Source organism: Arachis stenosperma, chromosome 9 (genome assembly GCF_014773155.1).
Source record: "Arachis stenosperma cultivar V10309 chromosome 9, arast.V10309.gnm1.PFL2, whole genome shotgun sequence".
In the NCBI taxonomy this organism is placed as follows: Eukaryota; Viridiplantae; Streptophyta; class Magnoliopsida; order Fabales; family Fabaceae; genus Arachis; species Arachis stenosperma.
The window spans coordinates 116,652,407-116,724,495 of NC_080385.1; the positions used below are offsets into that span (position 1 = coordinate 116,652,407).

General features: G+C 36.7%; 3 protein-coding genes across 3 annotated transcripts; 2 read left to right on the plus strand and 1 right to left on the minus strand.

Moving 5' to 3' along the window:
- Positions 1 to 11,738: 11,738 nt before the first annotated feature.
- LOC130951039 (mannose-specific lectin alpha chain-like) lies at positions 11,739 to 12,762 on the minus strand. The gene has a single exon (XM_057879652.1). It carries the CDS (start codon positions 12,698 to 12,700, stop codon positions 11,996 to 11,998), a length of 705 nt encoding a protein of 234 aa, XP_057735635.1. The 5' UTR covers positions 12,701 to 12,762; the 3' UTR covers positions 11,739 to 11,995.
- Positions 12,763 to 19,499: 6,737 nt separating this feature from the next.
- Positions 19,500 to 22,759, plus strand: LOC130948029 (agamous-like MADS-box protein TM6). Its single transcript, XM_057876740.1, has 7 exons — positions 19,500 to 19,793; positions 20,260 to 20,364; positions 20,456 to 20,537; positions 21,200 to 21,336; positions 22,329 to 22,370; positions 22,472 to 22,516; positions 22,612 to 22,759. The coding sequence occupies exons 4-7, from the start codon at positions 21,235 to 21,237 to the stop codon at positions 22,684 to 22,686; spliced, it is 264 nt and encodes an 87-aa protein (XP_057732723.1). The 5' UTR covers positions 19,500 to 19,793; positions 20,260 to 20,364; positions 20,456 to 20,537; positions 21,200 to 21,234; the 3' UTR covers positions 22,687 to 22,759.
- A 1,130-nt stretch (positions 22,760 to 23,889) lies between these two features.
- Positions 23,890 to 24,686, plus strand: LOC130951600 (mannose-specific lectin alpha chain-like). The gene has a single exon (XM_057880294.1). The coding sequence runs from the start codon at positions 23,967 to 23,969 to the stop codon at positions 24,669 to 24,671; it is 705 nt and encodes a 234-aa protein (XP_057736277.1). The 5' UTR covers positions 23,890 to 23,966; the 3' UTR covers positions 24,672 to 24,686.
- Positions 24,687 to 72,089: the final 47,403 nt, after the last annotated feature.

A 72,089-nucleotide genomic window follows, 5' to 3' on the forward strand; every position in this document is an offset into this window, starting at 1 on the left:
ACTTTTGCTCCTCCTATTTGTTTTTCATGCGCCAACGTTAGCCCAAAAGTTAGAGGCTAACGTTGGCGCAAATTTTTGGTGCCTAGGGAGTGATTTTCATGCGCCAACGTTAGCCTAAAAGTTAGGGGCTAACGTTGGCGCAAACTTTTGGTGCCCCAGGGAGTGTTTTGCATGTGCCAACGTTAGCCCAAAAGTTAGGGGCTAACGTTGGGGCAAACTTTTCACCCAAAAGTTTGTGCAAAAGTTTGAGGCTAACTTTTGGTCCAGCTTTTTGCTTGCTGGTTCATGTTCACTTATTCCAAAAGTTTGAGCTAAAGTTTGAGGCAAACTTTTGCTCAAACTTTTTGTCCTCTCTTCCTCCTAGCCATTCCTTCTTGCTTCAACCTTTCTCCAAGCTTTCTTCACCTATCATTAATCAACCAAACACATCAAAGCTATGCTCAAAATCATGAGATATTCATTCTTTTACAATATGTAACAAATATAGCATAAAACCTCATGAAATTGCATTAATTCATCTATGGTTGATTCAATCAAAGGAATAATGAAAATCTACCCAAATTGGCTTGCTTAGACCTCAAGAAAGTGCATAATTCAAGTGAAAACAAAAGAAAAAGACTAGTGAAACTAGGCTAAGATGACTTGTCATCAAAGGGGGTATGACGTCAAAAGCGCTTCTCCCTTTTGGGCGTTCAACGATCAATCCTGGCGCTGAACGCCAACAAGTAGCTCGTTTCATAAACTATTGGGCCTCTAAGTTGATTTAGCACTTATTAGGCTTATCTTATTTTATCTTTGTAATATTTATTTTTAATAATATCTTCTATGTTTTAGCATTTATTTTTAGGTTAGTATTTACAGGAAAAGATCAACTAGGTTTACAATCTTTTTCCTTCTGCACTTTTTCAAAATTCTGTTTTCTCTGTAAGTTTTGAGAAGCTAAACCTCCTGGTTAAGGTTAGGAGCTCTGTTTATTTCTATGGATTAATATTATTACTTTTCTATTTTAATAAATGTTTGATTCAATTCTAAGGTGTGTCTCATTTTTAATCTAATGAAACTGGGTGGAACAGAAGTATGACCATTTTTCTATATGAGTTCTTGTGATACTTGGCCAAGGTTGCCTAAGCTACAGTTTTAGAACACACGTCCTAGATGGTTTAGAGTTTAGGGTTTAGGGGTTAGGAACATCTGTTCAGCTGGGTTTTGGGGTGATTAGGGCCTTTGTGGTATAAACCAGTTTTCTAAACTTCACCCTCTATTTGAATTGAATGACCACGGAAGTGGCGTTTGATGAAGATCGGAGGAGTTTAATCACCAAGGGATTAGGGTTAATCACTTACAGTTTGCCATAGAATGAATCATTCATTGTCAAAATAGTTAGTAAGAAGTTTTAATCCGGAAAGATAAACATCTCCGATACCTTAATTGTTTTCCCATTATTGATTTTACACCAACCTTTAATTGCTTTCTTTATTATTTTGTTTTATGCACTTTCAACAACAACCACCTTTTATTGTCGTCCTGACTAAGTCCAACAAGATAGCTATTGTTTGCTCAATCCGACAATCCTCATGGGATTGACCCTCACTCATCTGAGGTATTACTTGGATGACCCGATGCACTTGCTGGTAAAGTTGTGCGAGTTCTAATTTTGCGCACCATGCCTCGCGTCCTGCATCTAAAAACAACAATATATGTATAGGGTGAGAACCGGGGGTTCTCATCATGGTAATGGTGCCCAAATAAATAATATATAAGGACCCAAAAAAGCCAGAGGCAATCCTAGAACTCTGACGCTCAGATTTAAAACTTAGAGTTATAATTTAAACCAGAGGAAGGGTAAACTATCTAGGATACGTAGGTTCTAATCCAAATATCGCTTAACACCTCAATCTTACTCTCCTATAACCAATATCACTCTCTTCCAACCAATTTCACTCTCCTCTAACCCTCCAAACTCTGTTGGATTTAACCTCATCACTCCTCTGCCATACGTGGGGTCTCTTAGTAGCACAAACATACAATTTAGATAAAGAAAATACAAATAGAGGTACAGATATGGTAGTTAGAGCAAATAGTAGTTAAGCATATATAAGAATTCAGGCAAGTCAATGCAAAGCATACTCAAGCAAATCACACAAACGCACATGATGCATGCCTGTCCTATAGCTAATGAGCTCATTTGTCGGTTATACAACTAACCTGACATGTCCGGTAGCTAACTCAGGAATTATCTCCCGGTTGTGCACAAATATTTCAGGACTCAGCTGACTATTAGAGGGAGAGTGCCCTGTCACCATTAGAGGAAATATGTGCCCTGTCATCATTAGAGGGAATAGATGCCATGTCACCCTTATAAATAGAGAGAAAACACAGATATACCCATCATCAATCATCCTGAATCTTGTATCATTTATCATATTCATTTAAATTCATAATTAACTTAGTTTTCATCATTCTTCTTCCTTATCTCTTACCCGGAGCAGGTGGATAATGCCACTGCCTCTTACCTGGGGGTCACATATATTTCCTCTAAATACACATCATCATTACATCCATCATCCTCATCAATCTCCTCGCATTTAGTGTTACCAATGCCTCATCAATTCAGTAATTACTTCACAAAATTCTTCCAAATATCTCCTCAATTTATTTGACACACTCATTTTCATTCTAAGGCCTAAATGCTTACTAGTGGACCTTTAGAAAGTGTAAAAGAAGTTTAGAAAGCTAGAAAATTGGTTAAACATTAAAAATCTCATCTTTTGGCTAAAATAGGGGGCTTGGGTAGTGACCCTCTCCTTCTCCTCAAAAGCTGCCAAGTCATTTAAAATCAGTTTTATACACTTAACTTCCGATGTTCATAACTTCTTCCAAAAAATATTGATTTTCACAAACTTTAAACCATTGTAAATCTCCTAATATTATCTTTAATTTGAAATAAATTTCATTCAAATCTAGAATTTGAGGCTCCAGTTATGGTCTGACGAAGTTCGTTAAAAAATCTATTTTTACCAAAAGATTTAAAAACCTCTAATTTCTAAATTCTCGATTTCAAAACCAAAGTTTACACATTAAAACAACTTCAAATACACTCAAAGAAATTATCTAACCATTTCATTCCTTCCACAATATTTAATACTCAATTTTATAAATTTCCACCCAACCCTCAATAGTCATCAACAACATAATTCATCAATAACTTTGATGAGTTTAGAAAACTCTAATTTAAATTGAAGATGATCAAACATTATTAAAATAATTAGTTGCAAAACTATTAATTTGATTTTAATTCATATGTGCTAATTAAAATAATTTTGCTATGCAGGTTTTTGCTATTGGGCCGAAAAGAAAAGAAAAATATAACAAGCCCAATTGTATCAAAAATATATTCAGCCCTATGAAACTTGTTATGTGAATGTGGCTGAATTGTTATGCTTATTGGACCAGAAAAACCAATTTAAAAGCCCAAGAAAGAGGCTGGTCCGAAATCAAAAGGAGATGGGGCACAATATATTTCTTTATCCATTTAACTTGATGAAACTCATTCCATTAATCATCATGCTACATGCTCTAACGGTCATCACTTTTATCCTTTAATAGAATTCAAATTTGATTAAGTGAAGTTAATAAAGACCTTGGAACCATGAGAGAGAAATTACAATTTATTTGATTGATTGCCTTGATGAGGCACGCTACTCAGTAAAGGGAAGTGGGAAACTTAATACACTCTAACTCTCTCTCTTTGTTACATTGATTATTGTTCAAATTTTCTCTCGCTACTCTCTCTTCTCTTTCGGTCATTTCACAGAGGAAACATGGACGCTATAGCAAGCTACCTGAAAGAAGAAGAAGCAAGTAAAAAGACCATTGTAATGATGGCAAGAAAAAGAAAACAAAAAAGTATGTTGTGGCTGAGATCTTCACCAAAATAAGGTAAGATTTGGTGAAGTAAGCTCATGCTCTCCATACCAAAAATGGAAGAGGAGATCTCGGTCAGAGGAAGAAGATCTCAGATGCTTGGCTCGTCTCTGCTTTTTGTGTTCACTCATCACAGAAGGTAGCTAGGGAGGCTACGTGAAGGAGGAAGCAAAAGTAGAGCAGGAGGAGCTGTTATCCATCAAGAAGAATCAAGGGCTAGGAGTCCTTCTTGGAGTGCAAGTCAAGAGGGATGGCTCAGATTGATGAAGCTTGGTGTAAAGGGAAGACTCAGAGGTAATTGCATGTTGGATATAGCATTTAGTTATCTCTCCTTTCTCTCTGGCCAAACCGGTTTGCATGAAGAAGAAGAAGTTGGCTCGGTTCAAGAACTTCAATCTTACAGACTTCCCCTTCTATAAATAAGGGAGAACAGCTAGGACTTGAGGTAAGAAAAAGAGTGAAAGCACAGTGTTCCTATAGCTACCTAAGCTAACAAAAGTTCTTCTCCCTCAATGTTTTTCATTTTGTATTTTTTTTTGTTTAATTTTGTCTGTCTTGAGTCTCATGGAAAAAGGTAAATAGTGAGGTTTGTAATAAAAAGTCATAGAGCGGAAAAAAGGTAGAGTGAACAAAATTAAAAGAAAAAGCCATAGATGTCCTTTGTACATATGTATTATGTTTCATGATTCTGTGGGAATTCCCTTGCAAGTTGGGTTAGCACTTTGCAATTGAAAGCTTGGTGGGTTACTAAGTCAAGTTCAGTTTTGGGAATAGATTATGGACTTGTCCCGGATAGGAAGGGTAGTTCCTAGGGAGAATTGGTGTTTGTAATCAAGGATGATTATAGTGAAATTCCATCATTGTTGTGATGGAGACTGGATGTAGGCTGCATTGCACTTTGCAGCTGAACCAGGATATATCTTGGTGTAATTTTCTCTCTCTTCTACTCCATTTCTAATTCTGCTGGATAGGAGACAAAATCTAAAAATATCTCCTGGCTGGTCACGAGACAAATCGAAAAAGTCTCTTGGCTAGGCACGAGATAAAAACAAGAAATATCTCCTCAAGTGTTCTAAAGAACAGCAAGAGTTACTAAGCAAAAGAGGGACTAAGATTCAACCCCCTTCTCTTAGCCACTGATAAACCATCAATTGGTTTCAGAGCTTGGTCTCAAAGAGATCAAGCTTTGCAGCTTGGAGAAAAGATCCAAATGGCAGAAAATAGTGGCTCAAATCTGGTGTCCTACAACCTGACAGAGGGACAATTAAGCAACAGACCTCCTCTTTTCAATGGGAAAAACTACACCTATTGGAAGGAGAGAATGAAGATTTTTGTGCAAGCAATAGATTACAAACTATGAAAAATCATCCTAGAGGGTCCTCAATTTCCAACCACCACAAGTGCTGAAGGAGTAGTCTCACTTAAACCCGAAGCAAGTTGGACCGAAGAAGACAGAAAGAAGGCGGAGCTCAATGCCAAGGCTGTTAACTTGCTCAACTGTGCTATCAGCTTCGAGGAATACCGACGGGTATCACGATGCACAACGGCAAAGGAAATCTGGGACAAACTTCAAATCACCCATGAAGGAACCACCATAGTGAAGAAGACCAGGATAGATATATTAAACAGAGAGTATGAAATATTTGTAATGAAGGAAGGAGAATCTATTGATGAACTGTTTGAAAGATTCAACATCATCATTGTTGTCTTGGATGATATGGGAATTACGTATCCTGATTCTGTGCTTGTGAGAAGAGTTTTGAGGTGTCTCACAAAAGAGTGGAAAACTAAAGCATTAATCATATCTGAGAGCAGTAGTTTAGATTCCATGACATATGATGACTTGAGAGGAAACTTACTTGATTTTGAAAATACTTATTTGAAAAAAGATGAAAAAAAGAAAGGAATTGCTTTTACATCTGTTACTAACCCCCTGGATGATGAATCCAGTGATAATTCCTCTAAAAATGAATTTGTTTTGTTTGCCAAAAAATTCAAGAAAATGGTGAAGTTCAAGCAAAGAGGCAAAGGAAGCAGTTCAAGAAAACAAAAGAAAGATTTCAGCAAGGTGACATGCTACAACTGCAAAGAGACTGCATTTCAAATCTGATTGCCCTAAGTTGAAGAAGGAGGAGAAGCCAAAGAAAGGAAAGAAAAAGGGACTGATGGCTTCTTAGGAGGACTTGGAAAATGACTCGGATGATGATGAAGAATCAGAAACCGAGTCCCAAACATGTCTCATGGCAGATCACGTTGAACAGGTAGTCTCTAATAACCCTGACATTAAAGTCCTTCATCTTATGATAGACCACCTTTCTGAAAAAATTAGATGTTTCTTGCTGGATAACCAAGATCTTGAACAACAAATCACCATTCTTGAAGCTGAAAATGGTTTTCTTAAAGATAAACTAAAGGAGGCCGGAACTGCTGTTGAACTTGTTGAAGAAAACAAGCAGTTAAAAGCTCAACTTAGAAGCTGTGAAAGTGATCATTCTGTTGTTGCATACGTAAACTGTTTTAAAGAAAATGAAGAGTTGATAAAGAGGATAAAAAATCTTGAAAATGACTTAGCCAAGTTCTTTCAAAGTTCTGAAAATTTAAATCAAATCTTGGTTAGTCAAAAATCTCTTTTTGATAAAGCTGGCTTGGTGTTTCATAAGACTTTCAAATATGTTGAAAAACCTTCTTTTAAAAATGTGGCTTCATCTTCTAATGATACAAGGTTTCAAAACCTAACCTACTTTAACAAAACAGCAACTCCAAGATTTTGTAGACTATGCAATAGGAATGGACATTTTCCCATTCAATGCTTTTTTGGCGAAAGAATGATTGGTGACAAAGTTTACAAAGTTGTTTTTGACTACAATGGTCACTTAAGCTCATTTTGTAGGTATGCCTAGCATCCAAGTGGAAAGACAATATGTGGTTCATGGACAGCGGATGTTCTAGGCATATGACTGGAAAGGCAACCTTCTTCATAAAGCTTGATGAGTATGATGGAGGGTTTGTCACTTTCGGTGATGATGGTAAAGGAAAAATAGTGACCATTGGAAAAGTTGGTAAAAGCTTATCATCTTCTATAAATGATGTTCTTCTTGTTGATGGTTTGAAACATAATTTACTAAGTGTTAGCCAATTGTGTGATTTAGGATTCGAAGTCATTTTTAGAAAGTTTGTGTGCTTAGTTGTTTGTGAAAAAACTGGGGATATTTTGTTTGAGGCTAAAAGGTGCAACAATATGTATGGACTGACTCTTGAGGACTTGAAAGATCAAAAAGTGACATGTTTTACCTCTCTTGAATCTAAAAAATGGCTATGTTATAAGAAATTGGGTCATGCTAGCATGTACCAAATTTCTAAGCTAGTTAAAAAGAACTTGGTTAGAGGAATTCCAAATATTAAATTTGATAAGGATCTTACTTGTGATGCTTGTCAATTAGGCAAACAAGTAAAATCCTCTTTTAAAACCAAAGATGAAATTTCAACTAAGAGGCCATTAGAGATGTTACACATTGATCTTTTTGGACCAACAAGAACTCAAAGTTTATGAGGTGAACACTATAGCTTAGTAGTGGTGGATGATTACTCTAGATTTGGTTGGGTACTTTTTCTTGCTCATAAAAATGATGCTTTTCATGCTTTCTCAACTATTTGCAAAAGAATTCAAAATGAAAAAGATTTAAAAGTTACTCATTTGAGAAGTGATCACGGAAAGAAATTTGAAAACCAAGACTTTGAAAAATTCTGTGATGATTTTGGAATTGCTCAAAACTTTTCATGCCCTAGAACACCTCAACAAAATGGGGTTGTTGAAAGAAGGAATAGAAGCCTTCAAGAGATGACTAGGGCTATGTTATGTGAAAATGAGGTTCCAAAATTTTTATGGACTGAGGCTGTAAATACAGCTTATTACATTTTGAATAGGACCATCATTAGAAAAGGGTTAAAGAAAACTCCTTATGAGCTATGGAAAGGAACCCGTCCTAATCTTAAGTATTTTCATGTTTTTGGATGCAAATGATTTGTACTTAACAATAAGGAAAATCTTGGTAAATTTGATCCAAAATCTTATGAGGGGATGTTTGTTGGATACTCCACCACTAGCAAGACCTATAGAATTTATCTCAAAGAACATAGAACAATAGAGGAATCCATACATGTATCTTTTTGTGATTCAAATTTAATTCCCAGTACTGTGATAGATAATGATTCAGATTGTGAAGATGTTGCCAATAAAAAAATCAATGAAGAAAATCCCAAGTCTGTTCAAAATGAAGAATCTGTCTATCTAATTTTGTCTCGTCAGAATGGAGGAGACTTTTCTGTTTTGTCTCCTAAACCAGTAAGAGAAACTGGAACAGAACAACCCACGAAAGCTCATCAAAGCTCAACGCACCTTCGGAAACCAAGGGAATGGAATTCCATGAGAGGTTATCCTCATGACTTTATCATTGGAGATCCCTCACAAGGTGTAACAACAAGATCCTCACCCAAAAAGTAATCCAAACCAAGCAATCTTGCTCTCTTGTCACAAATGGAGCCCAACAATGTGAAGCAAGCCCTTGAAGATTTCTCTTGGGTCAAAGCTATGCAAGAGGAGCTGGCTCAATTTGATAAAAATGAGGTCTGGACACTAGTACCTCATCCGGATGGTAAGAAAGTTACAGGTACTAAGTGGGTTATTAAAAATAAACTTGGTGAGGATAGAAAAGTTGTTCGTAACAAGGCTAGATTAGTGGCACAAGGTTACGATTAAGAAGAGGGTATAGATTTTGATGAGTCTTTTGCTCCGGTAGCTAGAATGGAAGCAATTAGGTTGCTTCTTGCCTATGCTGCCCAGAAGGGTTTTAAAATATTTCAAATGGATGTCAAATGTACTTTCCTTAATGGCTTTATTGATAGAGAGGTGTATGTGGCACAACCCCCCGGTTTTGAAAGTAAAGAGTTTTCAAATCATGTTTTCAAACTTTTAAAGGCCCTTTATGGCCTTATAAAAGCTCCAAGAGATTGGTATGAAAGGCTTAGTGCCTTCTTATTGGAAAATCACTTTCAAAGGGGTACCACCGACACAACTTTATTTATTAAAGCATCTAATGATGATATTCTCCTAGTTCAAGTTTATGTGGATGATATTGTGTTTGGATCGGCCAATGAATCCTTGTGTGAAGAGTTTGGAAAACTAATGACTAGTGAGTTTGAAATGAGTTTAATGGGAGGGCTAACTTTCTTTCTTGGCCTCCAAATTAAACAAACTCCTAGTGACACTTTTATTCACCAAGGAAAGTATGCTAAAGAATTAATAAAAAAATTTGGCCTAGAAAATTCCAAACCAATGGGAACACCAATGCATCCGAATACTAAACTTGAAAGGGATGATAATTGGAAAGATGTGGATGAAACAAGGTATAGAGGAATGATCGGATCACTTATGTATCTTACCTCCTCTAGACCGGATATTGTTCAAAGTGTGGGTGTATGTTCAAAATTTCAATCTCACCCAAAAGAATCCCATCTCTCAGCCGTTAAACGCATCATTAGATACATTAAGGGAACTAGTGATTATGGCCTATGGTATCAAAAATCTGATGATTTCTGTGCAGTAGGGTTTTGTGATGCAGATTATGCAGGAGATCGGGTGGATAGAAGAAGCACATCGGGCATGTGTTGCTTCCTTGAAATCTCACTCAACATGTGGTCAAGCAAGAAACAAGACACAATAGCTCTATCCATAGCCGAAGCTGAATATATCTCTGCCTTCGCTTGTTGTTCATAATTAATATGGTTAAAAACTCAAATAGAGGGTTACAAATTAAAAATCAATAGTATACCCTTATTTTGTGACAATATAAGTGCCATAAATATTTCAAAAAATCCTGTATGATTAATACTATATATAAAGTAATAATAATAATAATAATACATTTTACATGAGATTCGATCACAACACTAGCTTTGATTAGTTTATTTAGCTACAACATAGGATTAGGGTTAATCCTATTGAGAACTATTTTCCAAATGGAGGCACAGCGGCACTCCTTCCTCGCACAACTCTTCCTCTCGCTCAACGTCTCCCTCTTCCTGACGGCAACACGATGGCGCGGCGGCAGTGATTTCTGCCGGCGCCGTCCTCCCTCTTCCCCCTCTCCTTCTCTTGCTCTCTAATTTCAGCTTCCCCCTTTCTTTTCCTTTCTTTCCCTCTCCGTTCTTCCCTTTCTATTGCCGTGTGTGTGTTTTTGTGTTGTGTGTGCATTTGGAAAAAAGGGGTGTGGGTCTTGGGAGGATTTAGGATTAGGGTGAGTGACAGTGAGTGAGTGAGTGTGGGTAGGGTTAGGGTAAAATTAGGGTTAGGATTTTTAATTTGAGAATTAGAGTTTAGTTTTGAAAAAATATAAAATTAGATATTTTGGATAAATTGAGATTTGATAATTTTAATTAAATTAGGATATAGAATATTAAATATTTATGAAAATTATATAAGTTTTATCAATTTTAAATTTAAAATCTCATCAATTTGATTTAATTATTTTTTGATAAATAATTTTTTGAAAATAAAATAATGAATAATTATAATAAATCACAAATAATTTATTATTTATTTTTCAACAACCAAAAATTTTACATGCTTAATAATGAGTGTTGGGTTATGGTTGGTTTAGAATTTTAGTAGAGAGAAGAAAAGAACTAGAACTCTATATTTTGTTCTTAAGGAAATCTTTTAAAAATTTATTTAAATGTAAAAATATATTAAATTTTAGAGTGATAATGAAACAAAAAATAATATTTATTATAAATTTATTTTAAATAAGAGAAGGAGGTGACCCAGCGAGCGATTTTGCCTTTTGCAATGAGTAAAAATTATATATTAGTTTTATTAATTTAAGACTTGATTCTTAGTAAAAATTATATATTAGTTTTGTAAAAAGTTATAAAATAATATATACCATTTTTAACAATTAATCATTTAATCTTAAATTTTTTATAAAAAATAATTAATTAATATAAATAATATTTTGAAAAATTAAATTTTTAAAACAAAATAAAATTATTTTAAAGATTTTAATATTTTAAAATAATTTTTTTTAGTTACAAAATAAAAAATAATTAATTAATATAAATAATATTTTGAAAAATTAAATTTTTAAAACAAAATAAAATTATTTTAAAGATTTTAATATTTTAAAATAATTTTTTTTAGTTACAAAATTTCTTGTATTTTGTGATAAACAAGTAACTTGTTACAAATAATATTGAATTTTGTGACAAATTAACTTTTTGTTACAAAATAATTAGAGTTTTTAAAACAAATGAATATTTTGTTACAAAATATTTTGAACTTTTGCAACAACTTCATCTTTTGTTACAAAATGTTATAAAATTTTGCAACAAAACACCGGTTCGTTACAAAAGCCAATATAATTTGTAACAAAAAAATTAAATCGTTACAAAATAACAATAAGTTTTGTAACAAATTAGATTGTTGTTACAAAACATTATTTTTTATGTAACAATCACTAATTTTTGTTACAAAAAATTAATTTTTCGTAACAATTTTAAATTTGTTACAAAATTTTTGTTACAAATATTTCATTTTCTTGTAGTGATTGGAGATGTAAAAACTGTATAAAAAAAACTATCAAGCTTCATCGTATATACAGTTTGATATCTTAAATATTTTGTCGCTCTAATTCATTAACTTTTGGCACTTGATCATTTGTCAGTGTAATTAACTAAAAATATAATCTATTCAAAACGATATTTTATATTACTTTTTAAAAGAAGGGAAAAAAGAAAAGAAAAACAGAAACGCAAACACAAAGAAAAGCAAGCATATATCATTGAAGACAACAAACTAAACCCAAACAAAAAAAGATGGACGAAATGCACATTGATGAGACCAATAACAATAGTGGACTACCCTTATTGCCTTATCCGTAGTGACATATCACTTACGGAGACAAACTAAAGACTAGTAGGCTTGTCCTTATTTATTCAAATTAAAATAAAAAACACAACACAATCTGGCGATAAGATAGGAAGAGGGGCCTTATTCAATATTCATCGTTGTTCCTCTTCAGTTGGACTTAAAAGTCCAAGATAAGATCTCGGTATTTTGCGAGTATTGCCCAGTAGAAGCAGATAGCCCTACCGCAACCTTTTGAGGAAGCTTAGTGCTCAAGTCGACGTCGTAAGAAAGAGTGTTAGGTTGGTTGTCGAGATATGTAGAAACACTGACGGTTATCCTCTTAAGGGCAGAGTTATATGTTATCTTTGCAGTGGTTACGGCTCCATCATGCCAGTTCCAGTAACCAACAGCCGATGACCTGATAGAGTTGATATTAATTCCGATGTGGGGATAACTGGGATCCCCAATCTCGAAATTGGAAAAGGTATCAAATTCAACAGCAACAATCTTGTCAGATGCATCGTTAAAGAGGCCGAGAAACTTCCCAGAAGATTCAGGTGGAATTTCAGTGTCAGCATTAGCAAGGAAGAAGGCAAGACCGTCACCAGGTCCGGGAGCAAATTCACTACTGTAGGGTTTTGAGATGCGAAAGACGAAGGTGGTTTCAAAGCCTGCTCGGAAACCACTGTGGTCGTACAGGTGCACAGGGTCGGAGAATAAAACTCGGCCAACTCTGTTTCCTAGTGGGTTGCCATCGCTGTCCAAGTTGGTGAGTCGAATGACATTGTGATCGGTAATGGTTGCATCTCCTTGGAATTTGATCTCTTTGGAGTTCGTGGGGGCAAATTTGTGCAAGTTAAATGAGACACCCATGGCTATGGCTTTGTGGCTTTTGGAAATGAAATGAGATGTGAGTTTGGGTTGGGATGCCAAGCCTACCGCAGCAGCTCGGTATTTATAGTGTGGCGATTGGAGTAAGTACACCTTAGCTTCTTAATTAGGTACGTAGTTTCGTATGCATGGCCTCTAACAACCATTAACACAATACGTCACGTCCATGCGGTAACATATATGGTGTCATCACCCCTATCATAAATGCTTCTATGTAAAATACACGTGATTCAGATTCAATTATGGATTTTTTAACATAAGCTGTCAAATTATAAAGGATTATTATAATCTAAGAGCCCTTAAACTAGACTTATTATAATAAGACCGTGCTAATATAGTCTCTCCAATATTATTTATTTATACATACTACACTACAAATTATTTTTAATCCTATGATTCCAACCATCCTCCGATCCGCGTGGGTTTTTCTTTAATTTATCCCTTCTTCATCTAAGTCTATATGAGGATTCACATGTTAACGTTGCACATGACGAGAGAAGATAATCAATGAGAAATGATAAATTAAAACAAATATGATAACTAGTATTTAATTTTGTTGTTCATTTCTTTGGTTTGATTATTATTTCTCTTAAACTATTTCTTGAACATTGAATATTTAATGCAACATAAAAATATGTCTTGTATTGAAATTTATTTTGATTTGAAATATTTTATACTTTTTAAAATACAGAAATAAAAATAATGAATCTTTTTCTTTTAAATCATGTTTAGGGAAATATATATATTGTTTTAAAATGATCCCGTTTTAATATACATTATTTAAATAATCTTTAAACTAAATATATAATTTATAAGAAAATTAATCATAAATCATAAGTTAATAACAAAAAAGAAATATAAAATTTCGGTATGATGATATTTACTGAAAAGAAAGAATTAACCAATGAATTATACTTTGGAAAAGAAAGAAAAAAAAAAGAAAATTGACTTGTCATAAAATTTCAATTATACTTTGGATTATTTTATGTGTGCGGTCACAAGCAAATGAATTATTTGGATTTTTATTTATAATTAATTGTTATGTTAAAAGATGTATTACATCGGAATTTTTTTGGACAAGTATATTGCACATGATGATAATGTTATATAAGTTCATATTTTATTTTTACAAATATTTTGATAAAAATTATATTATATAATAATATATTTAAATATTCTTTAAACAAAATATATAATTTATAAGAAAATTAATCACAAATCATAAGTTAATAACAAAAAGGAAATATGGAATTTCGGTATGATGAAGAATTATCCAATTAGGACAGAACCCACAAAAATGAAATAAAAAAGAGAGAAATAAAAGAAAAGAAAATCAACTTGTCATAAAATTTCGATTATACTTGGGATTATTTTATGTGTGGTCAAAAGCAAATGAATTATTTGGATTTTTATTTATAATTAATTATTATGTTAAAAAATGTATATCGGGATTTTTTTGGACAGATATATTACATATGATGATAATCTTATATAAGTTCATATTTTAGAATTTTTATTTAGATAAGTGGTTAACTTTTTATAGAGATATAATTATTTATGAATTTTTTATTATTTTAAATTTTTGAAATAATGAAGTAGTAATATAATATTATGATATAGTATCAAAATTTTAATGACTTAAAAATTTAGAGTTTAATCATTGTTAATCCTAAAAAAAATTAATTTTAGCATAAGAGAATGAAAAATTATAAATACCAATTTAAATTTCAAAGACAACAAAAAATATAAATAAATCCAAATTGTTCTATTCCAAGATAAAAGAAGCTTCAATTTCAAAGTTCACAAATCCAAACAAACCAAGGACGTTAAGACTGAACAAAACTAAAATTATAACTCATCTAATAAAAAGTTATTTATTTTGGTTTTTCTTTCTATATGTTCATTTCTTTTCTTTCTTTGGTTTTTCTTATTAAAATCTTTATCATAAAATATGCCTTTTTTTTTCTTTTTAAATAGAAAGACTCAAAATCAAAACCTGAAGATATGAAATTAAGACTCAACGGAAAAAAAAGAAAAAAATTTCAACGTGCTTTGATGTATCTGTTGCATTTTCTTAGTCTTTATTAATGCTTGATGATGTTCTTATAATATACCTTTTTTTATCAAAATACTTTAAACGTATAATTTATTTAAAATATTATATATAATACATAGAAGTATTAACTTTTTTATTTTTTTAATTTCTTTTAGAAAATAGAATAAATAATATAATTCGAAATACATGTCTATCCAACAACAACACCAACAACAACCAAATCTTATCCCACTAAGTGGGGTTGGCTACATGAATCAAACGACGCCATTGTGCTCTATTATGTATCATGTCTATAGAGAGACCGTTTACATGTAGATCTCGTTTGACCGCCTCATGGATGGTCTTCTTAGGTCTTCCTTTGCCTTTCACCCTTTGTCTATCTTCCATCTCATCCACCCTCGTGACTGGATGTTCTATCGGTCTTCTTCTCACATGTCCAAACCACCTGAGACGCGATTCAACCATCTTTTCCACAATGGGTGCTACTCCAACTCTCTCCCTTATATTTTCATTTCTTATTTTATCCAATCGCGTATGACCACTCATCCATCTCAACATCTTCATCTCTGCCACACTCAGCTTATGTTTGTGCTCTCCTTTAGCCGCCCAACACTCCGTACCATACAACATAGCCGGTCTTATAGTGGTGCGATAGAATTTACCTTTAAGTTTTAAAGGCACTTTTTTGTTGCATATAAAACCAGATGCACTCCGCCATTTTGACCAACCTGCTTGGATCCTATGATTTACATCCTATTCAATCTCTCCATTATCCTGTATGATGCACCCAAGATACTTAAAACTTTTAACTTTTCCTAGGATGTTTTCTCCAATCTTCACCTCTATATTGGGATTTTTCCTTCTCAGACTGAACTTACATTCCATATATTCCGTCTTGCTACGGCTTATGCGCAGACCATACACTTCTAAAGCTTCTCTCCATAACTCCAACTTCTTATTTAGGTCTTCCCTTGACTCTCCCATAAGGACGATATTATCGGCAAAAAGCATGCACCATGACACAAGCTCTTGGATGTGCTCTGTGAGTACTTTCAAGACTAATGTGAAAAGGTATGGACTTAAGGATGATCCCTGGTGTAATCCTATACCAATAGAGAATTCCTCCGTCACACCACCTTGAGTCTTCACACTAGTTGTGGCCCCATCATACATGTTTTTAATTGCCCGAATATATGCGATCCTTACTCTTCTCTTTTCTAAAACCTTCCATAAGACCTCCCTTGGTACCCTATCATACGCTTTTTCCAAATCAATAAACACCATATGTAGATCCCTTCTTAATAGGTATATCGCTTCAGTGGTAGATCTTCCTGGCATAAATCCAAATTGGTTCTCTGTTACTTGTGTCTCTTTTCTCATCCTCCGTTCTATCACCCTTTCCCATAACTTCATAGTATGACTCATAAGCTTAATCCCTCTATAGTTTTCGCAACTTTGTATATCCCCCTTATTCTTGTAGATAGGTACCAATGTGCTCTTTCTCCACTCATCAGGCATCTTCTTTGACCTTAAAATCTCATTAAAAAGCTTGGTTAACCAGTTGATGTCTTTTTCTCCAAGACCCTTCCAAACCTCAATCGGGATATTATCAGGTCCTATTGCCCTACCATTTTTTATCTGCTTTAGAGCCTCTTTTACCTCGAAGTCTCGAATCCTTCGATGGTAGTCAACGTTTTGATCTTCTTCCCTTGTGCTTAATCGACCAAGGCTCGGAAGAGTCTTCTATCCCTCATTAAATAACTCGTAGAAGTAGCTCTTCCACCTTTCATTAATCTTCTCCTCTTGAGCCAACACCTCTCCATCCTTATCCTTTATGCACTTAACCTGATTCAAATCTCTCGTTCTTCTTTCCCGGCTCTTTGCGATTCTATATATACCTTTTTCTCCTTCTTTTGTGCCCAAAGACTGGTAGAGACCCTCATATGCTCTTGTTTTTGCTTCACTTACAGCCACTTTTGTCTCTTTCTTAGCCGCCTTATATTTTTTCCAGTTATCTGCATTGCGGCATAAAGACCACTCTTTAAAGAATTCCCTTTTTATCTTTATCTTTTCTTGTATACTCGCATTCCACCACCAGGACTCCTTGTCTCTTGGTCCTATTCCTTTAGATTCACCAAAACTTTCTTTTGCTGTTCTTCTAATAACTTCTGCCATCTTCCTCCACATCTTTTCTGCACTTCCATTCCCATCCCACTTTGCCTCTTCTCCTACCCGTCTTAGGAAGCTTCTTTGTTCCTCACCTTTCATCCGCCACCACCTCGTCCTTGGGTTCTTCGTATGATGTCTTTTCCTCAACTTTTGCTCAACACAAAAATCCATGACGAGCATCCTATGTTGTGTTGTCAAACTCTCTCCCGGGATAATTTTACAGTTAATGCAAAATTTCCGGTCGATTCTCCTCAGCAAGAAGAAGTCGATTTAAGAGCTTGTCATGCCACTCTTATAGGTTATAAGATGTTCGTCTCTCTTTTTAAAACATGTATTTGCGATGAGAAGATCAAAGGTTGAGGAAAAGTCCAAAATAGTTTTACCCTCGGCATTGATCACCCCGAAACCATGGCCTCCGTGAATACTCCCATATCCAATCACTTCTCTCCCAACATGGCCATTTAAATAAATTAATTTTTTATACTTTTATACTTAAAGTAATATAATTTTTTTATAAATAATAAATAATTTTTACACTTTTATTCTAAATAAGTATAATTTTACTTTCATTACTTAATCACATTACTTATATTTTTTTTATAATTTTACACTTTTATTCTAATCACATTACATTATTTATTTAGAATGAAAGTGTAAAATTTATTTATTTATAAAAAATTACATTACTTTAAGTGTAAAATTAAAAAAATAAATTTATTTAGAACGAAAGTAATGTGATTAAGTATAAATGTGATTAAAAATAATTGAATATTATGCACAGTAAAAAATTGATATTATTAAAGAATAAAATTATAATTTATTTCTATGTATAGTTTTTGTCCCCAACGTTTTCGTCCTATTTAAGTCCCTAACGTTTCAAAATCGTCTCAATTTTGTCCCATCGTTAATTATATTAACGAATCCCTAATGGTAGGACAACATTGAGTCAATTTTAAAACGTTAGGGATAACTTTGGGACTTACCCCAAATATTGGGGGCAAAAATAATACTTTACTCAATTAATTATTATGCAAAATTTTTTTATAATATTAAAAAATTATATTTAAATGATATTTTAAACTGTAATATAAAAATATGAAGTAATCAATTTATTTTATATTACTTGATAAATAATTAGATTGTTATATTCAATACTTAATAACTAATTATTTTTATTAAAAATATTATTATATAATATAATTTTTTATCAAATATTTGTCAAAATATACTCTAATTATTTACAATATTATATATAATAAATGAAAATTTTATTTTGTAATTTATCATTAAAAATTAAATAAATAATATGTATCAACTACGTATATATATCATATGTGTGTATGTAATAATGACTGATATAGGATTGATATATTCTTTTATTCTTTAAACTTTCTAATATATATGCCACCTCATGACTTTCACTTCTAGTCTTTCTTATTCATATTTATTTTATGGTAATATTAAATAGATAATAATTTTAAAAAAATATTTTTTAAATTTAAATTTATAGTTTGTTATATATAATATCTATAATTATATATTTGTAATAATATAATTTTTTTTATTTCTAATTTTTTTAGTTAAATTTTTTTTCTCTAACTCGACTATATATATATATATATATATATATATATATATATATATATATATATATATATATATATATATGAGAAATTGGTGTACAAATATCTTTCACAAAATATTTTCATCATATATAATTTATTAAAAAGATATTTGTTAAATCCAAGAAAAAAATATATAATTTTTTAATTTTAATATAACAAGCACGTACACATGCACACGCATATGCACACATACGCGCGCGCACGCGCACACACAGAGAGAAAATTAATTTTAATATAATTTCATATTTCTTTTTTGTTATTAACTTATGATTTATGATTAATTTTCTTATAAATTATATATTTAGTTTAAAGATTATTTAAATAATGTATTCATTTTAAAACAATATATATATTTCCCTAAACATGATTTAAAAGAAAAAGATTCATTATTTTTATTTCTGTATTTTAAAAAGTATAAAATATTTCAAATCAAAATAAATTTTAATACAAGACATATTTTTATGTTGCATTAAATATTCAGTGTTCAAGAAATAGTTTAAGAGAAATAATAATCAAACCAAAGAAATGAACAACAAAATTAAATACTAGTTATCATATTTGTTTTAATTTATCATTTCTCATTGATTATCTCACTACTAGAAAACTAGTTATTACAGACGGATATTTCCGACGGATTTTATCCCACGGAAATACAGACGAAATTTCAGAGGGATTTTTTGTAGGAAAACCAAAAAAATAGATTAGCATAAATTACAGACGGAAAAGAGAATCCGTCAATAATTCCGTCAGAAAAATTATTATTTTTTTAATGAGAAATGGTTACAGACGGAAAATCCGTCTGTAATTAAGTAAACAAAACAGTGCATTTTATTAAATTAGTACAGACGGAAAAATCTGTCTGTAATTTAAAATTTTCCGTCGAAAATGTTATATTATGCGTTTTATGATCGATTGTGCCCAAAGCCCCAAACTCTATTCATTTACAGCACCAAATCAAACGAGCTCAACCCAGCTTCTTCTTCTCCGTCGACCAGCTTCTTCTTCTCCTTTCCTCACCCACAGCGCCACCGCCGGCTACCCTAACCGCCGCAGCTACCTTCTCCTTCTTCTCCTCTTCTTCTCCTCTTCTTCTTCTCCTTCTTCTCCATCATCTCCTCCAGTCAATGCTGCGGCTACCTTTGCGCAAGCCCTAGCTCCGTGGTGACCAAAATCGGTTCCACCGTCAGCCGCAGTTCCACCTCTCTCTTTCCCCCCTGTTCGAACTGTAGAGAGTTCAATTAATTTTGTTTAGTTAGTTTGATTGTTTCTGCTTCCAGGTTTTGGTTTCAAAATTCTTTTAATTTCTGTTGAGTTCAATTAATTTCGTTTAGTTAGTTTGATTTTAGTAATTAGTTTAGTTAGATTTGTTTTCTGATTAGTGGATTTTTAGGTTGTTAAAATAGGATTAGATTAGGTTTTGATTCTGAATAGCTGAGAAATGTTTAGATTGTTAATCTGGATTGCTGAACAAACAGAATTCAGAGAAACACTTGTGAGTTTTTCTTTTTCTTCTTCCCTCCCCTCTATGAATTTTGCTGTGCACACCAAGTGTTCGATGGTTTGCTTATTTGTTGGTTTGACCTAACATGCACATCAAATGTTTGTTGCTTTTCTTTTATGTGTACATAAGTAGTAATATGTATCTTTATTCTTGCTATTTCACTCTTAATTAATTATTTTTATGTTGCAAGTTCTGTCAAGGGGAGGGGAGGCTGTAGAGATGACTACTGACTATGAACCTAATACTGAGTAGGGCAGCATTGAGAACAGAGGTGGCTTTGTCTCAAACATGCCAGGTTCTTCAACTAACCCTGAATTCTATGCTTTGTTGCTACTGATATTCAGTGCTGATTTTTGTGTTTTCATTCATCATTCCTTTTACTATAGGAACTTGAGTTTCGTATGCTGTGATATTAGTAGAAGATCTAAGAAGGAGAAATGCTTCATGGAAGAAGAGATTGATAACCATGTAAGAGCTTAGAACTTTAGTAGGATATATATTGTGCTGTGATTAATCTCTATTTACATCTTGCACTTGATAACAATGTACATTGTATAGAATCTGAATTCATTGATGCGACACGGAAGCATGAGTCTCGCGGACGAAAAGCGAATTCTGAGGAACATAAACACTCATCAGAGAGATGCTGATAAATTTCAGTCACTAGAAGTGCTTAGAAATATTGTAATTTAAGGACTTATAAGTTATGATCTTTGATTTGATTAAAAATTTATACCAAGGTATGCATTGAAGTTTGGAGTGTTGAAAAATTTAAACAGATCAAATGGGGTTACTATGAGAATCATTGCTATAAGCTACCGAGAGAAATTGAATAATTCAAAGACCAAAGGAAATAAACTCTACTATATTTCTTAAGCCCTATGATATATTTGGTACATTGCACTAAACTTGCTATATCAGCCTTGGGACTTCACATTTCTTATACCAGCGAATTTAGCTCTGAATTTCTTTGTATTAGATGAATTGTTAAAATCTCAATTCTATATTTTTCTACATTAAGCAGTGTGAATTTCACACTAGATCGTCAATTCTGTTTCTCAATGGTCTTTGTGGTGCATGCATAGAAAGAAGTTAGTTATCTGTTCTGATTTTCTCTGTTTTTGATCCAGACAAATCTTTGGTATTGATTGGTTGTTCAGCAGAGATGGTAATAAAAACAGTTGAATTGCTGAAAGGCTTTGCATCTCATGAAGAGATTATGGAGATTCTTGCCACAGTGGCTGCAGATTTGGGGGATGTCATCGATGTGAGTTTCTTGCAGGTCAAACCTTTGAGTATATTAGGCATGATTGTTTTTGTGAATTGGAGAATATGTGCTTAAATTAAAGTCACCGGGCATTATCTTTTCCATGTTGCTTTCTTATTTTTTAAGTCAAAAAGCTTTCCTTTGGTCATGGTTCTTTGGTTTCATTATTTTATTATCATTTTTTGGAAGATAGATAGGTTGGCCACCACTTCCTATTGGTTCTTTAGATTTATAACAAAAAGCATCTACCGAAAATTAAGTTGAATGGCATCCAGTCATGGTAGATCAGGTTTTTAAGTGCTTCCTTTGCATACCCTTTTTTGCCTAATACCTTCTGGATGTTCTTTCTTACTTTATCACCAAAGAAATAATCTAATCAAGTAGTTACCAGATGAACAATTTATGTGATCAAGCAGTAATGACATTATTTATTCGGATATAAAAATAGCAGCATTCATAGTAGACTAAGAGCTGTTTAGTTTTTTAATCAGCACTTATTTGACGTCAGCAAATGAAGTTAAATGAGGTTAAAATTTATCATAAAGAGAAAAAGAAATTGGAAAGTGAAAACGGAGTAATCAAATTGGGGGAATAAAAGAAAAGAAACTTGCAATTATATAGTTTAAGTATGTCTTTTGCATTGCAAATTGCTTTAGTTTAAGTATGTCTCATTAATATCTGCTAAGAAGAAATCTATAATTATTTGCAAGATCTAAGCTTGCTTGTTTGTTTTTGGTTGCCAGAATCACTTTGACCAAGAAAAATGCTCTTCACATAGAACTTGCGTTTAGAAAGAGTCAAAATTCAAGTTTAAAAGCAAATTAAACAACAATACACTATTTTGATTTATCTCATTTTTTTAAAAACAATATATAAGTTATATATTGGTGATTCAGCTGCATAATCCGTGTTTCATATCTAAAGATTTCTTATCCTGTAGGATTTAGATTAATATGGCATATAATTTTAAATTCTTCGGTTGTTTTTCACAGTTCCATGTGATCAGAACTCGAACTGAAACCTGTAGGAAAAAGGTGAGCAGTAATTGTGGTCAATCACATAATAATAATATTGCTTTAGTTATTTCTTTGATGAATGATTATTGTTGGTGTTAATTAAATTTTACAATATACAGGTGAAAAGCTTGGAGCATATGAACGGAAATCTCCTTCTTGAACTTGTAAGAACTTTGGTTTATTTGTTTTGATTAAAAATGATATATAGAGGATGGAAAGAAATGAATTAATGATGGATGCTGATTCATGTCCATATCAGGTTCAAGAAGAATTCATGCACATATGGCTGATGGATGCTGATTCATGTCCATTTTTTAAGAAAGAATTCAGTTAATCTTTCTGTAATATATGTAAAATTGTGTAAAATTTAGTATGGTTGAATAATATACTGAGGATTATAGTTGATAATACACTTTGTTTATGTTTTGAATTATATTGACTTGCTTATTTATAATAATTTTCTTTTAGTTTTATAATACGATGAATTTGTTTATTTTTTGTAATATTATAAATATTCGAATACAAATTAGATAAAAGTTTGTATTAAATTTATATTTATTTTGTATGAAAACAAGTTTATTTTGCAATTAGAAAAATAAAAAAATTCTATTTTACTTTACAGACGGATTTACAGACGGATTTTCTGTCTGTAATCAGAATGTGGGATGATTTTTAAAAGTTCAAATTACAGATGGAAAATCCGTCGAAAAATCCGTCTGTAATTACAGACGAAAAATCCGTCTGAAAATTCGTCTGTAATTACAGACGAAAAATCCGTCGAAAAATCCGTCTGTAATTACAGACAAAAAATCCGTCTGAAAATCTGTCTGTAATTACAGACGGAAAATCCGTCTGTAAGTTCGTCGCCTTCAGGAAATGGAGAGAGAATTTACAGAGGAAAAATCCGTCGGTAACTGGTAAAAATCCGTCTGTAATTTTCCGATGGAAAAAAAATCCGTCGGTAAATAATTTCCGACGAGGCTTTTACAGAGGGACAAAATCCGTCGGTAATTTCGTCGGTAACCAAAAATCCGTCTGTAATAAAGACTAAATCTGTCTGTAAATCTGTCTGTATTAATCCATTTTCTAGTTGTGTCTTCTCTCGTCATGTGCAACGTTAACATGTGAATCCTCATATAGACTTAGATGAAGAAGGGATAAATTAAAGAAAAACCCACGCGGATCGGAGGATGGTTGGAATCATAGGATTAAAAATAATTTGTAGTGTAGTATGTATAAATAAATAATATTGGAGAGACTATATTAGCACGGTCTTATTATAATAAGTCTAGTTTAAGGGCTCTTAGATTATAATAATCCTTTATAATTTGACAGCTTATGTTAAAAAATCCATAATTGAATCTGAATCACGTGTATTTTACATAGAAGCATTTATGATAGGGGTGATGACACCATATATGTTACCGCATGGACGTGACGTATTGTGTTAATGGTTGTTAGAGGCCATGCATACGAAACTACGTACCTAATTAAGAAGCTAAGGTGTACTTACTCCAATCGCCACACTATAAATACCGAGCTGCTGCGGTAGGCTTGGCATCCCAACCCAAACTCACATCTCATTTCATTTCCAAAAGCCACAAAGCCATAGCCATGGGTGTCTCATTTAACTTGCACAAATTTGCCCCCACGAACTCCAAAGAGATCAAATTCCAAGGAGATGCAACCATTACCGATCACAATGTCATTCGACTCACCAACTTGGACAGCGATGGCAACCCACTAGGAAACAGAGTTGGCCGAGTTTTATTCTCCGACCCTGTGCACCTGTACGACCACAGTGGTTTCCGAGCAGGCTTTGAAACCACCTTCGTCTTTCGCATCTCAAAACCCTACAGTAGTGAATTTGCTCCCGGACCTGGTGACGGTCTTGCCTTCTTCCTTGCTAATGCTGACACTGAAATTCCACCTGAATCTTCTGGGAAGTTTCTCGGCCTCTTTAACGATGCATCTGACAAGACTGTTGCTGTTGAATTTGATACCTTTTCCAATTTCGAGATTGGGGATCCCAGTTATCCCCACATCGGAATTAATATCAACTCTATCAGGTCATCGGCTGTTGGTTACTGGAACTGGCATGATGGAGCCGTAACCACTGCAAAAATAACATATAACTCTGCCCTTAAGAGGATAACCGTCAGTGTTTCTACGTATCTCGACAACCAACCTGACACTCTTACTTACGACGTCGACCTGAGCACTAAGCTTCCTCAAAAGGTTGCGGTAGGGTTATCTGCTTCTACTGGGCAATACTCACAAAATACCGAGATCTTATCTTGGACTTTTAAGTCCAACTGAAGAGGAACAACGATGAATATTAAATAAGGCGACCCTCTTCCTATCTTATCGCCAGCTTGTGTTGTGTTTTTTATTTTAATTTGAGTAAATAAGGACAAGCCTACTAGTCTTTAGTTTGTCTCAGTAAGTGATATGCCACTACGGATAAGGCAAGGGTAGTCCACTGTTGTTATCGGTCTCTTCAATGTGCATTTCGTCCATCTTTCTTTGTTTGGATTTAGTTTGTTGTCTTCAATGATATATGCTATATTTTTAGTTAATTACATTGACAAACGATCAAGTGCCAAAAGTTAATGAGTTAGAGCGACAAAATATTTAAGATATCAAACTGTATATACGATGAAGCTTGATAGTTATTTTTATACAGTTTTTATATCTCCAATCACTACAAGAAAATGAAACATTTGTAATAAAAACTTTGTAACAAATTTAAAATTGTTATAAAAAATTATTTTTTTGTAACCAAAATTAGTGATTGTTACATAAAAATAATGTTTTGTAATAACAATCTAATTTGTTACAAAACTTATTGTTATTTTGTAACGATTTAATTTTTTTGGTACAAATTATATTGACTTTTGTAACGAACCAGTGTTTTGTTGTAAAATTTTATAATATTTTGCAATAAAAGATGAAGTTGTTGCAAAAGTTCAAAATATTTTGTAACAAAATATCTATTTGTTTCAAAAACTCTAATTATTTTGTAACAAAAAATTAATTTGTCACAAAATTCAATATTATTTGTAACAAGTTATTTGTTTATCACAAAATACAAAAAATTTTATAACTAAAAAAATTATTTTAAAATATTAAAATCCTTAAAATAATTTTATTTTGTTTTAAAAATTTAAGTTTTTAAAATATTATTTATATTAATTAATTATTTTTTTTTTAAATTAAAGATTAAATGATTAATTTTTAAAAATGGTATATATTGTTTTATAACTTTTAATAAAACTAATATATAATTTTTACTAATAATCAAGTCTTAAATTTATTAAACTAATATATAATTTTTACTCATTGCAGAAGGCAAAATTGCTCACTGGGTCACCCTCCTTCTCTTATTTAAGATAAATTTATAACAAATATTATTTTTGTTTCATTATCACTCTAAAATTTAATTTATTTTTATATTTAAATAAATTTTTGAAAAACTTTCTTAAGAACAAAATATAGACTTCTCGTTTTTTCCTTCTCTCTATTAAAATTCTAAACCAACTATAACCTAACACTCGTTATTAAGCATGTAAAATTTCTGGTTGTTAAAAAATAAATAATAAATAATTTGTGATTTATTATAATTATTTATTATTTTATTTTCAAAAAATTATTCATCAAAAAATAATTAAATCAAAGTGATGAGATTTTAAATTTAAAATTAATAAAACTTATATAATTTTCATAAATATTTAATATTCTATATCCTAATTTAATTAAAATTATCAAATTTCAATTTATCCAAAAATATCTAATTTTATATTTTTTAAAAAATAAACTCTAATTCTCAAATTGAAAATCCTAACCCTAATTTTATCCTAATCCTACCCACACTCACTTACTCACTGTCACTCACCCTAACCCTAAATCCTCCCAAGCCCCACACCTCTTTTTCCCAAATGCACACCCAACAAAAAAACACACACATGCCAAGAGAAAGGGAACAACGGAGAAGGAAAAAAAGGAAAAGAAAGGAGGAAGCTGAAATCAGAGAGCAAGAGAAGGAGAGGGTGAAGAGGGAGGACGGCGCCGGCGGGCATCACTGCCGCCGCGCCGTTATGTCGCTGTCAGGAAGGGGGAGACATTGAGCGAGAGGAAGATCTGTACGAGGAAGGAGCGCTGCTATGCCTCCATCGCCGCCATCAGTTCACGTTCTCCTATCGCCGAGGAAAGCCGATGCCGTCGTCGTCTTTATTGCGAGCGGGTCATTGTCAGCTTCCACCGCCATCGAATCATCCATCACAGATGACGCTGAGGATGCGCAGGAGAGACAAACGCGTGAAGGGAGGAAGACCGAGGAAAAAGGAGGAGGCGCTATTCGCACTGCTGCGCCCAGTCGTCGTTTGTGGAGTCACCGTCGTTGCCGCTGCTAAGGGTTACGTCACTGAGCCCATGTCGTTGGAAAACAGTGCTGCCTCACTGGGATCCATTGCTGGTAAGGGCGTTCTCCCCTTTGATTTTGATTTCCTTTAATTTCTGGGAATATTGTTGTCATTGATTTCTATTACAGTCGTGTCGTTGTGTCTCTGGTCTTTGAAAATCCACCACCAGAGCTTCAGGTAGCTACCGTCCCTAGAGGTAACTGCCAGAGCTGTCGCCTGATCGGTTGAGAGATCGCTGTTTCTGTTTCTATTTATGTTCACCATGAAAGATGGTAGTATTCACTTATCTCATCATAGTATTCACCATGGATGAGGCAAATGGCACAAAGGGACACCAATATATTGCTGCAAGTCCAACCCTGCCTCATGCAGTGAACAACATCCTGTCTCTTGAGTGTATTAAGCTAATCCATGAGAGCACAGGAAGGATACTCCCAGTAAGGAGTAAGAATTTAATCCTCTATGACTACCTTCCTCCTTAAAAGGAGCTGTCCGTCAAGCTAATGACGGTAAAGAAACGCTTGTTGGGAGGCAACCCAACCATGAGTAGAGTACTTTTGTTTTTCTTTTGTTTATTTTTACTTGAGTTCATTTCAGTTTAATTCCTTAAGTTTTCATTGCTTTTAATATTTGTGATCATGTGCAGTAGTTAAAACAAAGACATAGACGTTCAGAGATGGAAACAGAACACCTTGGAGTAGACCCCTTGCTGGCGTTGAACGCCAAACAAGGAGGCAAAGGGGTGTTCAACGCCCCCAATGGGTGAGGAAACTGGTGTTGAAAGCCAAGGGAGGAGTCTCAAGAGGGCGTTCGATGCCCACAATGGAGCAAGAAGCTGGCATTCAACGTCAGCCAGGGAGCAAAGACCTGGCGTTGAATGCTAGGAAGGGAGACCCTCAAGGGCGTTCAACGCCCTATATGGAGCAGGAAGCTGGCGTTGAACGCCAGCCAGGGAGCAGAGGCTGGGCGTTCAACGCCCACAAGGGGCAGGAAATTTGAATTCCCTAGCCTCTCAGGATCAGTGGGTCCCACAGATTCTACACCTACGCCACCTATCATTCACCCCTTCCCTTCCCTTCCCTCCCTCTATCTCTACCTCTTTCTTCTTTTTCTACTCTCTTCTTTTCCATTGTTCATATTTGCTCGAGGATGTGCAAAATTCTTAATTTTGGTGTTATAAAAGCTTTGCTTTTTTACTTCTACCACTCCTAAGCATGGCAACAAAGACAGGTAAAACCTCAAGGAAGAGGAAGGGAAAGGCACTTACCTCCACTTTCCTCACCTCATATGTCACTTATACAATTCAGCTGAAATCGTCATAAAAGGAGACATCCCCATTAAGAGGACAAGCCCATCACTAAAAGAAGGATGGAGCATGTTAGAGAGCCTACACATGTAACTCAACAAGAGAATGTAGAGCCACCTCAACAAGAGATCCCTAATATGCATCAAGGGATGTACTTTTCTCTCCAAAACTATTGGGATTAACTTAACACCTCAATAGGGGAGCTAAGTTCAAATGTGGAGCAACTGAGGGTGGAGTATCAAGACTACGCCACTATCCTCCATGAAATAAGAGAAGATCAAAGAGTTATGAGTGAAGAACAATAGAGGCAAGGAAGAGACATAGAGGAGCTTAAACACTCCATTGGATTCACTAGAGGGAGTAGTAGCCGCCATCACTAAGGTGGTCCCGTTCCCTTAATCACCTTGCCTAAGTTATTTTTTCTGTTTTCCATTAGGTGTTATATCTTATTGTCTGTTTCCTGTGCATGATCATCTTTATTTATGTCTTAAAGCTATGAATTATTCCATGCATCTCTCACCATACTTAAAAGAAAAATTTTATTTGAAAAAGACAAGGGAGATACTTGAATTTTGAGTTATATCATAAGAATAGTTCAATTCTATTGATGTGGTGGCATTGCTTTTACTTTCTGAATGTATGAATATATAGTGCATATTTGATGTTGGAGTTAAGAATGTTGGATCTTGAAAGAATGATGAAAAAGGAGAAGTATTATTGGTAATCTAAAAAATCCAAAAAGATTGATTCTTGAAGAAAGAAAAAGCAGCAAAAAAGCACAAAAAAAAGCAATAGAAGAAAAAAATATATAAATGCGAAAAAAAGCAAGCAGAAAAAGAAAGAAAAAGCCAATAGCTCTTTAAACCAAAAGGCAAGAGCAAGGATCCAAGGCTTTGAACATCAATGGTTAGGAGGGCCTAACAGATATGAAATCTTGGCCTAAAAAGTTCAAATGAACTCCTCCCCCTAACTATATGCTTGTGGTGTGAAGGTGTCAAGTGAAAAGCTTGAGACTGAGCAGTTAAAGTCGTGATCTAAAGCAAAAGAGTGTGCTTAACAACTCTGGACACCACTTTCTGGGGGATTCTAGCAAATCTGAATCACAATCCAAAAAGGTTCACCCAGTTAAGTGTCTGTGGCGTTTATGTATCTGGTGGTAATACTGGAAAACAAAGCGCTTAGGGTCACGGCCAAGACTCAAAAGAAGCTGTGTTCAAGAACCAAAAAAAACTGAAATAGGAGAGTCAATAATATCATCTGGATTCTGAGTTCCTAAAAGATACCAATTATTCTAAGCATCAAAGGAAAGTGAGATGCCAAAACTATTCATAAGTGAAGAGCTACTAGCCCCGCTCATCTAATTGAAACTGAGCTTCATTGAATAACTCTGAGATTTATTGTATCCTTCTCTTCTTTTTAATCCTACTTTGTTTTTGGTTGCTTGGGGACAAGCAACAGTTTAAGTTTGGTGTTCGAATGAGTGAATACTTTATATGCTTTTTAGCATCATTTTCATAAGTTTGAAGTTCTATTATGTTTTCATAGGTTTTAGTGAAAAATTCATATTTTTGGATTCTACTTTGATTTTGTATATTTTATGATGATTTCAGGTATTTTCTAGCTGAAATTGAGGAGCTTTGGAAAAAGTCTAATCCAGAGACAGAGAAAGGACTGCAGATGCTATCAGATTCTAACCTCCATGCACTCGAAGGAGCATTTTTGGAGCTACAGAAGTCCAAATGGCGCGCTCTCAACGGCTATGGAAAGCTAACATCCAGGGATTTCCAGAAATATATAATAGTTTATACTTTGCTTTGGAAATGAAGGTCCAAAATTGGCATTCAACACCATTACTTCACCCTCTTCCTGGCGTTAGATGCCCAAAGGGAGCTGCTGGCGTCCAACGCCCAAAAAGGAGTCAAAAGTTGGCGTTCAACGCCCAAGAAGGGTACTAACTCAGCCCAAATACTCACCAAGTGGGCTTGGAAAGTGGATTTTTGCACTATCAACCTAGTTCACCCTATTTCTATAATCCTTAGTTATTAGATTATTATATATAGGAAAAGATCACCCTTGTTTAGATCTTCGACCACAACTTCTTCCCACACTTTACTTTTGAACATTATTGTAACCCATGAGTCACTAACCTCTTAGGTTAAGGTTAGGAGCTCTGCTAATTCTTATTGATTAATAATATCACTATTCTATTTCAATCTAGGCTTGATTCCATTCTAAGAAGTATCTTCGTTCTTGATGAGCGAATAATTTATACGCTTTTTGACATTATTTTTAAGTAGTTTTTAGTATGTTTTATTCAATTTTTATTGTATTTTTATTAGTTTTTATTCAAAATTCATATTTCTAGACTTTACTATGAGTTTGTGTGTTTTCCTGTGATTTCAGGTATTTTCTGACTGAAATTGAGGGACCTGAGTAAAAATCTGATTCAGAGGCTGAAGAAGGACTGCAGATGCTGTTGGATTCTGACCTCCCTGCACTCGAAATGGATTTTCTAGAGCTACAGAAGCCCAATTGGCGCGCCCTCAATTTCGTTGGAAAGTAAACATCCTGGGCTTTCTAGCAATATATAATAGTCCATACTTGACCCGAGTTTTGACGACGCAAACTGGCGTTCAAACGCCAACTTTCTGTCCTATTCTGGCATTAAACGCCAGAAACAGGATACAAGCTGGAGTTAAACTCCCAAACTGGCATAAAAGCTGGCATTTAACTCCAAGAAAAGTCTCTACACATAAAAGTTTCAATGCTCAGCCCAAGCACACACCAAGTGGGCCCGGAAGTGGATTTCTACATCATTTACTTACCTCTATAAACCCTAGTAACTAGTTTAGTATAAATAGGACTTTTTACTATTGTATTTTTATCTTTAGACTAATCTTTAGATCATCTTTGGAGGCTGGCCATTCGGCCATGCCTGGACCTTCATCACTTATGTATTTTCAACGGTGGAGTTTCTACACCTCATAGATTAAGGTGTGGAGCTCTGCTGTTCCTCATGAATTAATGCAATTACTACTGTTTTCTATTCAATTCAAGCTTATTCTTATTCTAAGATATTCACTTGCACTTCAACCTGATGAATGTGATGATCTGTGACACTCATTATCATTCTCCCTTATGAACGCGTGCCTAACAGCTACTTTCGTTCTACCTGCGAAAGCTAGAGTGTGTATCTCTTGGGTTTCTAATCAACGATTCACATCGACTCCCCTCTGACAATGGGGTATCTGAATCTGAGATTAGAACCTTCGTGGTATAGGCTAGAAACCATTGGCGGCATTCCTGAGATCCGGAAATTCTAAACCTTGTCTGTGGTATTCCGAGTAGGATCTGGGAGGGGATGACTGTGACAAGCTTCAAACTCGCGACTGTGGGGCGTAGTGACAGACGCAAAAGGATCATTGGATCTTATTCCCACATGATCGAGAACCAACAGCTGATTAGCCATGCGGTAGCTGTGCCTGGTATTTTTCATCCGATACGAGAAATCCAACAGTTGATTAGTCATACAGAAACCGTAGAGGACCATTTTCACTGAGAGGACGAGAGGTAGCCATTGAAAACGGTGATACCCAACATACAGCTTGCCATGGAACGGAGTATGAATGATTGAATGAAGACAGTAGGAAACCAGAGATTCAGAAGGAATAACGCATCTCCATACGCTTATCTGAAATTCCTACCAATGAATTACATAAGTATTTCTATCTTTATTTTATGTTTATTTATATTTTAATTATCAAAACTCCATAACCATTTGAATCCACCTGACTGAGATTTACAAGATGACCATAGCTTGCTTCAAGCCGACAATCTACGTGGGATCGACCCTTACTCACGCAAGGTTTATTACTTGGACAACCTAGTACACTTGCTGGTCAGCTGCACGAACTTGTGAAAAGTGTGAATCGCGATTTCGTGTACCATGTTTTTGGCGCCGTTGCCGGGGATTGTTCGAGTTTGGACAACTGACGGTTCATCTTGTTGCTCAGATTAGGTAATTTTATTTTAATTTTAAGCTTTTTATTCCTTATTTTCGAAAAAATACAAAAAAATTCTTCTGTTTCGTTCTTCCCAAAATAATTTTCGAAAAAAAAACCAAAAAAAAATTAATAAAATCATAAAAAACCAAAAATTTTGTGTTTCTTGTTTGAGTCTAGTGTCAAATTTTAAGTTTGGTGTCAATTGCATGTTTCAACTTTTCTCAAAAAAATTTTCGAAAATTCATGCATGTGTTTTCATAATCTTCAAGTTGTTCTTGATGATTTTCTTTATTTGATCTTTGCATTTTCTTGTTTTGTGTCTTTCCTTGTTTTTCATATGCATTTTAGATTTATTACTATCTAAACATTAAAATTTCTAAGTTTGGTGTCTTGCATGTTTTTCTTTTCTTAAAAATTCGTCAAAAATATGTTATTGATGTTCATCTTGATCTTCAAAGTGTTCTTGGTGTTCATCTTGACATTCAAAGTGTTCTTGCATGCATTATGTGTTTTGATCTTAATTTTTCATGTTTTGTATCATTTTTGTGTTTTTCTCTCTCCTCATTAAAAATTCAAAAATCAAAAAAATATCTTTCTCTTTTTCTTTTCATAAATTTCGAAATTTTGAGTTGACCTAGTCAAAAATTTTAAAAAAATTTAGTTGTTTCTTATGAGTCAAGTCAAATTTTCAATTTAAAAATCCTATCTTTCCAAAATTTTTTTCAAAAATCAAATCTTTTTCATTTTTTGTTTCATGTTTTTCGAAAATTTTAAAAATTATTTTTCAAAATCTTTTTCTTAATTTCATTTCAATTTTTCGAAAACTTTACTAACAATTAATGTGGTTGATTAAAAAATTTAAAGTTTGTTACATTCTTGTTAAGAAAAGTTCAATCTTTAAATTCTAGAATCATATCTTTTAGTTTCTTGTTAGTCAAGTAATCAATTTTAGCTTTAATTTTCAAAATCAAATCTTTTTAAATTTCTTTTTCAAAATAAATTTCAATCATATCTTTTTCAAAACTTGATTTCAAAATCTTTTCCAACTTCTTATCTTTTCAAAATTGATTTTCAAATCTTTTTCAATTAACTACTTGACTTTTTGTTTATTTTAATATTTCTTATCTTTTTCAAAACCATCTAACTACTTTTCTCTCTCTAATTTTCGAAAACCCCTCACCACTTTTTCAAAATTCTTCCTAATTAACTAATTGTTTTAAATTTTAATTTTATTTTACCTCTTCTCTTAATTTTCGAATTTTAACTAATAATTAAAATAAAAACAAAAATATTTTTCTTTTCTCTTAATCAAAATTCAAATTTTCTTCTCTCTCCCATCTCTTTCTATTTATTTATTCATTTACTAACACTTCTCTTTATTATAAAATTTGAACCCTCTCTTCCTCTCTGTGTTTGAATTTTTCTCTTCTCCTTCTTCTATTCTTCTATTCTCCTACTCACATAAAGGAATCTCTATACTGTGACATAGAGAATTCCTCTTCTTTTTTGTTCTATTCTTTTTCATATGAGCAGGAGCAAGGATAAGAACATTCTTGTTGAAGATGATCCTGAACTTGAAAGGACTCTAAAGAGGAAGCTAAGAGAAGCTAAAGCACAAATCTCTCGAGAAGACCTGACAGAACTTTTCAAAAAAGAAGAAGACATGGCAGCCGAAAACAACAACAATGCAAGGAATATGCTTGGTGATTTTACTACACCAACTTCCAACTTCCATGGAAGAAGCATCTCAATCCCTGCCATTGGAGAAAACAATTATGAGCTAAAGCCTCAATTAGTTTCTCTGATGCAACAGAATTGTAAGTTTTATGGACTTCCTGATGAGAGAACTTTTGCGTGGTCTAGAAAATTACGGATAAATCCTCGTTGCAAGTATAGTTTCTAAACCTTCAAAAGTCCTTTCATACAAACGTTTTGGTTGTCACAAGTACAAACCCCTTTTAAAATTGATAACCGAGTATTAAACCTCGGGTCGTCTTCTCAAGGAATTGTAGGGAGGTATGTTCTTATTATTGGTTATGGAGATTGTAAATTTGGGGGTTTGAGAAAGTAGTGGTAGGGTTTTTAGAAATTAAGGGAGCAGTATGTTGAATGGCAAGTAACATAAAATAATAATAATAAAATCTCTTGGCAAGGTATGGAGACTGGAGGTCCTATCCTAGTTATCCTTATCAATTATGGTGAGAATTGGATTCTTCCCCCACCTTATTAACCTCTAACTACGAAGGTAAGTTAAGTGGACAAATTAATTCCAATTTTCAATCAACAATGAGTTTGATAACTCAAGAGTTACCAAGGTCTCAACCAAAGCCAAAAGAAAGAAAATGTGTAAGTTAAATTGAGAGCACTTATAAATAAAGCAAAGCAAAATTAAATCTGAAATTACCTCGAATTGAATTAATAATAGAAGATCAATCTAAACATAAAGAGTTCATAAATTAAATTGAAAAGATAAATAAAAATAAAGAACCTGGGATTGAGAGTCACTCCTAAAACTAAGAGAAATCCTAAATCCTAAATCCTAAAGAGAGAGGAGAGAACCTCTCTCTCTAAAAACTACATCTAAAACATGAAAAGTGAATTATGAATAGCATGATTATGAATGGATGCATTCCCCCACTTTATAGCATCTAACCTGTGTTTTTTGGGCCGAGAACTGGGTCAGAAACAGCCCAGAATTCACTTCCAGTGCTTTCTGGTCCGTACAGGTCGTGGAAAAGTGACGCGGCCGCGTCGTCCACGCGACCGCGCGGATTGGGTGTTGGCCAGGTCACGCGTCCGCGTGACCCACGCGTTCGTGTCGCCTGACGTCGGGGCAACTATGGCAATTATATATCAAATCGAAGCCCCGGACGTTAGCTTTTCAACGCAACTAAAACCGCGTCGTTTGGACCTCTGTAGCTAAAGTTATAGCCGTTTGAGTGCGAGAGGGTCAGGCTGACAGCTTTGCAGTTTCTCCAACTTCTTGTATTCCTTCCACTTTTGCATGCTTCCTTTCCATCCTCTGAGCCATTCCTGCCTTGTAATCTCTGAAAACACTTAACACACATATCAAGGCATCTAATGGTAATAAGAGAGGATTAATAATAAGCAAATATAAGTCCAAAGAAGCATGTTTTCAATCAAAACACATAATTAGGAAGGCAAATGTAAAACATGCAAATAGTATGAATAAGTGGGTAGAGAGTAGATAAAAACCACTCAATTGAGCACAAGATAAACCATGAAATAGTGATTTATCAACCTCCCCACACTTAAACAATAGCATGTCCTCATGCTAAGCTCAAGAGAAACTATAAAGAGATGAAGAGGAATGGTGAAATGTATGAAATGCAACCTATGAATGCAACTACATGCTAAATGTTTCTACCTACTTGGTTAAGAGTAAATAAGTTCTCCAAGACAAAAATAATTCAAATCCCACCAATTCAAATCATATAAAATAAAGACAGGTAAACTTGTGAGAAGATAGCTCATGAAAGCAGGGAACATAGAATCAAGCATTGAACCCTCACTTAGTAGTGTATATCACTCTAATCACTTAAGTGTTTTAGGTTCGATTCTCTCAATTCTCTACTATCGTTGCTTTCTTTAGCTTGCTCTTCATCTAACAATCAACAAAAATTTAATGCACCAATACACAAATCAAGAGGTCTTTTAAGGGTTGTAATGGGGTTAGGGTCAAGGTAGGATTGTATTTGGCAAGTGGACTAAAATTTGAATCCTTAATTAACTGAAACTTTCCCACTTAAACAATCCATGTAATCATAATACAACATCTAACCATCCATTAACCATGTTTTCCACATATTCATGCATTCTAATTTCAAGTACAACTCATATGCATTGCTTTCACCACTTACTTTGGGGCATTTTGTCCCCTTTCACTTATTTTGTTCTCTTTATATATATATATATATATTTTTTTTCTCAATGCATATGATTAATTTATTGAATGCATGAACATGTCCTAAACATTTCTTTCACATTTTCAGAAAATTCTAACATACTCAATTATCAAACCAGTTGTTTCCAAACCCAATTTCTCACACTTAAATCATAAGCACTCTCACTAGTCTAAGCTAACTAAGGATTCAAATTAAGGACATTATTGTTTTCCGCTTAGAGTTAATGATGTGCTAAAGTAAAGAACAAAAGGGGTAAAATAGGCTCAAAATTGGTTTGCAATAGATAATGAAAAGGTTAAGGCCATATGGGTATGTAAGCTCAGTGAAACAAGGCCTCAATCATATAAGTGTATGCATACATTAAACAATGGAAATATAGAATTAAGCAAGACAAAGATCACAATTTTAGAGAGAGAAACACACACAAAAAATAAAATATTGGTTGATAAAATGCAACCAATCAAATAGACTCAAAATCTCACTGGTTTTGTGTGTTCGAGCTTTAAACCATGTTCCAAAATAATATTTCTTTCATACAAGTTTTTCAAAAAGTTTTATTCAAATTAGTGAAATACTATAAAGATTTCTTGAAAAAAGAAAATATTACTTCAACCAAGTGGTAAAATATACAAAAATCAAACAAATATGCAAATGCAACAATGAACTATCAAATAAAATAAAACATTGGTGTTGAAATAGGAAATAACTAACCCATGGAGATCGGTATCGACCTTCCCACACTTAAAGATTGCACCGTCCTCGGTGCATGCTGAGATGTGCAGGTGGACGGGTGTTCCAACTGATGCTTTTCTTCAAGATTTTGCAGATGGACTTGTCTGTCTCTCCCCATGTAAACATCTTCCGCTTTCCTTCCGGGTGGCCATCCTGAAAGAAAATAGGGAAGAAAAGTAACCCAAAAATAAAGATAGGAAAATAAATACAGTATGGGTGGGTTAATGCCAAATAATGAGGGTCTCAATTACATGGTAGCTACAACATGCAAGTGAGAAAATAGTGGAGACACATGGCATATAAATAATGTAAAAATTTTCAAAAAATGAGGGAAGAGAGTGTGGGTAAGGAGAGATAATATAAATTCAAGTCAATGCAAAAGTGATACAGGTATAAAAGATTGGCTTTGATGTAAATAATATTACCTAACCAAAATAAAACAAGTCACTAAGCATTCAAGATAATTCAAGAGAGGATGCAACAGTTAAATAAGAAAATTCAACACCAAAGGAAAAATAAGAATTTAGAAAAGAAGGAAGAATATGCACTAAATTAAAATGCAATGAATGGAGGATGCAAATAAATAAAATGAAAGATAAGAAGAATGAGAAGGGAAAGAAGTGAGTAAGAAAGGAGGGAGGGAAAAATTAGGATTGGGGAAGAAAAGATAAAATATTTGGCAAATCAGAATTGAGCTGTGCAGCGCAAGCGACGCGGACGCGTGGGGCACGCGGTCGCGCGACTTGCGCTGTAAGTTAATCGACGCGGTCGCGTCGGTCACGCGGTCGCTTGACTCAATTTGTGCTACTGGCGCGAGGGCAGCCTCGCGCTCGCACAACTCTCTGTTCAAAATCTTATTTTGCCAAATTTTGAGTGATGCGATCGCGTGGGTGACGCGATCCCGTGGATGGCCATTTTTGACAAATGACGCGGCCGCGTGGGGCACGCGGTCGCGTGGGAGGGCTTGGGCTTCTAGCACGAGTCCAGCCCAATTCCAGCACAACTTTTGGCCATGCACCTTTTTGACGTCGAAAATCAGGGCACGCGGCCGCGTGGGTCACGCGGTCGCGTGGGAGGCCATTATGCCCATGTGACGCGGACGCGTTAGCGACGCGATCGCGTGGGTTGATTTATGCCACTGGCACGCCTCCAGCCACGCTCCAGCGTGACTCTCTGTTCACTTGTATTTTTCCTTTCTCTCCAAGCGACGCGGACGCGTCGCTGATGCGATCGCGTCGCGTAGCGAAATTTTTTTTTAATGCAATATGCAGATGCAAATGCAGTGCTTAATGTGAATGCTATGCATGATTCCAGGTTCAATAAAATAAAATAAATCTCAAAAACGAACAAAACTAAATAAAATTAAAATTTGCAAAATGAACGATCATACCATGGTGGGTTGTCTCCCACCTAGCACTTTTAGTTATAGTCCTTAAGTTGGACATTTGATGAGCTTCCTGCTATGGTGGCTTGTGCTTGTACTGATCCAGGAATCCCCACCAATGTTTGTATCTCCAGTAACCTCCGAGGTCCCAGACTAAGCACGTAAAGCCCTTACAAAGCTTCAAATAGATTCTTAGGCTCCCGGGGTGACAAATGTCAGAACAGATTCCAGGATCCCAAACTTTACCTTTACACCCGTTTTTGTCTTGATCTGCATTTTTCCAGCCGGATGAAAGGTGATCTGAATTCTCACTGCAGCGACCAAACAGCTTCCTAGACCCATTCAGTTGAGCTCTATACCAACCTTTGCATTTAAACTTAAAGCTTCCAACCATGATGAACCTTGCAGGACAATTCTTACCACTGACCATCTTCCTTTTACTCTTAATGCCACAAAGAGCTCTAAGTGACCATCCGTCTCCAGTAGCCCATATTCAAGTGGGATTAGAAAGCTATGGGATATGAATTTTACCCACTTGAATGTTGTGAAGGATGATGGCAACTTAGGGGGAGGTATTTTCAATGAAATTGCAAGCTCCACTCCCTTGTGCTCTTCTCTGATAATTACCACCTTTTCGCAAGCTTCTTCAATTTCAACCTCTTCCTCTTGGTAGCTTTCTTCCAATTCAATCTCCTCTTCATTGCTTTCCAAGGGCATGGGAGGTTGTGCTTCTTCTTCTTGAATCTCCATCTCTTGATCAACCTCTTCCAAGTCTTCAGCTATGATATGCTTTTGAGGTTGTACACCCTCTTCAGCATCAATTTCAACCGTCTTGGAAGGAGGCTCTATGTCTTGCCTTTCCCATGGAGGTTCTGTGTCTCCTAAGTCTTCAACCAACTCTTCTTCTTCTTGAACAATGACAGCTTCTTCTACTTGTTCTAGTATGAATTCATTCTCTGTCTTGTTCACTGGGGTTTCTGGTATCTCCTTCATGCTACGCTCTTCACTAGACTGTCCACATGGGGCTGTGGCTGATCCTTGTGTATTTAAGCGTCTAGAAGCCCATTGAATTAATACTTGCCCCAGTTGTTGAGGGGTTGCCTGAAATTGATCCATTGTTTCCTTGAGACGATCCTTTACCTCTTGATGCACTCGGTTTTCATAAGTAGGATCATAATGCTCTTGGATTGATGGATATGGAGATGGTGAATATTGAAGTGGTGGTTCTTGTGAGTAATTGGGTTAGAATTGGGGTGGTTCTATATATGGTTCATATGGCTCATAAGGTGGTTGGTATGGTGGTTGAGGGTTAGGGTCATATGGAGGTGAATGGTGGAAAGGTGCTTGTGAGTGTGGTGGTCCAAAGTTATGTTGAGGAAAGGGTTCATAGGCATATGGTGGTGGTTGTTGATAGTCCATTGGAGGTGGTTGTTGCCATGAGGGTTGATCAAATCCTTGTGGCTCCTCCTATCTTTGATTGTTCCAACCTTGATGCCTGTTCTCATTGTAATTTCTTTTTCCTGCAACATTATTGTAACCAGACTCATAGCCAAATGGGTGAGAGTTCATGGTAGTAAGAGAAAATAAAAACAAAAATTAATAAAAAGAAAATATTTTGAAAAAGATATAATTTTTGAAAAAAGATATGAAAATATTTTTGAAAAAGATATGATTTTTGAAAAAGATAAGATAAGATAAAAAAAATTAAAATAGAAATCTGAAATTTTTTTTTTTGAAAAATATTTACAATAACCAATAATAAGGCACACGTTTGCAATTCCCCGGCAACGGTGCCATTTTGATGAGAGAACTTTTGCGCGGTCTAGAAAATTGCGGATAAATCCTCGTTGCAAGTATAGTTTCTAAACCTTCAAAAGTCCTTTCATACAAACGTTTTGGTTGTCACAAGTACAAACCCCTTTTAAAAATTGTTAACCGAGTATTTAAACATCGGGTCGTCTTCTCAAGGAATTGCAGGGAGGTATGTTCTTATTATTGGCTATGGAGATTGTAAATTGGGGGTTTTGAGAATTTGGGCAATGGGCACAAGCATATTTTCACGCAATAAAAATAAATAAATAACTGTAAAATAAACTATTGGCAAGGTATGGGAACTGGAGGTCCTATCCTGGTCAATTGTGATGGAAATTGGGTTTTAATCTCACTTTGTTAACCTCTAACTAAGAAGGTAAATCAAGTGGACAAATTAATTCCAATTTTCAATCAACAATGAGTTTGATAACTCTAGAGTTACCAAGGTCTCAACCAAAGCCAAAAGAAAGAAAATGTGTAAGTTCTTCTCAAGGAATTACAGGGAGGTATGTTCTTATTATTGGTTATGGAGATTGTAAATTTGGGGGTTTGAGAAAGTAGTGGTAGGATTTTTAGAAATTAAGGGAGCAGTATGTTGAATGGCAAGTAACATAAAATAATAATAATAAAATCTCTTGGCAAGGTATGGAGACTGGAGGTCCTATCCTAGTTATCCTTATCAATTATGATGAGAATTGGATTCTTCCCCCACCTTATTAACCTCTAACTATGAAGGTAAGTTAAGTGGACAAATTAATTCCAATTTTCAATCAACAATGAGTTTGATAACTCAAGAGTTACCAAGGTCTCAACCAAAGCCAAAAGAAAGAAAATGTGTAAGTTAAATTGAGAGCACTTATAAATAAAGCAAAGCAAAATTAAATCTGAAATTACCTCGAATTGAATTAATAATAGAAGATCAATCTAAACATAAAGAGTTCATAAATTAAATTGAAAAGATAAATAAAAATAAAGAACCTGGGATTGAGAGTCACTCCTAAAACTAAGAGAAATCCTAAATCCTAAATCCTAAAGAGAGAGGAGAGAACCTCTCTCTCTAAAAACTACATCTAAAACATGAAAAGTGAATTATGAATAGTATGATTATGAATGGATGCATTCTCCCACTTTATAGCCTCTAATCTGTGTTTTCAGGGCCGAGAACTGGGTCAGAAACAGCCCAGAATTCACTTCCAGTGCTTTCTGGTCCGTACAGGTCACGGAAAAGTGACGCGGCCGCGTCGTCCACGCGACCGCGCGGATTGGGTGTTGGCCAGGTCACGCGTCCGCGTGACCCACGCGTTCGCATCGCTTGATGTCGGGGCAACTATGGCAAATTATATATCAAATCGAAGCCCCGGACGTTAACTTTTCAACGCAACTGGAACCGCGTCGTTTGGACCTCTGTAGCTAAAGTTATAGCCGTTTGCGTGCGAGAGGGTCAGGCTGACAGCTTTGCAGTTTCTCCAACTTCTTGTATTCCTTCCACTTTTGCATGCTTCCTTTCCATCCTCTGAGCCATTCCTGTCTTGTAATCTCTGAAAACACTTAACACACATATTAAGGCATCTAATGGTAATAAGAGAGGATTAATAATAAGCAAATATAAGTCCAAAGAAGCATGTTTTCAATCAAAACACATAATTAGGAAGGCAAATGTAAAATATGCAAATAGTATGAATAAGTGGGTAGAGAGTAGATAAAAACCACTCAATTGAGCATAAGATAAACCATGAAATAGTGGTTTATCACTTCCATCAGAAGATCCTTTTCAGTTCTTAACTGAATTCTTGCAGATCTGTGATACTGTTAAGACCAATGGAGATGATCCCGAGGTCTACCGGCTTATGCTTTTCCCTTTTGCTATAAGAGACAGAGCTAGAATATGGTTGGACTCTCAACCTAGAGATAGCCTGAACTCTTGGGATAAGCTGGTCACAGCTTTCTTTGCCAAATTTTTTCATCCTCAAAAGTTGAGCAAGCTTAGAGTGGATGTTCAAACCTTCAGGCAGAAAGAAGGTGAATCCCTCTATGAAGTTTGGGAAAGATACAAGCAACTGACCAAAAAGTGTCCTTCTGACATGCTTTCAGAATGGACCATCCTGGATATATTCTATGATGGTCTCTCTGAATTATCTAAGATGTCATTAGACTATTCTGCAGGTGGATCTATTCACCTGAAGAAAACACTTGCAGAAGCTCAGGAACTCATTGAAATGGTTGCAAATAACCAGTTCATGTACACCTCAAAAAGGAATCCTGTGAATAATGGGACGCCTCAGATGAAGGGAGTTCTTGAAATTGATGCTCTGAATGCCATATTGGCTCAGAACAAAATGTTAACTCAGCAAATCAATATGATTTCTCAAAGTCTGAATGGTTTGCAAAATGCATCCAACAGTACTAAAGAAGCATCTTCTGAAGAAGAAGCTTATGATCCTGAGAACTCTATAATGGCAGAGGTGAATTATATGGGTGAAGCCTATGGAAACACCTATAATTCCTCATGGAGAAATCATCCAAATTTCTCATAGAAGGATCAACAAAATCCTCAACAAGGCTTTAATAATGGTGGAAGAAACAGGTTTAGCAATAGCAAGCCTTTTCCATCATCCTCTCAGCAACAGACAGAGAATTCTGAGCACAGCACCTCTAGCTTAGCAAACATAGTCTCTGATCTATCTAAGGTCACTCTAAGTTTCATGATTGAAACAAGGTCCTCTATTAGAAATTTGGAGGCACAAGTGGGCCAGCTGAGTAAAAGAGTCACTGAAACTCCTCCAAGTACTCTCCCAAGCAATACAGAAGAGAATCCAAAAAGAGAGTGCAAGGCCATAACCTTACTTGGTGTGGCCGAACCTAGAGAGGAGGAGGAAGACGTGAATCCCAGTGAGGAAGACCTCATGGGACGTCCTCTGGATGAAAAGGAGTTCCCAACTGAGGAACCTAAGGAATCTAAGGCTCATCTAGAGACCATGGAGACTCCATTGAACCTACTTCTGCCATTCATGAGCTCTGATGAGTATTCCTCCTCTGAAGAGGATGAAGATATTACTGAAGAGCAAGTTGCTAAGTACCTTGGAGTAATCTTAAAGCTGAATGCCAAGTTATTTGGTAATGAGACTTGGGAAGATGAACCTCCCTTGCTCACCAATGAACTGAATAACTTGAATAGGCAGATATTACCTCAAAAGAAAGAGGATTCCGGAAGGTTCTTAATACCTTGTACCATAGGCACCATGACCTTTGAGAAGGGTCTGTGTGACCTGGGGTCAGGCATAAACCTTATGCAACTCTCTGTCATGGAGAAATTGGGAATCTTTGAGGTTCAAGCTACAAGAATCTCACTAGAGATGGCAGACAAATTAATGAAACAGGCTTATGGACTAGTAGAGGACGTGCTAGTAAAGGTTAAAGGCCTTTACATCCTTGCTGATTTCATATTCCTAGACATTGGGAAGGATGAGGATGAATCCATCATCCTTGGCAGACCTTTTCTAGCCACAGCAAAAGCTGTGATTGATGTTGACAGAGGAGAGTTGGTCCTTCAATTGAATGGGGACTACCTTGTATTTAAGACTCAAGGTTCTCCTTCTGTACACATGGAGAGGAAGCATGAAAAGCTTCTCTCAATACAGAGTCAAACAGAGTCCCCACATTCAAACTCTAAGTTTGGAGTTGGGAGGTCACAACCAAACTCTAAGTTTGGTGTTGAGAGGCCTCAACCAAACTCTAAGTTTGGTGTTGAGAGGCCACAACCATGCTCTGATTATCTGTGAGGCTCCATGAGAGCCCACTGTCAAGCTATTGATGTTAAAGAAGCACTTGTTGAGAGGCAACCCAATTTTTATTTATCTATGTTAAATTTCCATTGTTATTTTATGTTTTCTTTAGGTTGTTGATCATGTAGAGTCACGAAAACAATTGCAAAAATCAAGGCAAATCCAAAAACAGCATTAAAAATAGCACACCCTAGAGGAGGAACTTATTGGCGTTTAAACGCTAGTAAGAGTAGCAAAATGGGCATTAAATGCCCAGTCTGGCACCATTCTGGGAGTTTAACGCCAGAAATGGGCACCAGACTGGCGTTTAACGCCAGAAAATGGCACAAAGCTGGCGTTTAACGCCAGAAACAAGCAGTAGTCTGGCGTTAAATGCCAGGATTGCACAATAAGGGTATTTTGCACGCCTAAAAGGAGCAGGGATGAGAAATCCTTGACCCCTCAGGATCTGTGGACCCCACAGGATCCCCACCTACCCCACCTCTCTCTCTCTCCCCCTCACACATCTCTATAACACTCCACTCAAAACACTACTCACCAATCAAATCCTATCCTCTTCCCTATATTCTCTTCACCAATCACCTCCATATCTCCTCCCTAAAAACCCCACCTACCTCACTTTCAAATTCAAGCACTTTTCCCTCCCAAACCCACCCAATTCCATTCGGCCACTCTCCCTCTTTTTCCCTATAAATACCCATCTTCACTCTTTCATTTTCACACATCACAAACACTCTCCTACCCCCTTGGCCGAACCTCTATCCCCCTCCATCTCCTCCATTTTCTTCTTCTTCCCCTTCTTTCTTTCTTTTTTTGCTCGAGAACAAACAAACCTTTTAAGTTTGGTATGGTAAAAGCATTGCTTTTTGTTTTTCCATAACCATTTATGGCACCTAAGGCCGGAGAAACCTCTAGAAAGAGGAAAGGGAAGGCAAAAGCTTCCACCTCCGAGTCATGGGAGATGGAGAGATTCATCTCAAAGGTCCATCAAGACCACTTCTATGAAGTTGTGGCCAAGAAGAAAGTGATCCCTAAGGTTCCTTTCATGCTCAAGAAGAATGAGTATCCGGAGATCCGACATGAGATCCGAAGAAGAGGTTGGGAAGTTCTCACCAATCCCATTCAACAAATCGGAATCTTAATGGTTCAAGAGTTCTATGCCAATGCATGGATCACTAGGAACCATGATCAAAGTATGAACCCGAATCCAAAGAATTGGCTTACAATGGTTCGGGGAAAATACTTAGATTTCAGTCCAGAAAATGTAAGGGTGGCGTTCCACTTGCCAATGATGCAAAAAAACGCACGCCCCTACACTAGAAGCATCAACTTTGATCAAAGGTTAGACCAAGTCCTCATGGACATATGTGTGGAAGGAGCTCAATAGAAAAGAGACTCAAGAGGCAATCCGGTTCAATTGAGAAGACCGGACCTTAAGCCTATGGTTAGAGGATGGTTGGAGTTCATCCAACGCTCTATCATTCCTACTAGCAACCGATCTGAAGTAACTATGGATCGGGCCATCATGATCCATAGTATCATGATTGGAGAGGAAGTGGAAGTTCATGAGATCATACCTCTAGAACTCTACAAGGTGGCTGACAAGTCCTCCACTTTGGCAAGGTTAGCCTTCCCTCATCTCATTTGTCACCTATGCAATTTGGCTGGGATTAACATAGAAGGAGACATCCTCATTGAAGAGGACAAGCCCATTACTAAGAAAAGGATGGAGCAAACAAGAGAGCCCACTCATGGACCTCAACAAGGGCATGAGGAAATTCCTCATCAAGAAATCCCTGAGATACCTCAAGGGATGCATTTTTCTCCACACAACTATTGGGAGTAACTCAACACCTCCTTGGAAGGCTTGAGTTACAACATGGACCAACTAAGGGTGGAGCACCAAGAGCACTCCATCATTCTCCATGAGATTAAAGAAAATCAAAGAGCCATGAGGGAGGAGCAACAAAGGCAAGGAAGAGACATAGAGGAGCTCAAGAGCACCATTGGTTCTTCAAGAGGAAGAAGACGCCACCCTCACTAAGGTGGACTCGTTCTTTAATCTCCTTGTTCTTATTTTTCTGTTTTTTTATTTTATGCTTGATGTTTTGTCTATGTTTGTGTCTTTATTACATGATCATTAGTGTCTAGTGTCTATGTCTTAAAACTAGGAATAATTCCATGAATCCTTCACCTTTCTTAAATGAAAAATGTTCCAAATTACAAAAGAACAAGAAGTACATGAATTTCTAATTCATCCTTGAAATTAGTTTAATTATTTTGATGTTGTGACAATACTTTTTGTTTTCTGAATGAATGCTTGAAAAGTGAATACTTTTTATAGTGAAGTTTATGAATGTTAAAATTGTTGGCTCTTGAAAGAATGATGAACAAAGAAAAATGTTATTGATAATTTGAAAAATCATGAAATTGATTCTTGAAGCAAGAAAAAGCAGTGAAAAAGAAAAGGCTTGTGAAAAAAAGAGAAAAAAAATGGCAAAAAAAAAGAAAAAGAAAGAAAAAGAAAAAGCAAGCAGAAAAAGCCAATAGCTCTTTAAACCAAAATGCAAGGGTAAAAAGGATCCAAGGCTTTGAGCATTAATGGATAGGAGGGCCTAAGGAAATAAAATCTAGGCCTAAGCGGCTAAATCAAGCTGTCCCTAACCATGTGCTTGTGGCATGAAGGTCCAAGTGAAAAGCTTGAGACTAAGTGGTTAAAGTCATTATCCAAAGTAAAAAAAGTGTGCTTAAGAACTCTGGACACATCTAACTGGGGACTTTAGTAAAGCTAACTCACAATCTGAAAAGGTTCACCCAGCTATGTGTCTGTGGCATTTATGTATCCGGTGGTAATACTGGAAAACAAAGTGCTTAGGGTCACGGCCAAGACTCATAAAGTAGCTGTGTTCAAGAATCAACATACTGAACTAGGAGAATCAATAACACTATCTTAATTCTAAGTTCCTATTGATGCCAATCATTCTGAACTTCAAAGGATAAAGTGAGATGCCAAAACTGTTCAGAAGCAAAAAGCTACCAGTCCCGCTTATCTAATTGGAGCTAAGTTTCTTTGATATTTTGGACTTTATAGTATATTCTCTTCTTTTTATTCTATTTTGTTTTTAGTTGCTTGGGGACAAGCAACAATTTAAGTTTGGTGTTGTGATGAGCCGATAATTTATACGCTTTTTGGCATTGTTTTTAAGTAGTTTTTAGTATGTTTTATTCACTTTTTATTATATTTTTATTAGTTTTTATTCAAAATTTACATTTCTGGACTTTACTATGAGTTTTTGTGTTTTTCTGTGATTTCAGGTATTTTTTGGCTGAAATTGAGGGACCTGAGCAAATATCTGATTCAGAGGCTAAAGAAGGACTGTAGATGCTGTTAGATTCTGACCTCCCTACACTCGAAATGGATTTTCTAGAGCTACAGAAGCCCAATTGGCGCGTTTTCAATTGCGTTAGAAAGTAGACATCTTGGGATTTCCAGCAATATTTAATAGTCCACACTTGGATCGCGTTTTGACGACGCAAACTGGCATTCAAATGCCAACTTCTTGCCATATTCTGGTGTTAAACGCCAGAAATAGGATACAAGCTGGAGTTAAACGCCCAAACTGGCATAAAAGCTGGCGTTTAACTCCAAGAAAAGTCTCTACACATGAAAGCTTCAATGCTCAGCCCAAGCACACACCAAGTGGGCCCGAAAGTGGATTTCTACATCATTTACTTACCTCTGTAAACCCTAGTAACTAGTTTAGAATAAATAGGACTTTTTACTATTGTATTTTTATCCTTAGACTTATCTTTAGATCATCTTTGGAGGCTGGCTATTCGGCCATGCCTGGACTTTCATCACTTATGTATTTTCAACGGTGGAGTTTCTATACCTCATAGATTAAGGTGTGGAGCTCTACTGTTCCTCATGAATTAATGCAATTACTACTGTTTTCTATTCAATTCAAGCTTATTCTTATTCTAAGATATTCACTTGCACTTCAACCTGATGAATGTGATGATCCGTGACACTCATCATCATTCTCCCTTATGAACGCGTGCCTGACAACCACTTCCGTTCTACATACGAAAGCTAGAGTGTGTATCTCTTGGGTTTCTAATCAACGATTCACATCGACTCCCCTCTGACAATGGGGCATCTGAATCTGAGATTAGAACCTTTGTGGTATAGGCTAGAAACCATTGGCGGCATTCTTGAGATCCAGAAAGTCTAAACATTGTCTGTGGTATTCCGAGTAGGATCTGAGAGGGGATGACTGTGACGAGCTTCAAACTCGCGACTGTGGGGCGTAGTGACAGACGCAAAAGGATCATTGGATCTTATTCCCACACGATCGAGAACCAACAGCTGATTAGCCATGCGGTAGCTTTGCCTGGTATTTTTCATCCGAGACGAGAAATTTGACAGTTTATTAGCCGTACAGAAACTGTAGAGGACCATTTTCACTAAGAGGACGGGAGATAGCTGATGAGCGGATATTTTATACGCTTTTTGGGGGTAATTTCATGTAGATTTTAGTATGTTTTAATTAGTTTTTAGTAGAAAATTATTAGTTATAGGCAAAAATTATATTTCAAGACTTTACTATGAGTTTGTGTGTTTTTCTGTGATTTCAGGTATTTTCTGGCTGAAATTGAGGGAGCTGAGCAAAAATCTGAGTTAGGCTGAAAAAGGACTGCTGATGCTGTTGGATCCTGACCTCTCTGCACTCGGAATGGATTTTTTGGAGCTACAGAAGTCCAATTGGCGCGCTCTCAATTGGGTTGGAAAGTAGACATCCAGGGCTTTCCAGCAATATATAATAGTTCATACTTTGCGCGAAGATAGACGACGTAAACTGGCGTTCAACGCCAGTTCTATGTTGTAGTCTGGCGTTCAGCGCCAGAAACAGGTTACAAGTTGGAGTTCAATGCCCAAAACACGTTACAACCTGGCGTTCAACTCCAGAAACAGCCCAGGTACGTGAGAAGCTTAAGTCTCAGTCCCAGCACACACCAAGTGGGCCCCAGAAGTGGATTTCTGCACCAATTATCTTAGTTTACTCATTTTCTGTAAACTTAGGTTACTAGTTTAGTATTTAAACAACTTTTAGAGATTTATTTTGTATCTCATGACATTTTCATATCTGAATTTTATACTCTTTGACGGCATGATTCTCTAAACTCCATTGTTGGGGGTGAGGAGCTCTGCAGCGTCTCGATGAATTAATGCAATTTTTTCTGTTTTCCATTCAAACACGCTTGTTCCTATCTAAGATGTTCATTCGCGCTTCACTATGAAGAAGGTGATGATCCGTGACACTCATCACCTTCCTCAATCCATGAACGTGTGCCTGAAAACCACCTCTGTTCTACATCAGATTGAATGAGTATCTCTTGGATTTCTTAATCAGAATCTTCGTGGTATAAGCTAGAATTGATGGCGGCATTCATGAGAATCTGGAAAGTCTAAACCTTGTCTGTGGTATTCCGAGTAGGATTCAAGGATTGAATGGCTGTGACGAGCTTCAAACTCGCGATTGTTGGGCGTGATGACAAACGCAAAAGAATCAATGGATTCTATTCCGACATGATCGAGAACCAACAGATGATTAGCCGTGCTGTGACAGAGCATTTGGACCGTTTTCACTGAGAGGATGGGAAGTAGCCATTGACAACAGTGACGCCCTACATACAGCTTGCCATAGGAGGAACCATGTGTGAGGGAAGAGGAATACAAGAGAAAAGCTGAAATTCAGAGGACAAAGCATCTCCAAAACTCCAACATATTCTCCATTACTGCACAATAAGTATTTATTTTATGCCCTTTGACTTTTTGCAATTAAAACGAAAGAACCCTATTGGTATCCTGACTAAGAATAATAAGATAACCATAGCTTGCTTCAAATCAACAATCTCCGTGGGATTCGACCCTTACTCACGTAAGGTATTACTTGGACGACCTAGTGCACTTGCTGGTTAATTGTGCGGATTGCAAAAGTGTGATTGCAATTTCGTGCACCAAGTTTTTGGTGCCGTTGCCGGGGATTGTTCGAGTTTGAACAACTAAAGGTTTATTTTGTTGCTTAGATTAAGAATAATTTATTTTTGTTGCTATAGAGTCATCAAATCTGAGTCCTTTATTTTCTTTTCAAAATTTTTTTTCAAAAATATTATTTTTCTTTGTCAATTTTTAATTTTTTTTCATGAGTTTAGTGTCTTATTCTAAGTTTGGTGTCAATTGCATATTTTATATTTTCCTTTAAATTTTTGAATTTGTATTCTTTATTCTTCCTTGATCTTCAAGTTGTTCTTGTTTATTTTTCTTGTTTGATCTTTGGTTTTTCCTATTTTATATATTTTTCGTGTTTTTCTTGTGCTTTTTCAAAATATTAGTTTTCAAAAATATAATTTTTTTATACAATATTAAAACACGTTACATTTATAAATCAGTTGGCTAGAGCGTTGGCTTATGTTCTTGGCAATTGGGTATCTTCCTTTTTAAAACCTTTTTCAAAAAAAAATAATTTTTCTTTGATTAAATCTTGTACCAAACTTTAAGTTTGGTGTTTTCTTGTTAATCTTTCTTTAATTTTCGAAAATTTTATTGTGATTTTCTAAAAATTTTAAGTTTGGTGTTCTTTCTATTGTTCTTGGTATTCTTGTGAATCTTCAAGGTGTTCTTGAGTCTTTCTTGTGTTTTGATCTTAAAATTTTTAAGTTTGGTGTTCCTTGGTGTTTTTCCTCCAAAATTTTTGAAAACAAGGAGCATTAGATCTAAAAATTTTAAGTCTTGTGTCTTTTGTGTGTTTTTCTCTTTCATCATAAAATTCAAAATTCAAAAAAAATATCTTTTCTAACTATTTTTAAGCCATATTTTTGAATTTTTTTTATAAAAATTCAGATTTTAATTTCAAAATTTTTCAAATCTTATCCTTTTAAGATTTAAAAAAAAAATAATTATTATTATATCTTTTTCAAAACAAATCTATATCTTTTCCTTCTTAAAATCTTTTCAACTCATAAATATCTTTTTCAAATCTTCACAATATCTTTTTCAAATATCTTTTATATCTTTTCAATTTTCAATTACATCTTTTTCCTATCATATTTATCTTTTAAAATCATATCTTTTCAAAACTTCCTAACCACTTTTTCTCTCTCTTCAATTTTCGAAAATTATATCCAAAATTTTTCAAATCTTCTCAATTATTTAATTATTTTCGTTTTCAATTTTTTTTCTTTTATTTGGTTTTCTAATTTTTGAATTTTTATTTAATTTGTCATCTATTTTATTCTATCTTCCTTTTAATTTTCGATTTTCAAAAAAAAAAAAATTTAAATCCACATTACCTCCTTTACTCCAACATGGACCTAGGTGGAAATGAACAGTCCAGAAGGACTCTGGGGTCATATGCTAACTCCACTACTGCTTTATATAGGAGTAGTATCTGTATACCCTCCATTGGAGTCAGTAGCTTTGAGTTGAATCCTCAGCTCATTATCATGGTGCAGCAAAGTTGTCAATATTCCGGTCTTCCACAAGAAGAACCTACAGAGTTTCTGGCACAGTTTTTACAAATTGCTGACACAGTACATGATAAGGAAGTAGATCAGGATGTCTACAGATTATTACTGTTTCTATTTGCTGTAAAGGACCAAGCTAAGAGGTGGTTAAATAACCAACCTAAGGACAGTATAAAGACATGGAAACAGTTGTCAGAAAAATTCTTGAATCACTATTTTCCTCCCAAAAGGATGACACAGCTAAGGCTAAGCATCCAAGGCTTCAAACAAAGAGATAATGAATCCCTTTATGATGCCTGGGAGAGATACAGAGAGATGCTAAGAAAATGCCCCTCTGAAATATTTTCAGAGTGGGTACAATTAGACATCTTCTATTATGGGCTTACAGAGAAAGCTCATATTTCTCTAGACCACTCAGCCGGTGGATTTATCCACATGAGAAAGACAATTGAAGAAGCTCAAGAGCTCATTGATACAGTTGCCAGAAATCAGCATCTGTACCTAAGCAGTGAACCATCCATCAACAAAGAGGCTAAAACAGTAACTGCTGAACTCAGTCCTGCAGAACAAGTTACTGAATTCAATCAGCAACTGGATTTTCTAACAAAACAACTAGCTGAATTCAAGGAGATACTACAAGAAACAAGAATGGCTAATATGAATATGAAAGTACAGTTGAAGCAAATAGAGCAGCAGTTATCAAAACAAATAACAAAAGAATGCCAAGTAGTTCAATTAAGAAGTGGAAAAATATTAAATACCTCACTTCAAGGTAGCAGGAAGCCAAGAAATGAGCAAACTACCCAAAATCCAACTGAGGACAATAAGAGCCCAGAGAGAAATAATTCTGGCGCTCAAACGCCAGAAAATGGGTGGAAAGCTGGCATTGAACGCCCAAACCATGCTCAGTCTTGGCGTTCAACGCCAGAAACAAGCAAGGAATTGGCGTTGAACGCCCAAAGGAAGCATAGTTCTGGCGTTCAGACGCCAGTAATAGGTAAGGAGCTGGCGTCTAACGCCACTCCAGCTTCCACCCCTGGCATTCAAACGCCAGCGGGAGATCAGACACATACAAGTGCTGATAGCAACACCTCTAAAAAGGGTTCTCAACCCACATCTGTAGGCAATAAACCTACAGCAACTAAGGTTGAGGAATATAAAGCTAAAATGCCTTATCCTCGGAAACTCCGCCAAGCGGAACAGGATAAGCAATTTACCCGCTTTGTAGACTATCTCAGGACTCTTGAAATAAATTAAAGATTCTGTTTGCAGAGGCACTTGAGCAAATACCCTCTTATGCTAAGCTCATGAAAGAGATCTTAAGTCATAAGAAGGATTGGAGGGAAACTGAGAAAGTTTACCTCACTAAAGAATGCAGTGCAGTCATTCTGAAAAGTTTACCTGAGAAGCTTAAAGATCCGGGAAGCTTTATGATACCATGCACATTAGAAGGTACTTGTGCCAAGCAAGCTGATGAGCGGATAATTTGTATACTTTTTGGCATTGTTTTAGTATGTTTTTGATATCTTTTAGTTAGATTTTAGTATATTTTTATTAGTTTTTATTTAAAATTCACTTTTCTGGACTTTACTATGAGTTTGTGTGTTTTTCTGTGATTTCAGGTATTTTCTGGCTGAAATTGAGGGACTTGAGCAAAAATCTGATTCAGAGACCAAAAAGGACTGCAGATGCTGTTGGATTCTGACCTCCCTGCACTCGAAGTGGATTTTCTGGAGCTACAGAAGCCCAATTGGCGCGCTCTCAACGGCGTTGGAAAGTAGACATCCAGGGCTTTCCATCAATATATAATAGTCCATACTTTGTCCAAGATTTGATGGCCCAAACCCGCGAAGCAATCCGGCCTCAGAAATTCCAGCGTTAAACGCCGGAACAGGAATAAAAGTTGGAGTTAAACGCCCAAACTGGCATGGGGGCTGGCGTTTAACTCCAGAAAAGGTCTCTACACGAATTTCCTTGATTGCTCAGCCCAAGCACACACCAAGTGGGCCCGGAAGTGGATTTTTATGTCATTTACTCACTTATGTAATAGTTTTCTATAAGTAGGACCTTTTACTATTGTATGAGAGAGTCTGGAGACGACATCTGAGTAGCTATCTTTGTTTTATGCTATCTTAGACCTTTGGGAGGCTGGCCATTCGGCCATGCCTAACCTTTGTTCTTATGTATTTTCAACGGTGGAGTTTCTACACACCATAGATTAAGGGTGTGGAGCTCTGCTGTACCTCGAGTATTAATGCAATTACTATTGTTCTTCCATTCAACTCCGCTTGTTCTTTATCTAAGATATCACTTGTTCTTCAACCTATGAACAAGATGACTGACAACCATTCTTGTTCTACAAGCATTCAAGGCTTTAGTGAATATCTCTTGGATTTCTGATTGCATGATGCATGGTTGATCGCCTGACAACCGAGTGCTCGTCTGACAAACGAGCCAGCCATTCCATGAGATCAGAGTCTTCGTGGTATAGGCAAGAACTGATGGCGGCATTCAAGAGAATCCGGAAGGTCTAACCTTGTCTGTGGTGTTCTGAGTAGGATTCAATGACTGAATGACTGTGACGTGCTTCAAACCTGTAACCTACTGGGCGTTAGTGACAGACGCAAAAGAGTGATTCTATTCCGGTAGGGGAGGGAACCAAACCGGTGATTGGCGGCACTGTGACAGAGTGCTCTGCATTAGCTTTCACTGCGCGGATGGGAGGTAGCTGCTGACAACAGTGAGACCCTACACAAGTTTGCCATGGAAAGGAGTAAGAAGGATTGGATGAAGACTGTAGGAAAGCAGAGAGACGGAAGGGAAGGCATCTTCATACACTTGTCTGAAGCTCATACACCAATGATATACATAAGTATCTCTATCTTTACCTTTTCTGCTATTTTCGTTTATCATCATCATATACATTTGAGTCTGCCTGACTAAGATTTACAAGATGACCATAGCTTGCTTCAATACTAACAATCTCCGTGGGATCGACCCTTACTCACGTAAGGTTTTATTACTTGGACGACCCAGTACACTTGCTGGTTAGTTGTGCGAAGTTGTGTAATGCCATGGTATTAGGCGCACCAAGTTCTTGGAGCCATTACCGGGGATTATTTGAGTTGTGAAAAAGTATTGTTCACAATTTCGCCTACCAGTTTTTGGCGCCGTTGCCGGGGATTGTTCATGTTTTGAGCAAGCTTGTGGTAACATCAGATGCCAAGATCCGGCAACAACATCAAGTTCTTGGTGTTATTGCCCGGGATTGTTTAGGCTGGACAACTGACGGTTCATCTTGTTGCTTAGATTAGGTATTTTTTTTCGAAATTCTTGAAGGTGAATTCTAGAGTTTCATGATGATTTGTTGAAATCTGGCTGGCTGAGAAGCCATGTCTAATCTGATTGGACCGAGGTTTCAACTTATCACCACAAGAGCTTGTTGATTTCGTATCAATCTTGCTCTTGGAGCAGTGATTTGCTAAGATTTGGCTGACCTTTGGTCATGTCTAGTGTTTTGGACCGAAGCTTTCCTTGGAAGCTTGGCTGGCTGTGAAGCCATGTCTAATTCCTGGACCGGAGTCTTAGACTAGCATTGCACTGATTCCTGGAATTCTCATTAAGAATTTTGATGCCTTTTTCCACTTAATTTTCGAAAAACACAAAAAAAATTTATAAAACCATAAAAAGACCAAAAAGATTTTATGTTTCTTGTTTGAGTCTAGAGTCTCATCTTAAGTTTAGTGTCAAATGCATGTTTTTGTTATAATTTTCGAATTCATGCATATATTTCTTGTTTGATCTTTGAATTCTATTGACTTGAAGTATTTTGTGTGTCTCATATGCATTCTCATATTGTTAGTGTCAGTAGTGCACAAACTGCTAAGTTTGGTGTCTTGCATGCATTGTTATTTGATTCTTGTTGCATTTTGATTAATAGAAAAATCCAAAAAATATTTTTAATTTGAGTCTTTTCAAGTCAATGATACAAGGAATTGAAGATTCAGAACCAACTGCAGAGGAATTATACAGAAAAAGCTGAGCATTCAAAAATGCCCAGTGAAGAAGGCAGACTGGCGTTTAAACGCCAGCCAGGGCACCTGGTTGGGCGTTTAACGCCCAAAAGGGGTGCATTTTGGGCGTTAAACGCCAGAATGTATACCATTCTGGGCGTTTAACGCCAGGATGGTGCCAGGGGGAAGATTTTGTTTTCAAAATCAATTTTTCTTAGTTTTTCAAATCAAATCTTTTTCAAATCAAATCTTTTCAATCAAATGTTTTCAAATTCAATTTCTTTCCTTTTAAAAAGATACTTACCAACAATTAATGATTTGATTGAACATCACAAGATTGTTGCCTTTTCTGTTGAGAGAGGTTTAAATGTTTCAATCATATCTTTTCTTGTTAGGCAAGTCATCAATTTTCAAAATCATATCTTTTCAAATTGTTTTCAAATCATATCTTTTAAAAATGTTTTCAAATCATATCTTCTCAATCACATCTTTTTAAACCCATAACTTTTCAATTAAATCTTTTTAACCACATCTTTTTCAAAATAGTTCTCAATCAAATCTTTTTTAATTTCTAATTTCAAAATCTTTTTCAAAATCACTTTATCTCTTTTCCACTTTGATTTTCGAAAATCAATTAACATTTTTCAAAATGTTTTCAAATTTTTTTAATTGAATTTTCGAAAATTCTCTTCCCTCCTTCCCACATCCTTCTATTTATGGAGTACTACTCCTTCTAAATGCACAATTCGAATTTTATCTATTAAAATTCGAATTCTCCTTCTCCTTCTTCTTACTATTTCTCTTTCCTCTGACATTTCAAGGAATCTCTATACTGTGACATAGAGGATTCCACATTCTCTTCTTCTTTTCTATTTCTTATGAGCAGAAGCAGAGACAAAGGCATTCTTGTTGAAGCTGATCCTGAACCTGAAAGGACCTTGAAGAGAAAGCTAAGAGAAGCCAAAGCACAACTCTCTTTAGAGGGCTTGACCGAATTCTTCAAGGGAGAAGACATGGCAGCCGAAAACAACAACAATGCCAACAATGCAAGGAAGGTGCTTGGTGACTTTACTGCACCTACTCCTGATTTCTATGGGAGAAGCATCTCAATCCCTGCCATTGGAGCAAACAACTTTGAGCTTAAGCCTCAATTAGTTTCTCTAATGCAACAGAATTGCAAGTTCCATGGACTTCCAATGGAAGATCCTCATCAGTTTTTAGCTGAGTTCTTGCAAATCTGTGACACAGTCAAGACTAATGGGGTTAACCCTGAGGTCTATAGGCTGATGCTATTCCCTTTTGCTGTAAGAGACAGGGCTAGAATATGGTTGGATTCTCAACCTAAAGAAAGCCTGGACTCTTGGGAAAGCTAGTCAATGCCTTCTTGGCAAAATTCTTTCCACCACAAAGATGGAGTAAGCTTAGAGTGGAAGTCCAAACCTTTAGACAAAAGGATGGAGAATCCCTCTATGAAGCTGGGAAAGATACAAACAATTAATCAGGAGATGTCCTTCAGACATGCTTTCTGAATGGAGCATCATAGGAATTTTCTATGATGGTCTCTCTGAACTATCCAAGATGTCTTTGGATAGCTCTGCAGGAGGATCTCTTCATTGAAGAAGACGCCTGCAGAAGCTCAAGAACTGATTGAAATGGTTGCAAATAACCAATTCATGTACACTTCTGAAAGGAATCCTGTGAACAATGGGACTGGTCAGAAGAAAGGAGTTCTTGAGATTGATGCTCTGAATGCCATATTGGCTCAGAACAAATATTGACTCAACAAGTCAATTTGATTTCTCAAAGTCTGTCTGGAATGCAAAATGCACCAAACAGTACTAAGGATGCTTCATCTGAGGAAGAAGCCTATGATCCTGAGAACCCTTCCATGGAAGAGGTGAATTACCTAGGAGAACCCTATGGTAATACCTATAATTCTTCATGGAGAAATCACCCAAATCTCTCATGGAAGAATCAAGAGAGACCTCAACAGGTTTCAATAATAATGGTGGAAGAAACAGGCTTAGCAATAGCAAGCCTTTTCCATCATCTTCTCAGCAACAGACAGAGAGTTCTAAGCAGAATAATTCTGACTTAGCAACCATGGTCTCTGATCTAATAAGACCACTCAAAGTTTCATGAATGAAACAAGATCCTCCATTAGAAACTTGGAAGGACAAGTGGGTCAGCTGAGCAAGAAAATTACTGAACTTCCTCCAAGCACTCTCCCAAGTAACACTGAAGAAAATCCAAAAGGAGAGTGCAAAGCCATCAATATGGCCGAATTCTGGGAGGAAGAAGAGGCAGTGAACGCCACTAAGGAAGACCTCAATGGGCGTGCACTGGCCTTCAGTGAGTTCCCCAATGAGGAACCTTGGGAATCTGAGGCTCAAACTGAGACCATAGAGATTCCCTTGGACTTACTACTGCCTTTCATGAGCTCTGATGAGTATTCTTCCTCTGAAGAGGATGAGTATGTCACTGAAGAGCAAGTTGCTAAATACCTTGGAGCAATCATGGAGCTAAATGACAAGTTATTGGAAATGAGACTTGGGAAGATGAACCTCCCTTGCTCACCAAAGAACTGGATAACTTGTCTAGGCAGAAACTGCCTCAAAAGAGGCAGGATCCTGGGAAGTTTTCTATACCTTGTACCATAGGCACCATGACCTTCAAGAAGGCCTTGTGTGACTTAGGGTCAAGTGTGAACCTCATGCCCCTCTCTGTAATGGAGAAATTAGGGATCTTTGAGGTGCAAGCTGCAAAAATCTCACTAGAGATGGCAGACAACTCAAGAAAACAAGCCTATGGACTTGTAGAGGATGTTCTGGTTAAGGTTGAAGACCATTACATCCCTACTGATTTCATAGTCCTAGAGACTGGGAAGTGCATGGATGAATCCATCATCCTTGGCAGACCATTCCTAGCCACAGCAAAGGCTGTGATTGATGTTGATGGAGGAGAGTTGATCATTCAAGTGAATGAAGAATCCATGGTGTTTAAGGCCCAAGGATATCCCTCTATCATCATGGAGAAGAAGCATGAAGAGCTTCTCTCAAAATAGAGCCAAGCAGAGCCCCCACAGTCAAACTCTAAGTTTGGTGTTGGGAGGCCACAATCAAACTCTAAGTTTGGTGTTGAAACCCCACATTCAAACTCTAAGTTTGGTGTTGGGAGGTTTCAACAAGGTTCTGAGCATTTCTGAGGCTCCATGAGAGACCTCTGTCAAGCTAGTGACAGTAAAGAAGCGCTTGTTGGGAGGCAACCCAATGTTTTATAATTAATTATTTTCTTTTGTTATTTTATCTTCTCTGTAGGTTGATGATCATAAGAAGTCATAAAAATAATGAAAAAAGCAAAAACAGAATGAAAAACAGGAAGAAAAACAGCACACCCTGGAGGAAGATGCTGCTGGCGTTCAAACGCCAGTCAGCCTAGCAGATGGGCGTTTAACGCCCAGTCTGGCACCTTTCTGGGCGTTTAACGCCAGAAAGGGGCACCAAACTGGCGTTAAACGCCAGTAAAGGTATAAAACCTGGCGTTAAACGCCAGGAATGGGCACCAGCCCGGCGTTTAACGCCAGAATTGGCCCAAAACGTGGATTTTGGTGCCAATTGGTGCAGGGATGCCTTTTCCTTGACACTACAGGATCTGTGGACCCCACAGGACCCTACTACAGGATCTGTGGACCCCACAGGACCCTACAATCACTCTCTCTTCTTCCCCCATTCACCAATCACCTCAACACCTCTTCCCCAAAAACCCCTCACCTATCAAATCCCATCTTTCTCTTCACCACTCACATCCATCCTTCATAAAACCCCACCAACCTCACACTTCAAATTCAAACCACTTTCCCTCCCAAACCCACCCTCAATGACCGAACTTTCATCCCCCTCTCTCCTATATAAACCCCTCTTTACACCCTTCATTTCCACACAACCTAAACACCACTTCTTCCCCCTTTTGGCCGAATACACCTCCATCTCCCTCTTCCTCATTTCTTCTTCTTCTACTCCCTTCTTTCTTCTTTTGCTCGAGGACGAGCAAACATCTTAAGTTTGGTGTGGTAAAAGCGTTGCTTTTTCGTTTTTCCATAACCATTATGGCACCAAAGGCCGGAGAAACCTCTAAAAAGAGGAAAGGGAAGGCAAAGGCTTCCACCTCCGAGTCATGGGAGATGGATAGATTCCTCTCAAAGGTGCATCAAGACCACTTCTATGAAGTTGTGGCCTTGAAAAAGGTGATCCCCGAAGTCCCTTTTTCACTCAAAAAGGGTGAATATCCGGAGATCCGCCATGAGATCCGAAGAAGAGGTTGGGAAGTACTTACCAACCCCATTCAACAAGTCGGAATCTTGATGGTTCAAGAGTTCTATGCCAATGCATGGATCACCAAGAACCATGACCAAAGTGTGAACCGAATCCAAAGAATTATCTCACTATGGTTCGGGGGAAATACTTGGATTTCAGTCCGGAGAGTGTGAGGATGGCGTTCAACTTGCCCATGATGCAAGGAGATGAGCATCCTTACACTAGAAGGGTCAACTTTGATCAAAGGTTGGACCAAGTCCTCACAGTCATATGTGAAGAGGGCGCACAATGGAGGCAAGACTCAAGAGGAAAGCCGGTTCAATTAAGAAGGCATGACCTCAAGCCCGTGGCTAGAGGATGGTTAGAGTTCATACAACGCTCAATCATTCCCACTAGCAACCGGTCCGAAGTGACCATAGACCGGGCCATCATGATCCATAGTATCATGATTGGAGAAGAAATAGAGGTTCATGAGGTTATAGCTCAAGAACTCTATAAAGTGGCGGACAAGACCTCCACTGTGGCAAGGTTAGCCTTTCCTCATCTCATTTGTCACCTCTGTTATTCAGTTGGAGTTGACATAGAGGGAGACACCCCCATTGATGAGGACAAGCCCATCACTAAACAAAGGATGGAGTACACAAGGGAGCCCTCTCATCATGAGATCCCTGAGACACCTCAAGGGATGCATTTTCCTCCATACAACTATTGGGAGCAACTAAACACCTCCCTAGGAGAGTTGAGTTCCAACATGGGACAACTAAGGGTGGAGCATCAAGAACACTCCATCATCCTTCATGAGATTAGAGAAGATCAAAGAATCATGAGGGAGGAGCAACAAAGACAAGGAAGAGACATTGAGGAGCTCAAACACTCCATAGGACCTTCAAAAGCAAGGAAGAGCCGCCATCACTAAGGTGGACCCACTCCTTGATTTCCTTGTTCTTTATTCCCTTGTTTTTCGATTTTTATTGCTTTATGCTATCCATGCTTGTGTCTTATGATCATTAGTGTCTTAGTGTCTATGCCTTAAAGTTATGAATGTCCTATGAATCCATCACCTTTCTTGAATAAAAATGTGCTTAATTGAAAAAGGAAGAATTGCATGAATTTTGAATTTTATAATAGTTTAATTATGATGATGTGGTGGCAATATTTTTGTTCTTTGAATGTATGCTTAAACAGTGCATATGTATCTTGAATTTGTGGTTCATGAATGTTGGCTCTTGAAAGAATGATGAAAAAGGAGACATGTTACTGAGGATCTGAAAAATCAATAAAATGATTCTTGAAGCAAGAAAAAGCAAAGCTATTCCAAAAAAAAAAAAAAAAAAAAAAATTCGAAAAATCGAAAAAAAAAAAAAAAAAAGAAAAAAAAAGAAAGAGAAAGAAAAAGAAAGAATAAGAGTTGTGATCCAAGGTAAAGAGTGTGCTTAAGAACCCTGGACACCTCTAATTGGGGACTTTAGCAAAGCTGAGTCACAATCTGAAAAGGTTCACCCAATTATGTGTCTGTGGCATGTATGTATCCGGTGGTAATACTGGAAGACAGAGTGCTTTGGGCCACTGCCAAGACTCAATAAATAGCTATGTTCAAGAATCATCATACTTCACTAGGAGAATCATTAACACTATCTGGACTCTGAGTTCCTAAAGAAGCCAACCATTCTGGATTTCAAAGGAGAGATTGAGATGCCAAAACTGTTCAGAAGCAAAAAGTTAAAAGCCCCGCTCATCTAATTAATACTGATCTTCACAGATGTTTTGGAATCATTGCATATTCTCTTCTTTTATCTTATTTGATTTTCAGTTGCTTGAGGACAAGCAACAATTTAAGTTTGGTGTTGTGATGAGCGGATAATTTGTATACTTTTGGCATTGTTTTTAGTATGTTTTTGATATCTTTTAGTTAGATTTTAGTATATTTTTATTAGTTTTTATTTAAAATTCACTTTTCTGGACTTTACTATGAGTTTGTGTGTTTTTCTGTGATTTCAGGTATTTTCTGGCTGAAATTGAGGGACTTGAGCAAAAATCTGATTCAGAGACCAAAAAGGACTGCAGATGCTGTTGGATTCTGACCTCCCTGCACTCGAAGTGGATTTCTGGAGCTACAGAAGCCCAATTGGCGCGCTCTCAACGGCGTTGGAAAGTAGACATCCAGGGCTTTCCAGCAATATATAATAGTCCTACTTTGTCCAAGATTTGATGGCCCAAACCCGCGAAGCAATCCGGCCTCAGAAATTCCAGCGTTAAACGCCGGAACAGGAATAAAAGTTGGAGTTAAACGCCCAAACTGGCATGGGGGCTGGCGTTTAACTCCAGAAAAGGTCTCTACACGAATTTCCTTGATTGCTCAGCCCAAGCACACACCAAGTGGGCCCGGAAGTGGATTTTTATGTCATTTACTCACTTATGTAATAGTTTTCTATAAGTAGGACCTTTTACTATTGTATGAGAGAGTCTGGAGACGACATCTGAGTAGCTATCTTTGTTTTATGCTATCTTAGACCTTTGGAGGCTGGCCATTCGGCCATGCCTAACCTTTGTTCTTATGTATTTCAACGGTGGAGTTCTACACACCATAGATTAAGGGTGTGGAGCTCTGCTGTACCTCGAGTATTAATGCAATTACTATTGTTCTTCCATTCAACTCGCTTGTTCTTTATCTAAGATATCACTTGTTCTTCAACCTATGAACAAGATGACTGACAACCATTCTTGTTCTACAAGCATTCAAGGCTTTAGTGAATATCTCTTGGATTTCTGATTGCATGATGCATGGTTGATCGCCTGACAACGGTGCTCGTCGACAAACGAGCCACCATTCCATGAGATCAGAGTCTTCGTGGTATAGGCAAAGAACTGATGGCGGCATTCAAGAGAATCCGGAAGGTCTAACCTGTCTGTGGTGTTCTGAGTAGGATTCAATGACTGAATGACTGGACGTGCTTCAAACCTGTAACCTACGGGCGTTAGTGACAGACGCAAAAGAGTGATTCTATTCGGTAGGGGAGGGAACCAAACCGGTGATTGGCGGCACTGTGACAGAGTGCTCTGCATTAGCTTTCACTGCGCGGATGGGAGGTAGCTGCTGACAACAGTGAGACCCTACACAAGTTGCCATGGAAAGGAGTAAGAAGGATTGGATGAAGACTGTAGGAAAGCAGAGAGACGGAAGGGAAGGCATCTTCATACACTTGTCTGAAGCTCATACACCAATGATATACATAAGTATCTCTATCTTTACCTTTTCTGCTATTTTCGTTTATCATCATCATATACATTTGAGTCTGCCTGACTAAGATTTACAAGATGACCATAGCTTGCTTCAATACTAACAATCTCCGTGGGATCGACCCTTACTCACGTAAGGTTTTATTACTTGGACGACCCAGTACACTTGCTGGTTAGTTGTGCGAAGTTGTGTAATGCCATGGTATTAGGCGCACCAAGTTCTTGGAGCCATTACCGGGGATTATTTGAGTTGTGAAAAAGTATTGTTCACAATTTCGCCTACCACAAGCTCTATGTGATCTTGGGGCAAGTATTAACCTAATACCTGCAGCTACTATCAAAAAGCTTGGGTTGACTGATGAAGTTAAACCAACCCGGATATGTCTCCAACTTGCTGATGGCTCCATTAAATACCCATCAGGCGTGATTGAAGACATGATTGTCAAGGTTGGGCCATTTGCCTTTCCCACTGACTTTGTGGTGCTGGAAATGGAGGAGCATAAGAGTGCAACTCTCATTCTGGGAAGACCTTTCCTAGCAACTAGCCGAACCCTTATTGATGTTCAAAAAGGGTAAGTAACCCTGCGAGTCAATGAGGATGAATTCAAGTTGAATGTTGTCAAAGCCATGCAGCATCCAGACACCCAAAATGACTGCATGAGCATTGATATTATTGACTCTCTGGTAAAAGAAGTCAATATGGCTGAGAGTCTCGAATCAGAGCTAGAGAATATCTTTAAAGATGTTCAGCCTGATCTGGAGGAACCAGAGAGAATAATAGAACCTCTGAAAATCCCTCAGGAAGAGGAAAAATCTCCCAAACCCGAGCTCAAACCATTACCACCATCCCTTAAATATGCATTTATGGGAGAAGGAGATACCTTTCCTGTAATCATAAGCTCTACCTTAGAGCCACAGGAAGAGGAAGCACTAATTCAAGGGCTAAGGACCCACAAGACAGCTCTTGGGTGGTCCATCAGTGATCTTAAGGGCCTTAGCCCAGCCAGATGCATGCACAAGATCCTATTGGAGGGTGATGCTAAGCCAGTGGTTCAACCACAAAGGTGGCTGAATCCAGCCATGAAGGAGGTGGTGCTGAAGGAGGTCACTAAATTACTAGAGGCTGGGATTATTTATCTTATTTCTGATAGTCCCTGGGTAAGCCCTGTCCAAGTCGTCCCTATGAAAGGTGGCATGACAGTGGTCCATAATGAAAAAAATGAACTGGTTCCTACAAGAACAGTTACAGGGTGGCGTATGTGTATTGATTATAGAAGGCTCAATACAGCCACTAGAAATAATCATTTTCCTTTACCATTCATAGACCAGATGCTAGAAAGACTGGCAGGTCATGAATACTACTGCTTCCTGGATGGATAATCAGGTTATAATCAAATTGTAGTAGATCCCCAGGATCAAGAGAAAACAGCATTCACATGTCCATCCGGAGTATTTGCATACAGAAGGATGCCATTTGGTTTGTGCAATGCACCTGCAACCTTTCAAAGGTGCATGCTTTCTATTTTCTCTGATATGGTGGAAAAATTTCTGGAAGTCTTCATGGATGACTTTTTAGTATTTGGAGACTCATTCAGCTCCTGTCTTGACCATCTAGCACTTGTTCTAAAAAGGTGCCAAGAGACTAACCTGGTTTTAAATTGGGAAAAATGTCACTTTATGGTGATTGAAGGAATTGTCCTTGGGCACAAAATTTCGAACTAGGGAATAGAGGTTGATCAAGCTAAGGTTGAGGTAATTGAAAAATTACCACCACCTGCCAATGTTAAGGCAATCAGAAGCTTTCTGGGGCATGCAGGATTCTATAGGAGGTTTATAAAAGATTTTTCAAAAATCGCCAAACCTCTAAGTAATCTGCTAGCTGCTGACACACCATTTATCTTTAATAAGGAGTGTCTGCAGGCATTTGAGACCCTGAAAGCTAAACTGGTCACAGCACCAGTCATCTCTGCACCAGACTGGACATTACTGTTTGAATTAATGTGTGATGCCAGTGACCATGCCATTGGTGCAGTGTTGGGGCAAAGGCATGACAAGCTTTTGCACATCATTTACTATGCCAGTCGTGTTTTAAATGACGCACAGAAGAACTACACAACCATAGAAAGAGAATTACTTGCAGTGGTTTACGCCATTGACAAGTTCAGATCCTATTTAGTAGGATCAAAAGTGATTGTGTACACTGACCATGATGCTCTTAAATATCTACTCACAAAGCAGGATTCAAAACCCAGACTCATCAGATGGGTGTTGCTTCTGCAAGAGTTTGATATAGAAATAAGAGACAGAAAAGGGACAGAGAACCAAGTAGCAGATCACCTATCCCGAATAAAACCAGTAGAAGGGGCGTCCTTCCCTCTTACTGAGATATCTGAAACCTTTCCGGATGAGCAACTCTTTGCCATCCAGGAAGTGCCATGGTTTGTAGATATTACAAACTACAAGGCAGTGAGATTCATACCCAAAGAGTACAGTAGGCAGCAAACAAAGAAATTGATCACAGATGCAAAGTACTATCTTTGGGATGAACCATATCTCTTCAAGAGATGCACAGACGGAGTAATCCGTAGATGTGTGCCTAAAGAAGAAGCACAGAAGATCCTCTGGTACTGCCATGGATCACAGTGTGGAGGACATTTTGGAAGTGAGCGAACAGCCACAAGAGTCCTCAAATGTGGCTTCTACTGGCCTACTCTCTATAAAGACTCCCGAGTGTTTGTACTTAACTGTGACAGTTGCCAAAGATCTGGCAATCTGCCTCACAGTTATGCCATGCCTCAACAAGGGATCTTGGAGATTGAGTTGTTTGATGTATGGGGTATTGACTTCATGAAGCCTTTCCCACCATCATACTCAAACACTTATATTCTGGTGGCAGTGGATTATGTATCCAAATGGGTGGAAGCTATTGCAACACCCACTAATGACACTAAAACAGTGCTAAAATTCCTCCAGAAACACATCTTCAGCAGATTTGGTACCCCTAAAGTATTAATCAGTGATGGGGGCACTCATTTTTGCAATGAACATCTTTACTCTGCTTTGGTTCGATATGGAGTCAGCCACAGGGTAGCCACTCCATATCATCCATAGACAAATGGGCAAGCTGAAGTCTCTAATATAGAACTTAAAAGAATCCTGGAACGGACTGTAATTAACCGTAGAAAGGATTGGGCAAGATGCTTGGATGATGCTCTGTGGGCATACAGAACAGCATTTAAGACCCCTATAGGGACCTCTCCATACCAGCTTGTGTATGGAAAGGTATGTCACCTGCCAGTGGAACTGGAACATAAGGCCTACTGGGCAACCAGATTCCTAAACCTTGATGCCAAGTTAGCTGGAGAAAAACGATTGCTCCAGTTAAATGAGCTAGAGGAATTTAGACTCCATGCTTTCGAGAATGCAAAAATTTACAAGGAGAAAGCAAAAAGATGGCATGATAAGAAGCTGTCCTCCAAAGTCTTTGAGCCAGGGCAGAAAGTTCTGTTGTTTAATTCTAGGCTCAGATTATTTCCCGGAAAATTGAAATCCCGGTGGAGAGGACCATATGTGATTACAAGTGTGTCACCATATGGATACGTAGAGCTTCAGGATAATGATTCTAATAAAAAGTTTATTGTTAATGGACAGAGAGTCAAATATTATCTTGAAGGTAACTTTGAGCAAGAATGCTCAAAACTGAGGCTTGATTAAAAGCTCAGTAATAGCCCAGCTAAAGACAATAAAGAAGCGCTCGCTGGGAGGCAACCCAGCCATTTATAAAAGTTTTTTTCTTTTCTTTAATTAATTAATTTTCACAGGTATAGGTCAATCTTCTTCAAGGTAAAATGGAAATTGCATGAAGTTCACAGAGTTACAGAAGGATTCAGAGGATAAAACAAGCAAAAAGAAGCTCACTGGTGCGAAAAAGCCAGTAAGAGCTGTTTTGGGCGTTGAACGCCCAAAAGAAGCACCCACTGGGCGTTCAACGCCAGTAAGGATAGCCATCTGGGCGTTAAACGCCAGAAAGGAGCATCTTCTGGGCGTTGAACGCCAGAAAGAAGCACCTTCTGGGCGTTTAACGCCAGATTTACAGCGTCCTAGGCGTTTAGAAAAATGCCCAGTGACAAATGAGTTCCTGGCGTTCAACGCCAGAAAGAAGCAACAGTTGGGCGTTGAACGCCCAGGAAAAGCTGCACATGGGCGTTAAACGCCCAAAACATGCAGCATTTGGGCGTCTAACGCCAGGATTGTGGGGAGGATGTAATTTCGTTTTCAATTCAAAATTTTTCCAATTTTCATGTTTCAATTCATGATTTCTTGCATAAACATGTCACAAACTCTCATCTTTCAACTTCAATTTAAAAAAAAAAATTTAATCCTAAACATATTTCTTGATTTTTCTTTAATTTCTTTTCAAATCTTTTTCAAAACTCATCTATCTTTTTGAATTCTTTTCAAATCTTTTTAATTTCTTCTCATATCTTTTTCAACTCATTATATCTTTTGAATTTCGAATTTGCCTCTCCTACTATTCCTCTCCTTTCCTTTCTTTTGCTTGAGGACAAGCAAACCTCTAAGTTTGGTGTGATTCGCCATGATCACTGAGCTAAAACTCATCAAGATCATGGCACCTAAGGGAACAGGAAGAGCAAGGATGTGACTTGAAGAAACTGAAGCGTCAGAAATTACCTCTTGAAGGACCAAGCATCCCACAAACTAGAGGAACATCCACTTCCCAAAATAAAGGTCGTTGAGTTCTAATCTTTGCCTTAACTCTATGATAACTGTTCTTATTATGAATTTACCTTAGAAGTTGTATATTAGTAGTAGTAATTAGTGTCTCTACTTTGATTTTAATTCCAATTAAGTTATAATTTATTTTTCTCATCATCATCAAACATGAATAAAATAGTAGATTTTTAGAATAAAGAGGCAATATTTTTTTCGAGTTCTTAATAAGGAAAATTCTAATTATTTATATGTGGTGGCAATACTTTTTGTCTTCTGAATGAATGCTTGAACAGTGCATATTTTTTATATTGAATTTTGTGAATGTTAAAATTGTTGGCTCTTGAAAGAATGATGAACAAGAGAAATGTTATTGATGATCTGAAAAATCATAAAATTGATTCTTGAAGCAAGAAAAAGCAGTGAAGTAGAAGCAAAGCTTGCGAAAAAAAATTTGCAAAAAAATAAAAGAAAGAAAAAAGAAAAAGGCAAGAGAAAAAAGCCAATAACCCTTTAAACCAAAAGGCAAGGGTAAAAAGGATCCAAGGCTTTGAGCATCAATGGATAGGAGGGCCCAAGGAAATAAAATCCAGGCCTAAGCAGCTAAACCAAGTTGTCCCTAACCATGTGCTTGTAGCATGTAGGTTCAAGTGAAGAACTTGAGACTGAGTGGTTAAAGTTGTGATCCAAAGCAAAAAGAGTGTGCTTAAGAGCTCTGGACACCTCTAATTGGAGACTTTAGCAAAGCTAAGTCACAATCTAAAAAGGTTCACCCAATTAGGTGTCTGTGGCATTTATGTATCCGGTGGTAATACTGGAAAACAAAGTGCTTAGGGCCACGGCCAAGACTCATAAAAGTAGCTGTGTTCAAGAATCAACATGCTAAACTAGGAGAATCAATAACACTATCTGAACTCTGAGTTCCTATGGATGCCAACCATTCTGAATTTCAAAGGATAAAGTGAGATGCCAAAACTGTTTGGAGGCAAAAAGCTACTAGCCCCGCTCATCTAATTAGAATCTGGGCTTCACTTAAAACTCTGAGATATTATTGCTTCTTAATTTCTTTTTATCCTATTTTATTTGTCTAGATGCTTGGGGACAAGCAACAGTTTAAGTTTGGTGTTGTGATGAGCAGATATTTTATACGGTTTTTGGGGGTAATTTCATGTAGATTTTATTATGTTTTAATTAGTTTTTAGTAGAATATTATTAGTTTTTAGGCAAAAATCATAGTTCTGGATTTTACTATGAGTTTGTGTGTTTTTCTGTGATTTCAGGTATTTTCTAGCTGAAATTGAGGGAGCTGAGCAAAAATCTGAGTTAGGCTAAAAAAGGACTGCTGATGCTGTTGGATCCTGACCTCCCTGCACTCGAAATGGATTTTTTGGAGCTACGGGAGTCCAATTGGCGCGCTCTCAATTGGGTTGGAAAGTAGACATCCAGGGCTTTCCAGCAATTTATAATAGTCCATACTTTTCGCGAAGATAGACGACATAAACTGGCGTTCAACGCCAGCTCCATGTTGCAGTCTGGCGTTCAGCGCCAGAAACAGGTTACAAGTTGGAGTTCAACGCCCAAAACACGTTACAAGCTGGCGTTCAACTCCAGAAACAGCCCAGGCACGTGAAAAGCTTAAGTCTCAGCCCCAGCACACACCAAGTGGGCCCCAGAAGTAGATTTCTGCACTAATTATCTTAGTTTACGCATTTTCTGTAAACCTAAGTTACTAGTTTAGTATTTAAACAACTTTTAGAGACTTATTTTGTATCTCATGATATTTTCAGATCTGAATTTTATACTCTTTGACGGCATGAGTCTCTAAACTCCATTGTTGGAGGTGAGGAGCTCTGCAGCGTCTCGATGAATTAATGCAATTTTTTCTGTTTTCCATTCAAACACGCTTGTTCCTATCTAAGATGTTCATTTGCGCTTCACTATGAAGAAGGTGATGATCCGTGACACTCATCACCTTCCTCAATCAATGAACGTGTGCGGTGTGCCTGACAACCACCTCCGTTCTACATCAAATTGAATGAGTATCTCTTGGATTTCTTAATCAGAATCTTCGTGGTATAAGCTAGAATTGATGGCGGCATTCATGAGATTCTGGAAAGTCTAAACCTTGTCTGTGGTATTCCGAGTAGGATTCAAGGATTGAATGGCTGTGACGAGCTTCAAACTCGCGATTGTTGGGCGTGATGACAAACGCAAAAGAATCAATGGATTCTATTCCGACATGATCGAGAACCAACAGATGATTAGCCGTGCTGTGACAGAGCATTTGGACCATTTTCACTGAGAGGATGGGAAGTAGCCATTGACAACGGTGACGCCATACATACAGCTTGCCATAGGAGGAACCATGTGTGAGGGAAGAGGAATACAAGAGAAAAGCTGAAATTCAGAGGACAAAGCATCTCCAAAACTCCAACATATTCTCAATTACTGCACAATAAGTATTTATTTTATGCCCTTTGACTTTTTGCAATTAAAACAAAAGAACCCTATTGGTATCCTGACTAAGAATAATAAGATAACCATAGCTTGCTTCAAACCAACAATCTCTGTGGGATTCGACCCTTACTCATGTAAGGTATTACTTGGACGACCCAGTGCACTTGCTGGTTAATTGTGCGGATTGCAAAAGTGTGATTGCAATTTTGTGCACCAATAGCCATTGACAACGATGATACCCAACATCCAGCTTACCATGGAAAGGAGTATGAATGATTGAATGAAGACAGTAGGAAACCAGAGATTCAGAAGGAATAACGCATCTCCATACGCTTATCTGAAATTCCCACCAATGAATTACATAAGTATTTCTATCTTTATTTTATGTTTATTTATATTTTAATTATCAAAACTCCATAACCATTTGAATCCGCCTGACTGAGATTTACAAGATGACCATAGCTTGCTTCAAGCCGACAATCTCCGTGGGATCGACCCTTACTCACGTAAGGTTTATTACTTGGACGTCCCAGAGCACTTGCTGGTCAGCTGCACGAAGTTGTAAAAAGTGTGAATCATGATTTCATGTACCAATTCTTCATCCTAATGAATTGGGAGTGTAACTTGACCGTCATCCCTATTTCACATGGGTTCTTGCGAGTCCTTGACAAGATAGTACTAAACCACAAGCTTGATTGTACATCTCTTAGACGGCTAATCCACGACTTTGTTGGGTACTTGGAGACATCAGTGCAGCCGAGGTACGGGGTGATTAGGGCCTTTGTGGTATAGGCTAGAATCCAAGGAGCAGCGTTCTCTGATCCGGAAGATCCGACCTTGTCTGTGGTGCTTTGAGTAGGATCATCAATGGAATGGACTGCTAGAGCTTCACCCTCGTTCAGATTGGATGACCACTGACACAGCATTTAATCTGAAGTAGAGGAGATTAATGACCGCTGACCTGGCATTAATCATTTATAGCCTACCATGGAATGAATCATTAGAAGTTGGAGTAGATGGTGAGAAAAGTTGATCCAGAAGGAAGAAGCATCTCCAAAGTCTCAACCATTCTCTCATCACTGATTTCACATCTATCTAGTAACGTTTTATTTATTTATCTATTTTATGGATTTTTCACAACAACTATCATCTTTTTGAATCGTCTTACTAAGATCTACAAGGTAGCCATTACTTGCTCAAACCAACAATCCTCGTGGGATCGACCCTCACTCACCTGAGGTATTACTTGGACGACTCGGTGCACTTGCTAGTCTATCTATGCGAATATTGCAGAGTCAATTTTGTGCACCAACGGCGACGGCTTCAACCCTCCGTGACGACGACGGTGGCCAGGCTCCCTTCCAGCAGCACTGACATGCACGAACGGCGGCATCAGTTTCTCCTTCTTGGTGTCGCATCGTCGTTTATCTCCAATTTTGCTTTTGTTTCTGGTTTTGTTAATCAAATTGTTAATCACATGTTTCTTATTCTGATTTTGTTAATCCACCAATTTTGATTCTGAATATGATTTTTTTAATCACATTATTTCCAATTTTGATTCTTTGTTCTTCTACTTTTGTTACTCCCACATCTGATTTTTCTTATTTTGATGCTTTTGATTTTGCTTTTATTTTTAATTCTGCATCTGATTCTTTATTCTTTTAATTTTGATGCTTGTGTTACTTTAGTTTCTACTTCTATTTCTATTTTCAGTTTTGCTTCAACTTTTGTTTCTAATTATGCTTATGCTTCTACTTCATTGTTGTTGCTGAAAAAGAAGAAGAAGAAGAAAAAAAGCAAGAGATGACTTCATTGTTTTTGCTTTTGATTAATTGTTCTTGAGCTTCTGATTTAGATTCAGACTCAGATTCATTGTTCTTGTGCTTCATTATTTTTTTCTTTTGATTTTTTGGTGCTGATTTTATTGTTGTTGTTGCTGGTGATTTTATTTCCAGTTTTGCTTCAAATTTTGTTTCTAATTATGCTTATGCTTCTACTTCATTGTTGTTGTTAAAAAAGAAGAAGAAAAAAAACAAGAGATGACTTCATTGTTTTTGCTTTTGATTAATTGTTCTTGAGCTTCTGATTCGGA

What these genes read in the sequence shown, in the direction of transcription:
- LOC130951600 (XM_057880294.1), top strand. Translation starts at nt 23,967, where the DNA reads ATGGGTGTCTCATTTAACTTGCACAAATTTGCCCCCACGAACTCCAAA.
- LOC130948029 (XM_057876740.1), top strand. Translation starts at nt 21,235, where the DNA reads ATGGTAATAAAAACAGTTGAATTGCTGAAAGGCTTTGCATCTCATGAA. An exon ending in ATTTGGGGGATGTCATCGAT is followed by an intron (nt 21,337 to 22,328) that starts GTGAGTTTCTTG and finishes TGTTTTTCACAG; the next exon opens with TTCCATGTGATCAGAACTCG. An exon ending in CTGAAACCTGTAGGAAAAAG is followed by an intron (nt 22,371 to 22,471) that starts GTGAGCAGTAAT and finishes TACAATATACAG; the next exon opens with GTGAAAAGCTTGGAGCATAT.
- LOC130951039 (XM_057879652.1), bottom strand. Translation starts at nt 12,700, where the DNA reads ATGGGTGTCTCATTTAACTTGCACAAATTTGCCCCCACGAACTCCAAA.